Below are 52,563 nucleotides of genomic sequence, written 5' to 3'. Positions count from 1 at the left end.
CCGTGCCCAATCAGGAAACCAGGCCGTACTAGGGTCCTGCCCCCACCCCGAGATAGACCAGGGGAGCGCTGTCGTTTAGAGCCTGCCGGCTGGTTCGCATCTCAGCGGAGAGACCGAGTTTCTTTTTCACTTTTAGAGCCAGCTCCTGCAGGGCAAGAGGGTGAGGCCTACACCAGGACCACGTGGGGAAGGTCGCTGTGGTAGGGGGAGGGATAGCTCAGTGGTTTGAGCATTGGCCTCCTAAACCCAGGGTTGTGAGTTCAATCCTTGAGGGGGCCATTTAGGCATCTGGGGCAAAAATTGAGGATTGGGCCTGCTTTGAGCAGGGGGTTGGACAAGATGATCTCCTGAGGTCCCTTCCAACTCTGATATTCTATGAGGGCCTGCCTGCGCTGGCCACACACAGGATGTAGTTGCCAACACAAATCATTTAGTACACGATGGCATATATACACCATGTTTTCTCAGTTCTTCACCAAAAGGTGGTTAGGAGGGGTTGGGAGTCAGGACTCCTGGCTTGTGCCTGTCTCTAGAGTGCAAATATTGTATACCAGGAGTTACTAAATCTCCTTGGCTGAGGCATCACCACCTTCAAAAACTGAACATCAAGCTCACTACTGTAGGAGCTTCTTAGACTAGGGACAGTGGAGGTTTAGTTCACTACTACTTTACTAGCAGGACAAAGCAATAGTTCTGGCAAACTGCACACCTAACAAGAAACTTGGTCTCTTTGCTCTGTCTCCAAAATGATTTATTGATAAAGGGTTTGAGCTCACTTGATGACATATAAGCAAAGCCAACATGATTATCTTCTCCAAATATTGAAGAGAAATACCATTGTATTAGGAACTTGGGTGTACTGGGCATCTATGTCTAGCACAGCAAAGCCTTTACTTACTTTGTACCTCTTTTATGAGGAAAACATTTCATTATAATAGGGTCCCACTGTTTTGCAGTTACATAATTGTTTAATATTGGAATGAAAGGAGCATAGAAAAATAGTTAAGACTCCTCTGGCTTCAGGAATTAATCTATAATAGGTGCCTGATCATTTAAAGGAAGGGAGTATACCAACCGCTTCCTAATACCCTATGAAATAAACTATGATAAACAATTTTAGCTGAAATACACCACTAGATCCCAGAACTAAAAAGCTTGAATTTGATTGTTATTGTTGCAAGGAATAATAGTTGTGTTGCACTACTCGGGTTGATGTCAATGAGAAGCTTGAGGATGACAAGATAAATGACAGCAATGAGACCATAAGAAGTAAGTGTTCACACAAGTGTACTTAATTTCATCTTTATCAATTTGAGTGTTCCCAAGAGATGTCAGATCAGGAGACTGAAGTCCTTTATTCACACTAAAGTTACAGCAAGCATTCCCCATTCACGAGCCTTATTGACTAGCTGTCAGAAGGTACCAAGTTTCACCTCTTCCAGGAATCCTCCAAATAATTTAGAGCCCCTGCTACTGATTTATCTACATGCAAAAGGGGGGGGGGAAGAGAAGAAAATAAGGTAGCTTAACAAGTTCAGTTTTTAGCACTCTTATTCTTAGAAACCTTTTTAAAAAAATAATTTTACAGGACAATTAGAAGTAACAATCCATTTCTCTTGACACAACATACCATATGATGCATTTACAGCATCATCCACTTTATACTTCACAGAGGGCATGTTTCTTTGAGAGCATGTTTTCTTACTGCCAGTACCGTGATATAGCTAGAAGAGCATTATCGTATGTGTCTAAAGAGAGAAAGTGTACTGCTAGTTGATAAGCATCAAACAAAAGAAGAAGAAAGTTGTCCCAACCTCTGAAATTTTAGAATAAAAGCTATCACAGAGGGGATAGGGGGAGGGAGGGGAGAGAGAGAGAGAGAGAGAGAATATTTGCTCATATAGCTTAATTTTCTGGACTAAGGAAAATATTTTAAATGTTTAGGCTGTAGGACATGGGTGGCTCAATTTAAAAGATATTACCTATGGAAAATATATTATGCAAGAACAGAAATCAAAGGACACCCTTTCAGTCTTTTTTCACAAGGAATTCTGATTGCCCTAATAATGATTGGAGAAGAGATAGAATGATTGGAGAAGACAAAAATACTGCTGCCACATTTCATAACTGCATGAAATCCTTTTCTTTAGAAGATGGTATATTTGTATCCACTTAGGGTAATATTATAGTTTTTGACTGAACAGTCCATTAATAACACACTTCTGCCATCATCCACCTCCTATAACTTAGCCGTTTCTAACAACAATTGCCTGAAGTGCTTACAGTACTTTCTTTAAGGTGATATAATTTGCGTGAAGAATGCTGGATCCTCTGTGACTGCAAAGCGTGTTTATGAAAAAGTCACTAACGAAAATACTTAGCAATTATATTTTCAAAGTCTTGTACAAATATTTATCCTTCCAATATCCCTGTGAGAGAGGCTTTTAAGTATTAGGCCTCTTTTGCAGTTGGGGAAATTTGAGACAGGAAGAGTTTTAAACCTGCTTATGGCCATGCAGCAAATTAGCAGGCAGGATTAGAACTCAGGATTCCTGATGTCTGACCTCATGTTTGGTCCATGGCCCCTTAGTGCCTTTCATTCAATGTAAGGCTAAGATTTGCAAAAGGACACAGTTTTAGCCTAACTCTTCCCCCATTGAAGTCAGTGAAATGTTCATTGTTTGTCTTTAAACTAGAAATAATTGTTAATAAGAGTTTTCTCCTAACAGCTGTTTCACTAGTATTATTTACTACTAGATGGACCATAGCTTCTTCCTTCCTTCAGGTGAAATCCAAGAGTTCTCTCTCTAAGAAGAGAGTTCTTTCTCTAAGAAGCTACTGTGGATTTATTCAGATGCCACACAGATAAGTTAGAAACAGGTATAGGCAAGGAAGGCAAAGCCTTGTGGGCTTAAGGGATAGGTTAGGGTTTGTCTACATTAGCAATTTTTGAACCAGTAGAGGTGCACTGATGCAAAGTCTCAAGGTAGATGTGCTACACCAGCATATGGGAGGGTTTGCACTAGAGCAACTTATGCTGCTTTCAAACCAGAGTAACTCATGCTGATGCCAAGTACACAAGCCATTAGTGAGGATGTTCTGTACCTCCAGAATTGACTCCCAGTCCAGGTTTTAGGGTCTAATCCAGCTCCTGTTGCCAAAGGGATCAGACCCTCTCTCTTTAGATGCAAATCCTCCAATCTGCAGAGTGCCCTCAACTCAAATGGACTTTAATGGGCTGACTACATTCAGTATCTCCAGGAGATACTGTGCTACTTCAGGATCAAGCCCCTAGGAGTACAGATTCTGGAAGTGGCTCTACTTAAATGAAGGAGCAGCACTTGTAGCTTCCAAAGATTGTCCCATCCAATGCCCCACCCCCTGCCTGAAGGGAGATCGCTGTAGTGTAGGGCTTTAATAATAATGGAAGGGTTAAACGTTGGGGGAAAAACAGGACCATTGGGCCGCCTGTAGAGAATAAGAGAAAATCCAAGATGATCCAGTTTGTTAGTCCATCATGTGAATACACGGTGATAATACACATAGGTCAAAGCCTATGGAATGAACAGACAGATCTCAAAGTTAGGCCCCATATTACAAATATATTTTATTTTGATATCACCTACCTGCCACAGCATTCCAGGCACCTCTAAATCTACAAGTTTAAAAGAAATCACACAAGATCCAAATCATATAATATATTTAAAAGCTGTATCACAGGAACATGGTGAATGTGGTTAAATACACTGAGCCAAATTCAGACCCTAGTGTAACCGTCAACTGCAGTGGATGAATTTGGTTCCATTCTGCTTTATACTCCCAGCTTACTCTCTTTGGATGTTCTAAGGAAAAGATAGAAACAAATACACACAGGAAATTAAGCTACATTTTAAATATGTTCAAACAGCATTAATGAACCTCAAAAAAAGCCAGAAAATGCAGACACCCCCCCTTTAACTATCTTGTACTGGGGTACTGCCAGAGACTCTAGGCAGTGGAAAAACCAATACATCATGGGTACCACAACAGAGGGACAACAAAGCAGGGTAGCTACTCCATACAGTCACAGGCCAGGTATGCAAGACTCACATGTATTCTTGGTCTTGTGCCTGGTGCATCTTCTCTGCCGTGATGGTGGCTAGCAGTACACAGGGTTTAAGTGATGGCATGGCAGCTGCAGCGTGGTTTCTCCTGGATTTGGAGAGTTTAAGTGGGACCCTGAATGTTCTAAAATAAGGAATTATTTGAGACACATAGCACATCAGCGCAAACTTCTTATTTATCATATCGAATAGCTTGTTCCTCTATTGGCCTCACTTATTGTTTTAAACTTATTCACTATACAACGCCTTCGCACCAGTTTTCTGCAATTTACACCATTTACTGTCTGATAGCTGGAATTAGCTAACTCATTTTCTTTGAAAATAACTCTACTCCGTACAAAAATAAGATCCAATCCTGCAAATCAGATCCATGCAGGCAGGCAGACCTCCTACACTCACATGTAAACTCAAAGGCTCTGCATGGGTGCAAGAGTCTGCTTGCACAAGTCTGACTGCAGAACTGATATTTAGAATTGTATTTTATTTCCACACAGGATTTATCCACTTCTATTCCCCTCCCTACCCCTTCCACTATAGTAGGCCAGAGTTTTAAAGAGAGCTCAGCACCCACAGTCAGAGCCAAATTTTCACCATTACTCTGGATTTTGGATGCAGAGTTCTTTTGCAAAGCTGTTCACAAAAGTGCCACAATGTGAGCTGCTGGGTGCTGAAAATCTGGTCCTCCAACTCTAGGGGCTGAACATCTGGAATTATTTGAGACACATCTGGTCCTGAGCTACTTTGAAAACGTGATTCCTAGAACTAATCTACTTCTCCATTCTTTCACCCCTTCAGGTGCAAGGACCTTCTCCCTTGCATCTCCCACTGCCTGGAAGAGCCTTTCACCTCTTTATCTCTTATTCCACCACCCCACTCACCTGCTCAATTCTCAAATATCGTTTGGGATCATCTTTCCTGCTCTTGCTTTCATTTGAACTTTGTAGTTATATTTCACACATTTTGTATGAAAGCTATTACGCAACATATAGTTTTATGTCCTAGTCCGAACGGAAAGGTATGTGATCAAACTTCAAGCCAAGAGACATTTTGTTATAAAAAAAAAAAAAAAAAACTTACAGTGGCTCTTGTAATCCTGTCCTGGCCCACCCTAGGATCAGATTCTGTCTAATGGTTTCAGACATCATTTTTCCGATTTCCCATGGATGCCTTCAGGAGGGGATGGTTGGTGTGCTGAGAGACGGGTGTGGTATGCATATCTCATGCAGACCAGCAGAGCCTGGGAAGCTGTGGCTTAACTAGATAAGAGAGAGGGGAAAGGAGTGAGGTGGCAAAGCAGCCTAGCTCTACTCCAACCTTTCTGGAGACAAGAAAATGTTATGTGACAGGAGTGAGCAGCTGACCTCCTTTAGTGGATATCACAGCAGAACAGTGTTCTTCATTGTCTTCCTGTATCTCCCTTCTCACAAGGCCTGCTGCTTCAATTTGCATAGGGAACACTCAGGACATAACTCTTGCATTGAACGCAATCGTCTTCTTATTTCAAGAAGTCGTCCTCTTACTAAGGGTGTGCATGTGTATGTTGCAATACTTCAGTTAATGAAGGAATGACAGACACATAGAATGAATTTTGTAAATGAAGCACAGATGAAATATAAGCTACAATTTTGTTACTAACAATTTTAAAAGAAAAAAATATATATATACACAGCCACCCACCGCCATCCCCCATAAAATTTCCTAGTCCAATCACTCCTAACTACTGGTACTGTAGAATCAGTCCCTGTATGGGAGCTCACAGATACCACTGGCCTACCCTCTCCTAGCACATGGTACTGTGAGCTCACATCTACTCCAATCCTACCCCTTCATGGGCAGGAATGATTTAGGATCTCCATTTGCATTTTCTCAAACCTGCCATCTTTTTGTAAAACGCCTACAGTAATACCATGGGGTTCTGGTCCATGACTGGGGTCCCTAGGTGCTACAGTAATACAAATAATTCATAGAGATGATAATGATAATAAATAAAAATTAATTAATAATAATACTTTAGTCCCAGCCTCTCCCAGAAGGACACACTAGTGACCTTATTCACAGCACCACTCTCTTGAAGGCAGGGGAAAAATTATGCTACATATTCCCAGATGGCTCTCTTCTGCTAGATGCTGTTTCTACAGGTTCTCCTCAATTCACCTAAGACCTCATACCAGTACCTTAACTTCCTGTTAATTAGAGATCCCTTGAGCTTGTTCTCCTGGTAGACTACACAGAATCCCCCCACTCCTTCAAAATGTGTGTATGAAATTAGGAGTAAAATCTGTTAAAGACAGTCTCTTCTAGGCTGTTTCTGCCTTTCTGTACACAAAACCTTCTCAATAGCAAACCACTGGCCCTGGAAACAACAACACTTAACTATCAAGGTCCACATGGAATAGTGTCAAAGGAACAGGAGATGCATGTATGTCAGCTGGGAGTGCCAAGATATAAGAAAGAAGAATGGAGTAGGAACTGACGAGGGCACGTGGGTAAGAGAACAGCTCCATCATAAGAAAACAGTGAAGAATGGAATTAGGAATGCTGACTAGAGGCAACTGTGACTGCATTCCTCGTCACAGCTTTTGACTGGTAGCTTCACCCTTCTATTAATCCCTGATCATTTAATCAGTCCACACCTTGTGAACGTTCAAACTCACCCTTTAAACAATTTCTACACCTGGACACAAATCAAAAACTATCACACCTCATGCCACCTCAGCACTGGTGTTTCCATGCTGTTTCACTCTGGCATAACAGAGGTAATACAAATGTGTCACAGTGCCAGAGTTAACCATATCGTGTGTTATAAATACTGCCGGGGTGTTTGCAGGCTGCAATGGGATGCAGCTTAGCTTTGCTACTTTGAGGAGAAGCACTGCCTCAGATCATCTTCCCAATTTGATCCAGTCTTCCCCACCAAGTTGTTTCTTCCTCCTCTAGATCCTTAGGCCTGGTCTTCACTCAAAAGTTATGTTGACACTGCTACAGCCCTCAGGGATGTGAAAAATCCACACCCTTGAATGCTGTAGCTACGATGAGCTGATCCGTAGTGTAGATGCAGCTAGGTTGACGGAAGACTGTTTCTTTTGACCTAGCTACTGTCAGTCAGGGAGATGGAGTTCCGACAGCAATGGGGAAAGAAAAAAAAAATGTTCCGTCACTGTAGAAAGCATCTACACTATGAGAATACAGTGACATAGCTACAGTGCCTTACCTATAGGGTCTCCTGGGACCATGTTTTACTTCGTTCTGCCAATGCTTCTAAGCTTACTACCTCTACTGCCTGTAAGACTTTTAGGCAGAGATCCCCAAGAAGAGGAGAAAAGAACTGTAAGGAAGGAAGATGGTTAGGAGTGGGATTGAGTTGATCATTAACAAGGTGGACAGCTGCAGTATTTGGCATCCTGCTAAAAATAGTTGGTTTTAATTTACCCCACAATGGGAAAACAACTAATTTTTATCCATCAAGAGGGCTGCAGCTATTTTAAAATCTCACCTCAATCTCATCAAATTAGCCCAGGATGGAAGGTTTGGGTCTATTGTGACAGAAGCAAACGTCTAAATGCTGTGCATTCTGGACCTCTTCAAGAGCTGCTGCACTTCCAGAAGTCACTGTCACAGCTCTGAGAATGGCAGAGGTAAAGCAGGTTTCAGAGGGGTAGCCATGTTAGTCTGTGTCAGCAAAAACAACGAGGAGTCCTTGGGGCACCTTAGCAATAAGGTTTCTGATGTGCTGGATCCTGGATGCTACACTCAAATATAGCTGAACAATGCAGTCATCTCCTCATAACAGAGGTTCCTGAATGCTGTGCTGTAAAACAGCAGAAGTAGTGATGTAGTCTTATTGTGAGTGCTAAAGGGCCATAGGTTAAGAACCCAAATTTAGTTTATTGTAATAGATCTGCTGGTTTCTATTAATCCTGCTGTTGTAATTTCTGTAACCTTCCAATCCTGAACGGTCAAGAAGCAGAACTAATCTACTGCAGCCAGCCAGCCACCATTCTCACCCATCTCTCTGTTTGCAGAACCCCAGCTACCTCATAAGGAAGAGCAAAGGCTACATCAGAGCTTCAGAATCTATCAAATCTGTCCCATGGTATCTGAAGCAAAGTGCTGATCTAGTCAATACTTTCCCAAAGAGTAGCCTTTTTAAAAAGCACAGTCTGTTCAACACTATGCTCAGTATTTATAGACTGTATGTGTAAGAGCGTCTATTTGTGTGTAACAGGTTTTCCTCCTCTCATTGCCCTGAGTCACACCTTAAAAAAAAAAAAAACCACACAACAACAACAACTATTCCATCTCCCACTCCTTGGCTCTGAGTCTGTCAGCTTCACTGGAGGGACTGACAAGCAAACTGGAAATCTCTCAGAATGAACAGATCCAGCTACAGTATCACCATTCTGGTCTATCACACAAGCCCCGAATAAGATAAAGTAAATTCCTTGCTGTTTGCTATGGGTGGGAGGGAGACAAAGCTTAGTTTTAAGGTCTTGATCTTTAAGTGAAACTTCAAAGGGTATGTTTTTGTATGAACCAGGCTTTCCCTCAGTGTCCTTGAACAAAATTCTTCTCACTCTAAATTGTTACATAAAATGGCTACCTGCCTACTATCCCCATCCCCCAAAGATGGCTGCTTTTCACTAGTGGGCAGTTCATACATTCACATGGTTTGAGGTGAAAGGCTCTATAGAATGTAAAACAGCATAACTGATTTTATTTTTTTAAATTAGAGGCTTTGACAGATTATTCACCACACATCTAAGCCACTTCAGAGTCTGATCCGGCTCACACTGAATTCAGTGGGACCTTTGCCATTAACTCCTAATAAACGTAAGACGATGTATTATGAAACAGACAATTTGCACTAAGTTATGTATTATCATACAGCAGAAAGTAATAAGTTCACTTAAGAGGAATCACTGATGTCAAACATTGCCAGTTCAGTAAGGGAGCATGTAAATGAATAAAGAATAACACCAGTGAGAGGAAGCCAGTCAAGCACTGAGGAATCAATGCCAGATAATTCATGGATTCAGAAGATAAAGGGTCTTGTTAGGGAAACAGTGTGGGAATGCTGTCCCGTGGATAGAATGAGACAAATCCCCACTTACGTGTTCTGTTCCCAACTCTGCCGTTGACTCACACTGAGGGAAAGGGAAAAAAAAAAAAATCACTGCACCACAATAAAATGAGTATAAAAGGTTACCCTACCTCAGAGGCTTAACTAATGTTTGTTAAAATGCTTTGAGATCCCCTTGAGAAGAGGGGCTACGTTAAATGCAAAGTGTTAATAGTCACAGAATAATGGCTTGCTTAGGAGAATGAATTAAAAACCAGCAGGAGGAAGCATTGCATTCCTGGGGTGGGGGGAAACATGGCTTCTGAACTAGTATATGAGACCCTCTGTAATTAAAATGCTTATCTATGGACCAGTTGTGATCCAAAGAGCATTAGCTGGTGGCCTGCAAGCAGCTGGCTGGGCAGTTGGTGTTGGATTGCTTTGTTTCTAGCTACTAAATTGCATTAGAATAAGTTAAACATGCATTAAATATTTTCCTGATGTTACTTTTCCATGTAAACTGCTATATTTGGCACAGGAATGTTATTCTATCACAGAGGCAAGGTGATTCCAATGACAATTTTTCTATTAAAATGGGTTTCTCATTTTGAAAAAGCTTAAGACCCCATGAATTGTTTAGTAACTGGCAGAATATAGGAAGAGCAGATACTGCAGGAAAACACCACATTTGGCTCAGCATAACAGTCTAGAAGTTCCAATGGAAAGAAGATTTGGGTTTTTTTGTTTAACCATGAATAAACCGAAAACAGGAGTTTTCAAATAAACTTTCAATTCCAGCTGGCATTTCTGAACCTTCTCCTATGGCGGCCATCTTGTTGAAGAGTGCAAGCCTACTGGAAGGAACTATCATCTTGTTTCGCCACATGCTTTGATAACAGTTTGACACTCATTAGAAAAAGGACGTTACTGGCCCAACTCACCACTGCACTCATGTAATCCAAGGTAAAGTGGGTATAAAATGCAAGCAGTCTGATCTGATAACATTTTATACATGTTGGTGTGACTACAAAAGGCATAGGACAATGAGGAATTGGGGCCACTGTTTTAATATTGAAACACTGCAACCCAGATTCTGTCCCCACGACACCCACTGACTCCGGGGAAATTGACTATCTTAAAAACTTTTTTTTTTCCCCCCTTTTTCCCCCTTCCCTCCTCTCTTTATTAAAGTCAAACCATTATTCAGATTGGTAGGAAATTACACAGTCTCTGCTACTCATTATCCACATTGCCTGGGTCAATTTTAGGGGAAAATGACTGCCCACAGGACAGAGTCAGAAATGCCAAGTGGGATAAACATCTTAATTTCCCTTCCCACGTGTGTCAAAGTTTTATTCCTAGTGATAAATGTTCCTTACCCATGTGAATGTTTGCGCCATTGGACTGAATAAAATGAGCAGAGTTTTCCTTTAAGGAAGTGTGCAAAGGACTTGATTGATCAGGAAGCAAGACATTAACATCAGTGCCAGGCAGTTGGAGAGCACTGCTTAGACTGGAAGGAATGTATTAAAGGAGCAGGTCATGAATTCAAAAGCAGCCAAGAGGATAAAACACACCCAAGCGAGGGGGGAGGCGCGCTGGGCAGGGAAGGCATAAAAAATTTGGCCCATCATGAGGTGTTCTGACCCTGCTTAGCAAAAATTACATTTATTATAGGCTTATTCAATAAATTCAATTATAACATTGGAGCCAGGGGAAGAACCAGGAAATCTGGCTCTATAACGGAGTGAAAACTTTTCCGCTTTCAGCAAAGCTCAGACTGGATTGCTTTCCGTTACACTGAAAGTCAGCTGGGCCAAACTGGCCTGGACCTTGTTCCTGGATGCCAGAAAATGCTGGCTCTGGAGAACTGCCTGCATGCCAGAGCCACAGCAGAAAAAGTAATTGCAAGGGTTCTGTTGGAGTTTCCTGCAGTACCTTTGTCTACCTAAGCTAGCTGTGCCCTGCAAACTTCCAACTTAATAAGTGGTAGGTGGCCAAGACTGTCTCTTGATATTGAAGATTTTTGTAGCTATTGTTTTCACTACAATCCATATCCTTACTACATTCAAACTGGCTTGGAAAAGGAACTTGAGGTTGCCAGACAAAAGGATTCTGAGCTGCCCTCTGCTTCATGGGAAATCAGAGCAGAAAGGGAAAGAAGAGGCATCTGTCCATCTCAGCCAGCTGTTTGCTGAAGGGACTGTAGGCACATACTCTCAAAACTAGAGTCTCCTTTGCATGCAACAGCTGATGAATATTTTCATGACTAAATCCATGAATAAGTACACTGTGCCAACATAGAAATGAATCCAACATCCTAGACTATCTTCATGACTGCTACAGTCCGGGATATACACAAGTTCACTCACACTGGGCCTAACCCTGAAACGTGCGAAGGGCCCCTTGAGAAGTGCTGGACACCCTCAACTCCAACTGAAGTGGAGGCTCAACAGCTTGAAGAGCCAGGCCTACTGCTGTGAAATTGCATACACTCTCTTTAGTCCAGATTAGATTCACTACTGCTTTGCACCTTGTATCATCTATGTACACATGTGAAGAAGGTGTAAGAACTACCAAATCAGAACACTGGCATTTTACACCTTATTTGCACAGGTATATAGAACTACACAAGGTTCAAGACAGTAAAGAATCAGGCCCAAGATTCCTAGCCAGAGCCATCCAGTTGGCAGCACGTAGACACCATCAGCCCTGAAGCAGAGATGTTTCTGTGAAAGACAATGACTATTTGTCATGTACAACTTGAAGATCTCTCCAAGGACAGTATAGGTGAGCATGGGAATTTCCCAAGCATATAATGCTAGGACATGAGCAGCTTTTCTGATGTAGCTCTATTGACACCTTAAATGACTGCTTCTTGGAGCAGCTGGTCCTGGAACCCACCAGAGAAGAGGCAATTCTTGATTTACTCCTAAGTGGAGCACAGGTCCAAGAGGTGAATATGACTGGACCACTTGGTAATAGAGACCATAATATAATTAAATTTAATATCCCTGTGGCAGGAAAAACACCACAGTGGCCCAACACTGTAGCATTTAATTTTAAAAAGGGGAACTGAAGTGAGCTGTAGCTCACGAAAGCTTATGCTTAAATAAATGTGTTAGTCTCTAAGGTGCCACAAGTACTCCTTTTCTTTTTACACAAAAATGAGGTTAGTTAAATAGAAATTAAAGGGTACAGTGCCAAAAGTGAAATCTCTGCAAGTTGCGTGGAAACTTTTTAAAGACACCATAATAGAGGCTCAACTTAAATGTATACCCCAAATTAAAAAAAACATAGTAAGAGAACCAAAAAAGAGCCACTGTGGCTAAACAACAAAGTAAAAGAAGCAGTGAGAGGCAAAAAGGCATCCTTTAAAAAGTGGAAGTAAAATCCTAGTGAGGAAAATAGAAAGGAGCATAAACACTGGCAAATTAAGTGTAAAAATACAATTAGGAAGGCTAAAAAACAATTTGAGGAACAGTTAGCCGAAGACTCAAAAAGTAATAGATTGTTAAGTACATCAGATTCAGGAAGCCTGCTAAACAACCAGTGGGGCCACTGGATGATTGAGATGCTAAAGGAGCACTCAAGAACGATAAGGCCATTGCGGAGAAACTAAATGAATTCTTTGCATCCGTCTTCATGGCTGAGGATGTGAGGGAGATCCTCAGATCTGTCACCTAAAAAGAATGGCTCAGGTTTGGGAAACTGTCCCAGATTGAGGTATCATTAGAGGTGGTTTTGGAACAAATTGATAAATTAAACAGCAATAAGTCACCAGGACCAGATGGTATTCACCAAAGAGTTCTGAAGGAACTCAAATGTGAAACTGCAAAACTACTATAATTTAAATCAGCTTCTGTACTAGATGACTGGAAGATAGCTAATGTGAGGCTAATTTTTAAAAGGGCTCCAGCAGTGATCCTAGCAATTACAGGCCTGTAAGCCTGACTTCAGTACCGGGCAAACTGATTGAAACTATAATAAAGAACAATATTGTCAGACATAGATGAACATAATTTGTTGAGGAAGAGTCAACATGGTTTTAGTAAAGGGAAATCATGCCTCAATCTGTGAGAATTTTCTTTGAGGAGGTTAACAAGCATGTGGACCAAGGGGATCCAGTGGATATAGTGTACTTAGATTTTCAGAAAGCCTTTGACAAGGTCCCTCACCAAAGGCTTTTACGCAAAGTAAGCTGCCACAGGATAAGAGGGAAGGTGCTCTCATGGATTGGTAACTGGTTAAAAGATAGGAAACAAAGGGTAGGAATAATGGTCAGTTCTCAGAACGGAAAGAGGTAAATAGTGGTGTCCCCAAGGGGTCTGTTCTGGGACCAGTCCTATTCAACATTCATAAATGATCTGGAAAAGGGGGTAAACAGATTAGGTTCTCATAAGGCGATCAGTACAGGATAGGACCCACGGGTCCCTGTCTCTGGACATCTGGAAGCTACCATTAACAAAATTCCCTTGATGAAGGAAAAGGGAAGTGCCATTGTCTACCCTGGGATTAAGGGGCATAAGAGACCCTGAGTTGCCTAACCACTATGCTAGATGGTGCCGAGGTCAAGGAGCATCTTTCCAGAGATAGCAAAACCAGAAAAAACATGCTGGGTTTATCCTTTGACTGCACCAGTAGAGAAAGTTCTGGATGCTCTGAAAATCTAGCCTCCCTACGCTACCAAGGGCTGATCATGACTCAGAGCTAAGTCCATGGCTGGGGCCGGAGGATCCACCGTTACCAGCCAATTTGTCCCCTGGACAATAAGAGAGTATGTCACTGAAAGGCAAAGTAGGTCTTGTGCTGCTACACAAGTACTCTGGCATCATCGGTACCAAGAGATTTTCCTTATGTTCTTCACCGAAATGTGCTGCTGCAGGTAAAGTGAGCTCTTAATGTCTCACTAAAAATAACCCCCCCACCCTGGCAACGAATAACGTAGAATATAACATTTCTTGTACAGCACTTTTCAACTGAAGATCGTGAAGTACTTTACAAACATGTACTAAGCCTCATGACTCCCCTGCTAAGGTAGGTTTGTATTATCCCCATTTTATGGGTGGGTAACCTAGGACAGAGTTAAGTGATTTGGCAAGTCTGTGACAGAGCCAGGTGCAGAACTCCAGTGTCTCAATCTTCTGTCCTAACCACTGCATACCATTGCCTCTCTAGTTATTAGGAAGGCTGCTTTTTCTTCTCAAGAGTCACACCATTTTTCAGGAATGCTTTTCCTTTCACCTCCGACAGTTGCTGTACTACTAAGATTTGGACAATGCATCTCAATTACTTTCAGTGAGACTTAGGTTCCCCCATCACTCCTGAAAATGGAATTTAGGCTCTTAAACTATTTAGGTGCTTTTGAAAATTTAACCCAAAGTGACTCCAGAAACTGGGTCTTCCTTGGAAGATTTTCAGTCCTGGTTAAGGGACCACAGGGATCTGTCCCCAGAACCTCAGCCAGAGATGTTTTTTCTTAATAGATAAAAGTTAATCTGATTATTGCATGTAGTAAATTCAGATCCAGCCCTTTAATTTAAGAGCTTGCTACCCTGTTTTAGAAGGGTGAATAAGTCACTTCATACAGTGACACCTAGTGGTAATGGTAAGTCAGTGTAGAAATGACACTTCTGTAAATGCCTTATTCCAAACTGAGGTGATGAAGGTAACTCTTGAAAACCCAGACAGAAAGAAGGATCCTTGTTCCTGACACAGCCCACTGCTCTGCATGCAAGGGAATTTATTTAAACAAAATGGCCAAAAAAGAAATAGACGAATGTCCTCCACAAAGCCTCTCCCTAATACACCTTTAAAAGGTCAATCAATCTGTGCTAGTTAAAGAGACTGATTGTACTAAGGTTTGAATCAAGCATATCCTGGGCAGGCAAAACGAACTTTTACTATATAGCTCTGTCAATTCACCTCAGTACTGATCTACAGCTCCCTGGATCATGCACCTCACCCCAATACATACCACTTTACTAATCAGAACTAGTGATAGTTGATTTTTTGAGAGGAGTGGGACAGGGACCTTGAACATGCTCCACACACAAGTCACTGAATAGCCATCAGATTTTACATTTTCCAGACATTCCCAACTTGAACTGGATTTTGAACTAGCAGGCAGACAGCAAAAGCCTCTGTATCCCATTACCAATCCCCTGAGCCACCCAGTCCCTAAAATTAGCTCCATCATAGATTTATCTGTGTGAGAAAAGTTCTGGTAAGCTGCAGCATAACAATCATTACCTGGTCCCTTCCTCCTTCCAACAGAGGATGGAAAAACTCAGCAATGAAGGCCTCTATCTTCCTTTCTCATCAGGCACCTGAACATAACCTATAACAATTTACAGAAAGAAAATGTGTTTTTTCCATTCACACATACTTTGTAAAAATAGGGGTATTGTCAATCATCCTCATACTATTTGCTACTGGGGGCGGGGAGGGGGAATAGGAGGTGCAGGGACACATGGGAATGAGGGAGGAGGGGTGGATGAGTGGAGGTACAGAGACACATGGGGACAGAAGGAAGGAGGGGAGGGGTGGCTGTGGGATGCATTGACACATGATGGGCAGGGGATGCAAGGAAACATGGGGATCATAGAATATCAGGGTTGAAAGGGACCTTAGGAGGTCAACTTGAGACCATTACTCCTTGTTCTGTCATCTGCTACCACCGAGAACAGTCTAGATCCATCCTCTTTGGAACCCCCTTTCAGGTAGTTGAAAGCAGCTATCAAATCCCCCCTCATTCTTCTCTTCTGCAGACTAAACAATCCAGTTCCCTCCGCCTCTCCTCATAAGTCATGTGTTCCAGACCCCTAATCATTTTTGTTGCCCTCTACTGGACTCTTTCCAATTTTTCCACATCCTTCTTGTAGTGTGGGGCCCAAAACTGGACACAGTACTCCAGATGAGGCCTCACCAATGTCGAATAGAGCGGAACGATCACGTCCCTCGATCTGCTGGCAATGCCCCTACTTATACATCCCAAAATGCCATTGGCCTTCTTGGCAACAAGGGCACACTGTTGACTCATATCCAGCTTCTCGTCCACTGTAACCCCTAGGTCCTTTTGTGCAGAACTGCTGCCAAGCCCTAGTCTGTAACGGTGTATGGGTTTCTTCCATCCTAAGTGCAGGACTCTGCACTTGTCCTTGTTGAACCTCAGCAGATTTCTTTTGGCCCAATCCTCTAATTTGTCTAGGGCCCTCTGTATCCTATCCCTACCCTCCAGTGCATCTACCTCGCCTCCCAGTTTAGTGTCATCCGCAAATTTGCGGAGGGTGCAATCCACACCATCCTCCAGATCATTTATGAAGATATTGAACAAAACTGGCCCGAGGACTGACCCTTGGGGCACTCCACTTGATACCGGCTGCCAACTAGACATGGAGCCGTTGATGACTACCCGTTGAGCCCGACAATCTAGCCAACTTTCTATCCACCTTATAGTCCATTCATCCAGCCCATAGTTCTCTAACTTGCTGGCAAGAATACTGTGGGAGACCATGTCAAAAACTTTGCTAAAGTCAAGGAACAACACGTCCACTGCTTTCCCCTCATCCACAGAGCCAGTTATCCCGTCATAGAAGGCAATTAGATTAGTCAGGCATGACTTGCCCTTGGTGAATCCATGCTGACTGTTCCTGATCACATTCCTCTCCTCTAAGTGCTTCAGAACTGATTCCTTGAGGGATGGGGGAGGAAGGGTGGTGGGACACACAGGAATTGATTCAGGCACATCTGCCCCTATGGGAGAGGCTAGAGGTCAGACAGGGTCTGTAAGGGGGAGGCTCCCCAACCCTCTAACAATCCCCCTCCCAAAAAACTTCTCCCATCCAAATCCAAACAACCCTTCAATTTCACTCCCAGGCTCCTTCCCAGCAATTACTTCCCTCTCCCTCATCTCCCCCATTACCCCTGATTCCCCCAAGCCTTTGCACGGCTTCTGAGGGGTGCAGGAAATACTTTTCTGTATTGTATTTTAAATAAATTATTACTCAAAGTTCTGTATTAATATGCCTAGTAAGGAATCTATTTGTCAAAAAACATTTCCTGAATCTTTTTCGTTGTCTGTACTGTTATAGACAGGTATTTTGAAATAAATTATCAAAATAATTGAAACTGGCATGATTATATTTGTGTTATTTTGACAAATAAAATATGCAGAATTTGAAAATATCATGCACAGAATTTTTTGGCACAGAATTCCCCTAGGACTAATTATTTTAAGAACTATTGAAGTGAGCCAGTGTTGCTGTTAGGAGATTGGAGGCCTAGATTCCAAGTTCTGTAGTATCTGAGCAAATTGCTGAACTTCAGCGTCTCAGTTTCACCATCTCTATAATGTAGTCAAATACCTACCCCCTTTTGTGAAATGCTTTGAGATTCCCAACTGAAACATTATGGCTAAGTGCAGAATATTACACATTGGAGAACTGCAAATAAAGACTCTCAGAAATAGACTTTCCATTCACTTAGAGCACAGCCAGTCACAGGATCCTGACTCTTACTTCTAAGTGAATATTGACTCTGGAGATACAGAGCAGGAACAGCCTAATAAACCAACTCTAATCATGGTTATATACACTGTATGTTGCTTAGAGAGCTCTGCTGCCATAACAACAAGATGCAACTATAACTATAATAAAGCCCTGGCCATGTTAAATATGGAAATTAATGTCTCTTTGGCCACAAAATGACCTTTGTTCTCAATTCTACATTTCTTGTCCCTTGGGAGCAGACAGACAATTATAATATCAGGATCATACAGCAATTTTCTAAGCAATTTGCAAAATGCTGTTTAGCTTCACTGGTTATTAATTTCTGCAAAGAAACTTGAATCTAGTCTTGTCACAGCAGGATTGTCTGTCCCATTTAGCCAATAGTTTCCTGTCAGCACAGACACTTCCAGAGAAGTATGTAACGTGACAGGATGTGCACATTTGCAAGAAGTTAACTTAAGCAACATTCCACAAAAATCATAAGTCACAGGTGTCAGATGCACATTTAACAGAGCTTCAGTTCTACAGAAGTTTTCAGCCAGACTGATCTCAAAACACTTTACAAACTATAACTGATGTACAAGCTGTACAGAGAAATCATTCACCCAACACTGAAATACAGCAACTGCTGGAGTGGGATGTGGCAGTGTTTAGTAATGTGCAGGAACACTATACAACAGTTTAGCAAAGGCTTCTTTATCCAATTGAACCTGAAAGAGGATTTAAGTGAGGCAGAATATAACTGCCCACATTAGAATTGGGCCAAAACACCAGAGTTCACACTTTGGCAAAAATGAAAAGGTGACCACAAATGATCAAGACCTTTCTTTTAGATCCCATAACCTGTCTTCAAATGCATCAAATATCAAGATTACAGAAGAACATCCAGCTCCCGTTCTTTTTAGAATTTTTAAGTCCTCCAAACATCATGATTTGTTTGGGTTGGAAGGAAACAACCTGTTTTTGTAAGGTTTAGGATTTGGAGGAGATAGGTCACTCATCATCAGCAGAAATAGAACAGGAGTACTTGTGGCACCTTAGAGACTAACAAATTTATTAGAGCATAAGCTTTCGTGAGCTACAGCTCACTTCATCGGATGCACAGAATGGAACATATAGTAAGATACACACACACAGACGAGTTGGAAGTTACCATACAAACTATGAGAGGCTAATTAGTTAAGATGAGCTATTATCAGCAGGAGGAAAAAAAAACTTTCAGTGATAATCAAGATGGCCCATTTAGACAGTTGACAAGAAGGTGTGAGGATACTTAACTTAAGGAAATACATTCAATGTGTGTGACCCAGCCACTCCCAGTCTCTATTCAAACCCAAGTTAATGGTATCTAGTTTGCATATTAATTCAAGCTCAGCAGTTTCTTGTTGGAGTCCGTTTTTGAAGCTTTTCTGTTACAAAATTGCCACCCTTAAATCTTTTACTGAGTGGCCACAGAGGTTGAAGTGTTCTCCTACCGGTTTTTGAATGTTATGATTCCTGATGTCAGATTTGTGTCCATTTATTCTTTTGCATAGAGACTGTCCGGTTTGGCCAATGTACATGGCAGAGGGGCATTGCTGGCACATGATGGCATATATTACATTGGTAAATGTGCAGGTGAACGAGCCCCTGATGGCATGGATAATGTGATTAGGTCCTATGATGGTGCCCCTTGAATAAATATGTGGACAGAGTTGGCATCGGGCTTTGTTGCAAGGATAGGTTCCTGGGTTAGTGTTTTTGTTCTGTGGTGTGTGGTTGCTGGTGAGTATTTGCTTCAGGTTAGGGGGCTGTCTGTAAGCGAGGACTGGTCTGTCTCCCAAGATCTGTGAGAGAGAGGGATCATTTTTCAGGATAGGTTGTAAATCTTTGATGATGCGCTGGAGAGATTTTAGTTGGAGGCTGAAGGTGACAGCTAGTGGCGTTCTGTTATATTTCTAGAAATAGGGATAACATTTAAGCATTGTCTATGCTAGAAAGGATTTTCTAGTATAACTATACCAGCAAGGCCCCATCTCCCTGCAGTAGAAGTGCAATGGATAGCTCCTACCCAGCTTCCCCCCAAAAATATGATTTTTTTGCCAACATAACTGTGTCTACACTAAGGCTTTTTGCTGGTATAAAAATGCTATAATGGCAGAAGTTTCTAGGGTGGGTCTGGCCTTAACTAGAATACCCCATAAGACTGTTGAGAGGGGTTTTTTTGCTTGTTTCTTTGAAAAAGTACTCAGAGATCTTCCTACTGCCATATGGTGCTAATGAAATAGAAACAACATCAAGTATTATTTTAGTGATAAACAAACCTCACAATGACCTTTTAGCTCATTAACTGTTTACCCATACCAATAATAATTTAGTGGGAATTGCCATTTTAAAAATCTAATAACATTTCCCCCATTTCTTTTAATCTTTTTCATTATTTGTCACTGGCACACAAACGTTCCATTTGACAGAGTTCTCTCCTTCTCAGGGTTGTAACAGCAGAACATAACAAAATAATAAATAAATAATTATTAATGTAGATTTTACTTAATCTATTAGGCATATTGCAAAAATTAATGGGTTATTCCTACAATCCATTATAGGAAGTATTATTATCCTTATTTGAAAGGTGGGAAAAGTGAGACATGGAAAGGTAAAGTGACTTTATCACACAGCATCTCAATGCCAGATTAAGGAACAGCAAAGTGTGAAAATAGTAAAGGGGGAACTGGGGTTCCGAGTTTTTTTTGTTTATTTTTGCAAAATTTCACCCTAATCATCACTATGGGCAAAATTTTCAAAAGTGCCTAAGTGACTTTCTATAGGTTTCAGAGTAACAGCCGTGTTAGTCTGTATTCGCAAAAAGAAAAGGAGTACTTGTGGCACCTTAGAGACTAACCAATTTATTTGAGCATAAGCTTTTGTGAGCTACAGCTCACTTCATCGGATGCATACTTTGGAAAGTTTAGAAGATCTTATTATATACACACAAAGCATGAAAAAATACCTCCTCCCACCCCACTCTCCTGCTGGTAATAGCTTATCTAAAGTGATCACTCTCCTTACAATATGTATGATAATCAAGTTGGGCCATTTCCAGCACAAATCCAGGTTCTCTCACCCCCCCCCCCGCCCCCCACACACAAACTAACTCTCCTGCTGGTAGAAAGAAAAGGAGGACTTGTGGCACCTTAGAGACTAACCAATTTATTTGAGCATGAGCTTTCGTGAGCTACAGCTCACTTCATCGGATGCTGGTAATAGCTTATCCAAAGTGACCACTTTCCTTACATTGTGTATGATAATCAAGGTGGGCCATTTACAGCACAAATCCAGGTTTTCTCACCCCCGCCCCCAAAACTCACTCTCCTGCTGGTAATAGCTTATCCAAAGTGACCACTCTCCTTACATTGCGTATCATAATCAAGGTGGGCCATTTCCAGCACAAATCCAGGGTTTAACAAGAATGTGGGGGGGGGGGTAGGAAAAAACAAGGGGAAATAGGCTACCTTGCATAATGACTAAGCCACTCCCAGTCTCTATTCAAGCCTAAGTTAATTGTATCCAATTTGCAAATGAATTCCAATTCAGCAATTTCTCCCTGGAGTCTGGATTTGAAGTTTCTTTGTTGTAAAACAGCAACTTTCATGTCTGTAAGTGACTTTCTATAGTAGCCTATATAATCGTGGGCCATTTTTTTAAGCCCCTGAAATTTGACTTTTTTGTGTTGGCTCACTGAAATAGGAAAGAGCTATAATTTGTGAGTTCTCATGTGAAAAGTACCCTAAGGCCCCAAACCTACAATAAGCACTGGTCTCCTAGTGACGTGCTCCGTCCACCAACTCACGGTGCCACCCCAAGCTGGGTAAAAAAGAACTCAGGAGGCCAGTTTCCCAGTTCCCCCTGACAGCCCCTGTCCTACCCCGCCTCAGCAGCAGATACCCGACTCAGTCTGGAGGAGACAGAGCCCAGGGATGAAGTCCCATAAGCCCCCAGTGTTCAGAAAGAGAGGAAGGCAAGGTGCAGTACCGAGACCACAATACCTCACTCTCCCACCTCCCAAAGGGAAATCGTCGATACTCACCGACCTACTCCCACCGAATCGATCAATGAAACCAGCAAGGGGCTCTAGTGACAGCATCCAAGATAGCCGGTCATGGCCTCAGAGGCAGTCGGGGCCTGCCCCAATCCATCCCAGACATCAGGCTCCTTGGAATACATCGTGTCCGAGTCCGCAGCGTCCCTTCAAACTTTGAGCGCCAACAGGGGTCGAATCCTTCTTAATGCCCTAAACCAAGATGGCGGGCTGCCCCCCCCCACCTGGAAATATCAGTGCCCACATCCAAAATGGCTGCCACCAGCGTCATCGTCAACAGAGCCTGACGCTACCTGTCCGAATCCAAGATGGCGGCGGCCGCTGGCGTGAGGCTAGATGCGAGTCACGTGACGGGGGGTGTGGACCGTGTCCCGGCGGAAGCGTGAGGGACCTAGCTGGAAACGGGGACTGTTGGCGGTGGAGGAGCGGCCTGGCGCGGAGTGACCGTCAGCGGGATAGAACGAGAGACACGGCTGTCACCACGGAGCCCACCGGTGCTAACGCGGCGGCTACCGCCGCTTCCCGGGCCGGGGGCACCGGAGAGCAACCGCCTTCGCTGCCCCCGCCCCCACCAAGGATGCCGCGCAGGAAGGTGAGTACAGGGCCGGGCAGGCTGGAAAGGCCCTGGGGAGGGAAAAGGGGTTAGACCGTGTTTGCTCCCGTTTGCCCCCCAACGAAAAGCCCCCTACAGGCATGAAAACCGAGCGAAAATAGCGGCCTTCAGCCCCTGGCACCCGCCCCTCTTGCAACCTGAATGGCTCCCCAGTAGGGCCTGCTGAGCACTGATTGGTCATCGCTGCTATCACTCATCGCCCCAACGGTCATCTTTTCCCCTTCCCCCTCTTGGGGAACATTCCGCCTTTTTGCCTTTCTGATTGGACACCTACTTGGAGACCTGGTCCTTGATTGGCTCCGCCTTACGGCACTGCTGGACGCTGATTGGACGACATTGCTGGCCGTCTCTCCCTCCCACCGTCCTCTCCCCACGCGTGCCTTGTTTCTCCCGTTCGCTTTCCCTTCCCTCCCATTCAGTCCGCCCTCCCTAAGTGGCTGGGTCTGTGGCAGCGAGGTGCACGCGGATAGGCCGGAATTTCCCGTCCGTCACGCCCGGGGGCCGCGCCGCTTTCTCACTCATGTTTCTATTGGAGAGGATTCCTCTCCGCCCCTCCCCTCTTCCGCCGTGATTGGTTGGACGAGGCGGGGGAGCGCACCCGAGCGAGCGGTAACGCAGCGGGGGCAAAACAAAGCGGCTGCGGCAGGGGTAGGTAGGGGCACCCCACCCGCAAGCCAGGCACAGGGGCGCAGCGCTGGATTCCGTCTCCGTTACTCCCCCCGACTGCCTTGCGCCCCCCGTGGGCTCCTCTAGGGCACCCCCAGGCCAGGATTGCCTTGCGCCCCCCCCCGTGGGCTCCTCTAGGGCACCCCCAGGCCAGGATTGCCTTGCGCCCCCCCCCCGTGGGCTCCTCTAGGGCACCCCCAGGCCAGGATTGCCTTGCGCCCCCCCCCCCGTGGGCTCCTCTAGGGCACCCCCAGGCCAGGATTGCCTTGCGCCCCCCCCCCCGTGGGCTCCTCTAGGGCACCCCCAGGCCAGGATTGCCTTGCGCCCCCCCCCCCGTGGGCTCCTCTAGGGCACCCCCAGGCCAGGATTGCCTTGCGCCCCCCCCCGTGGGCTCCTCTAGGGCACCCCCAGGCCAGGATTGCCTTGCGCCCCCCCCCCGTGGGCTCCTCTAGGGCACCCCCAGGCCAGGATTGCCTTGCGCCCCCCCCCGTGGGCTCCTCTAGGGCACCCCCAGGCCAGGATTGCCTTGCGCCCCCCCCGTGGGCTCCTCTAGGGCACCCCCAGGCCAGGATTGCCTTGCGCCCCCCCCCCCGTGGGCTCCTCTAGGGCACCCCCAGGCCAGGATTGCCTTGCGCCCCCCCCCCCGTGGGCTCCTCTAGGGCACCCCCAGGCCAGGATTGCCTTGCGCCCCCCCCCCCCCCCGTGGGCTCCTCTAGGGCACCCCCAGGCCAGGATTGCCTTGCGCCCCCCCCCCCCGTGGGCTCCTCTAGGGCACCCCCAGGCCAGGATTGCCTTGCGCCCCCCCCCCCCCGTGGGCTCCTCTAGGGCACCCCCAGGCCAGGATTGCCTTGCGCGCCCCCCCCCCCGTGGGCTCCTCTAGGGCACCCCCAGGCCAGGATTGCCTTGCGCGCCCCCCCCCCCCCGTGGGCTCCTCTAGGGCACCCCCAGGCCAGGATTGCCTTGCGCCCCCCCCCCCGTGGGCTCCTCTAGGGCACCCCCAGGCCAGGATTGCCTTGCGCCCCCCCCCGTGGGCTCCTCTAGGGCACCCCCAGGCCAGGATTGCCTTGCGCCCCCCCCCGTGGGCTCCTCTAGGGCACCCCCAGGCCAGGATTGCCGTGCCCCCCCCCCCCCTCGCCATAGGCTCCTCTAGGGCACCCCCAGGCCAGGATTGCCTTGCGCACCCCCCCCCCCCGCCATAGGCTCCTCTAGGGCACCCCCAGGCCAGGATTGCCTTACTCCCCACTAGAGCATCCCCACCCTAGGGTTGCCTTACTGTCCTCTAGAGCAGTGGCTCTCCATCGTTCCAGACTACTGGACCCCCCCTTTCAGGAGTCTGATTGGTCTTGCGCACCCCCAAGTTTTGCCTCACTTAAAAACGACTTGCTTACAAAGTCAGACCTAAAACCACAAAAGTGTCACAGCCCCACTAGTACTGGAAAGTTGCTGCCTTTCATTTTTACCATATAATTATTATATAAATCAATTGGAATATAACTAGTGTCCTTACATTTCCATGTATAGTCTATAGAGCAGTATAAACAAGTCATTGTATGAAATGTTAGTTTGTACTGGCTTCGCTAGTGCTTTTTATGTAGCCTGTTGTAAAACTAGGCAAATATCTGGCTGAGTTGATGTACCCCTTGGAAGACCTCTTTGTTCCCTCTCAAGGGTACAGTACCCCTGGTTGAGAACCACTGCTCTAGAGCACCCCCCGTCGCAGGATTGCCTTACTCTTCCCCCATACTCTCCTCTATACCATCCCACACAGTACTGCCTTGCTCTTCCCCCATACGCTCCTCTATAGTATCCCTTTGCATTGGGCTGCATTAATTCCCCTCCCCAGGCACTTTCCTGTACCACGCCGATTGCCTTAGCTCTCCCCATTCTTGTGTCTATGCCACCCTCCTACAATTGGCCTTATTTCTTCCCCCATATTGCACTGTATGTCATATATGCACCCACAATGTGTGCTGCTTTAGATATTCCTGCTATACTGTACCACTCCCACAGGACTGCTTTTATCTCACCCCTCCCCCATACCTCCCTCTACACTATGCCATTGTGCACTGCCAAAGCTCACCCTTGATGGACTTCATCAGCTACCCCGTATGCTCCCCTCTTTACCCCCTCAGATTCTCCTGGGCTCCTTCCCAAATCCCAGGGTTGTGTAGCTGGGACTCCCTGTATATAGGAGCATCTAGAAGACTCAAGGTGATGCACCTGCATTCATCAACCTGCCATGGCATGAAACCCTGCATGTTCACTCAGTCCTGGGCTTTCTTTCACATCACTCCCGCTCTGGACCCCAAACCCTGCTCCAGTGGGGCAAGTGAATGGTCATTTGGTCAGAACAGGTAGTCTTGGGTCCCGTCTTCCCCACTGCTAACTTTGCCAGTGCTTGCACATCACTAGGATGCACTGGGCCTTGGCTCTACTTCAAGTATGTTCTTAAATGAAATTGGTGCCATCTGTAGCTTTATGGACCTGATCTGTTTGCAAAAAATCTTGTATTATGGATGGTACTGTCTGATATCTCATGTTTATAGTACTAAAGCATGCTTTTCCTCCAGAGCAAACTACCTGAATGCCATTAGTTTGTTTTTGTTGTGTATTGAAATTATCTTATTTCTAGTATTAATGCAAGTAGAAGTGCTCCTGTGCTAATGTCTGGGTCTGTGGTGTTACAGAGGAATGCAGGCAGTAGTTCAGATGGAACCGAAGACTCCGATTTCTCTACAGATCCTGAGCACACGGACAGCTCTGAAAGTGATGGCACGTCGCGAAGATCCGCCCGTGTGACCCGCTCCTCAGCCAGGCTCAGTCAGAGCTCTCAAGGTAAATTCCTTTCTTCCGAGCCCCACCAGAAGCAGCTGGCTGGGCAGTCACAGTATTCTTGGCTTGGTATTACTTAAAGGAATTTTAGTGAATCTGTACCTTCACATTAGTTAATCCCATTCATTATTTTTTCTCATTGAATACAGGTGTGCCAGGGAAAGGAACAAAGGCATTGCAAGGGGGAGGGATAGCTCCGTGGTTTGAGCATTGGCCTGCTAAACCCAGGGTTGTGAGTTCAATCCTTGAGTGGGCCATTTAGGGATCTGGGGCAAAAACTGGGGATTGGCCCTGCTTTGAACAGGGGTTGAACTAGATGACCTCCTGAGGTCCCTTCCAACCCTGATATTCAATTATTCTAAATGAGGCTGTTCAATCTAATGATTAACCAGGGGGTTGGAAGTCTGACCTCCTGTCTATTCCCTGATCTGAGAGGTAGTGTTGTCTAGTAGTTCAAGGCACTGGCAGTTGGAATCCTTAGGTTCTATTCTTAGCTTTGCCACTGATTTTCTGAGACCTTTAGAAAGTCACTTGACCTCTCTAACTCAGTTTTCTTATGTGTATAATGGATGCTACCTACCTAATACAAACGTTTGTGTTGCTCAGTTTAGTGGTTTTGGTGCACTTAAAGATTCTTAAGCATGTAGTTATATAAAAGTGCTAAGTATCATTCACATGAAAGAAATCTTGGGAACTTTCAAAGTCGCTTGAGTTATTTTAAGGAACAGTTGTTTGTATTGTAATCAAAAGAAATGTTCAAAACATGCCTTTGCATAAAAAGGCCTGGCACACCTGGAATTCGCTGTTCTGTTAAGGCTTCATTGTAACCATATCCCTGAAACTGGACCTCAGGGCTTTTTCTCCTGAATTTTAGCTTAGTAATATCACTAAGCTCTTGGATACCATGGTGATGAGAACAGCATATAAATAACTAGACAGAAAGAGGGAAGTTGGTATTTGGAGACTTCAGGCTGCTTGGAGGTGCTCAGAAATGGAAGTTGAGGCTCAGTGCTGTGAGGAGGAGTCTATTTTCTGATTAGTTGAAAACCTTTTGTATAATGGAGTGTAATCAATATATTGTGTCAGTGGGATATATTTTGCATGTTTCTACATTTTGGCATCTAGACTGAGGGTATGTTTTACTTTTCCAATTTCTCATAGTTGATTTAAGGACTGCTGTTCTTGGCTGACAGTAATTAAAAGGAAAAAAACATTTTTTTTGCCGGAGAATTTGCTGCATGAGAAGGTGGTAACGCTGGAAGGTTACATGCAGGGTCCCAATTCTACTGCCTTGCACCAAAAGCAGCTGTGGTATACAGAGGGCTGATCTAACTAGTAATGAGTCTCATCTTCACAGGCAGCTTTTTCTCTTTCTCAGTGGGAGGTGGTTTGTAACCATTGGCTAAATGATGGAATACAGAGCAAGTTGACTTTGTGCCTGATTCCTCAGATTGTTGGTGGCTCATAGTGTCTCTAAAACTGGGAAAGAGGGCAGCTTAGACAAACAGAACAGATCTCGATGCCAGTAGATGTATCAATGGTGTTGGAAGAGAGACCTTGCTGTTGGGGTCAAGCTGTCAGATGATGTTGAACCTGTAGTTTAGATTGTTGATAGGAGCAGAACCAGAGGTAATTTGACCCTGGCTTTGGGGGTCAGGAGGGGAGGCAGTTGCCCTCAATTAAATTTGGGGTTTTTTTTGGGTTTTTTTTTATTAAACTAGATTCTAGCCCGGTTCGTAATCCGCCATCCTTTGGCGCAGAGGAGCCTGCCTATTCTACTAGGAGGGTGACCCGCAGTCAACAACAACCCACCCCTGTGACTCCAAAAAAATACCCACTCCGACAGACCCGCTCATCTGGATCGGAAACAGAGCAAGTGGTCGACTTCTCCGATAGAGGTACGGGAGCGAGCTGTGGCTTTGAATGCTTGCAGGACGATGTCACCTGAGTGGTGTGCTTTCCCTCAGAGACGAGCCCGATGAGACTGAGGGTTTAACACAGGGCCCTAAGGATAAGGGTTTGCAGCAGGTGGCTGTGTGTTGTATGAAGTCATGTAATTCATTTCTTTGTAAGCTTCCCTTCATGCAAATCTATAACGTCTCAACTCTTATTCAGATACCAAAAATGCAGTGGATCATGACGAGTCTCCACCGCGCACCCCAACTGGGAATGCCCCCTCTTCAGAGTCTGACATAGATATATCCAGTCCAAACGTGTCCCATGATGAGAGCATTGCCAAGGACATGTCCATGAAGGATTCTGGAAGTGACCTGTCTCACCGCCCCAAGCGCCGCCGCTTCCATGAAAGCTACAACTTCAACATGAAGTGTCCCACACCTGGTTGCAACTCCCTAGGTAAAGCCAGCTCCAAGATTAGTTCCTCTCCCTTCCATTTCTGACATTGGGCTCAGTAGCCCACATTTCACAGAGTTGAGAACCCCACTGGGTGGAGTTGCATGTCTCCGCTGCATGTACTTTATTGGGATCAGGATATTTGTTGAAATAGAAAACCACTTGGGGGGAATGGAACATGCCAGCAGTACATATTTTTCAAGGGTGTCTTTTGGCCAGAAATGGTTGAGGGTGGTGTGGAGAAGGAAAAAATTGGCACTCTAACCATCCATTCTCAGACTTTTCAAGTTTCTCTATCTGCACCCAGATCAGTGGCGTTCTCATGATGCACTATCACTTGTACAAAAAGCTCTGCGTTTACTGCAAAATTCTCTGCAGAGTTGGGCCTGGAAGGTCAATGGAATATTCTTCTCGGTCAGCAGTTGAGGTCCGTCTGTTAGTAGTGACTAGTTGCCATGCCACCTGTTGGCTCTTTGGCATACGTGGAAATAGTTTTGATCTTGTTTCAGTTTCCTCCTACACAAACTTCAGTTGCCCCCTTTTTAATAGTTTCTCAGCAAAGAGAGCAACTGGATGGGCTATGGAGTTTGAAATACCCTTTCTCACTTGAGGTGGTCAATGCATGTCAGTGCTGTGACAGGATAGTGCGGAGGAAGCTTGCCCTGCTGCTGTCTGAACGTTGTCTGTTCTGTGAACAAATGCAATCTGCACTAAATTCACTTTGAAGCAAAATGAAAAACCTTGTTTTATATTGATATCTTGCGGTATTCTGGATGGAACATCAGTGAAATTTGTTGGTTCCAATCCTAGTAAACCTTTTGGAATTCTTGCATCCTGCAGTGGAGGGGTGAGAGTGGAGGGGAATGGATGTGATGTGAAGGGAAAGTGATCTGTCAGAAAGAAGATGGGTCTTCAACATAAAGGCTTGGGGAAAATATAGGCTCCTGGAGGTAAGACCCTTGTTACTGCCAGAAGCGGGGTACTTGGAAGGAAGATGATCTAACCTGATAATCATGTGGTGGTAGTGTGTATATTTGGGTTTCCTTTTTGGCCCCTACAGCTTATCTCTTGAATCATGAGATTTGTTCGTCCTGTTTTACGGGAATAAACTTATTTGGCCCCTCTTTGAAACCCGGCCACCATGTCTAACTACCTGATCTAAAGTTGCTTTAATTATTGGCTTTTTTACTTACTGACTGTAAGGTGTTTTTTCTCTGGTTCTCCACAGGACACCTAACAGGGAAGCATGAGAGACACTTTTCCATATCAGGATGCCCACTGTATCATAACCTCTCAGCAGATGAGTGCAAGGTAACTTTCTCTCCTCTTCTGTTTTCATTCTGCTTTTACAGTATGAGATGTCAAGGCCTGTCATTAATACCCTAGGGTTAAACTGATGGTTGTTATGCTCCAAGTGTAGTCTCACTTCAGGCATGAAACAGCCATGCATATTTGTGTCACAGTATGCATTCTGTATACTGGAATTCAAAGGGGAACTAGAAAAGACTCCTAACATGCTTTGAGGACTTTGTTCTGATTTCCAGGTGAGAGCGCAGAGCCGAGATAAACAGATCGAGGAGAGGATGCTGTCCCACAGACAGGATGACAACAACAGGCATGCCACCAGACATCAGGTATGCATTCTCTGCATAAGCAGTGTTTCCCAATTCTAGGTGCAAAACCTCAATTCGGGCCTTCAGGCTTTTGTGACTAGAACTCTTGCATTCCTCTCCCTGATTCATCTTTGAGATGGGCTTTTGTCCTGGGCTCTCATGCACCATTATCCTCTCTATTGTAATCATGAGATGAGGGTTTGGAGCAGCCCAAACCCTGGTTGCTGGTGAGAGCATGGGATGTGGCTGGCCCTGATTGCTATAGGAAACATCATAATCCAGCAATCTATTATAGTTGCACGAAATAGGCTGTGGCTGTTCTGAGGGATTATTCTCCGTTAGCGCTTTTTGAAATGCAGAGCAAATGTGTTTCTACAGAAACGCATTGGACAGTATACCTTCTGCTAAACCAAAGAGAAAGCCTTCAGTGGTTTATGCTTCTCAAATTTTGGACACGTGGGTTCAAATCCAGATGAGTTTATCTTTGTAACAAGTTTGAACTGAGTCTGTTTCTAAGGATTACTTGTCCACATGATAAAATCCCACATAGACAGTATGGTTCTGTGCATTGGGATTGAGACATACTAGCAGAGAAGTGCAGGGCCTGGGGAAGAAAGAGGACTCTGTCCTTTCCATGCCTGCGCTCTGCCTGACTCTAATCTGTGTTCTCTCATGAGCTTTGAAATTCATAAAACTCATTTAAACATTTTTTATGGAAGATGCAGCTAGCACACATTATCAACCCATTGCTCACGTAACATACTCTATATTCTTTTATGTTGCCTTGTGATTTCATGTTGCCCTTCCTAGCTACTGGTGGCAAGCAGTCAACTGAGCCTACCCTTCAGGGGAGAAAGACTTGATGAAAGGGGGAACACATGGAATGTTGAGTCCTTTAGAACTGAAAGGATACGGGCAACGTCTGAAGTTAGCTAAGTGCATTGACTATTCCTAGTCTCTCTCTTTCAGGCACCAACAGAGAGACAGCTGCGGTACAAAGAGAAAGTAGCAGAGCTGAGGAAGAAAAGGAATGCGGGACTAACCAAGGAGCAAAAAGAAAAGTACATGGTATGACAGTAATATTTTTCTTTAGTTCCTTTCTATAGTGTGCCACAAGCATATGGAGACTTGGCTTTCCACTCATTCTACAAAATGCTGGGCTAACAAGGCTGTGGCGATCAGCAGCCCAGGGTTGGCATAAATCATTCAGAGGTTTAAAGCTCCTAATATTTAATTGTTTCAGGAACACAGACAAACCTATGGCAACACCAGAGAACCCCTCTTGGAAAACCTGACTAGCGAGTATGACCTGGAGCTTTTCCGAAGAGCACAAGCACGGGCGTCTGAAGACCTGGTGAGACTCCTAATCCTTATCATGTCTGATAGCAGCAGCCTTTGCTTTTCCAAGAGCTGAACGTCCCCAGAATCTGCAGTGTTTATGCTGATAAGTGAGTGTGTGTGACAAGAGCCTCTGAACCATGCAAAGTGTAAATGGCAATAGAATGCAGAGTGAAACATCTTCAAAATAAGAGCCAAGTCAGTGGAGTTACACCAGGGCTGACTGTCTTCCTGTATTTAGGTCTTAAAAATATAACGAGCCTAGAGGTGTCTGACAGCCATGAATTTGTCCACGGCAGAGCTGGAGCTGTGCATTTCCAGTCTTGGACATGGCAAGAGAGTGATTCGGTCCCATTTATCAAGTGCTCATTTGCAGCTTTCCTCCTGTGAGAGAAGACCAATGTGTTCCTGGGCAGAATGGGCAACAGCTTCACACATTGAAACAATAGCTGAGTATTGATTGAGTTGAGAGTTTAAAATGCTGTGCAAGAGGCCAGCCTATCAGCCCGCTGCCATCCTGGAGTTCAGAACTGTGTCTTAAGCTAGACTGATAAGGGTTTCTTGAGATGCCACTTCCCACCCCTTAAAGCTGATCCAGAAACAATTTTGATGGTCTCTGGCGGTACCTTGGGGCCACCTTGACCAGAATGGTCAATTGCCCTTTTTCCCTTGTGGGAGGGAGAAAATACAAAGTGGCATGGAGGGTAAATTTGCTTTCAAGTTAACAATACAAGGTAAGGTTGAGTGATGTGAGGTCCTGGAGATCACAGGCCATACCAGCATGACAAGAAACTTGTTATTATGTGTCAGGCTAGAGGGGAAGCATGGAAGGGCTCCTTGGGGATTTGCATTTTGTAAGATGGTTCTGGAAGAAGCTCACAGAAGGGAAATAAATGTTTGTTTTTCCCTTTCCTTTTTTATTACATTTCCGCTATTCCTTCCGCTGATAGGAGAAGTTGCGGCTTCAAGGCCAGATCACAGAAGGCAGCAACATGATTAAAACAATCGCCTTTGGCCGCTATGAGCTGGACACCTGGTATCATTCTCCCTATCCAGAAGAATATGCTCGGTTGGGACGCCTCTACATGTGCGAGTTCTGTCTCAAATACATGAAGAGTCAGACAATACTACGCAGACACATGGTAAATCCTTGGTAGTCGTTGCCCAGTTCCTTAGGTTTAGAGATTGGAAGTATAATGAAAACACCTCAAAACAAAGGAGCTGTTTTGGGCTCTAGTAGTCCATTTTGGAGCCTGCCTGCCAGAATGCTAAGTGCTCTGCACAGCTTTGAAAGGAAGACAGGTTTTCTCAGATTGCCTTAATCCCTGGGCCAGCTGGATGGACCGCAGTGGAGTAGGAGTCGGAGCTGGGAATCCAGTTTCTCATTGTAGCTCAACAGGAATGAACGTTTCCCTGTTAGGAACACTTATTTTATATCCAAGAGGCTCTTTCTGCTTTCAAAGCAGCTGCTAGATCAGTATTGTTACCCTAACTTTGACTGTCCTTTTCTTGCAGGCAAAATGTGTCTGGAAACATCCACCTGGGGATGAAATTTACCGCAAAGGCTCGATTTCGGTGTTCGAAGTGGATGGGAAAAAGAACAAGGTAACTGGAATTGCAGTGGCGGCACAGTCTTGCTTCTGACGTTCACATTTCTAATGCACTTTATATGTCGCCTGCCTCACGCTGTAGAGAAGCAGGAGATGGGATGGCCTCTTTCCCTCTGATTCCAGAAGGGGTTTTAGTGCCTACACTGCCCCTTCTTGCAATGCTAGCCGTTATGTCAGTGCGCTGGATGGTTCTTGCAACAGTGCCCCTGAATAATGTCTCTCTGCATCTTCCTTGTGGCTGTTATTTGGCCCTCCTGCAGATCCATGGTTCCATCGGCTTGTTTACATACAAGTACAGTAGCCGCTGTCAGCTGTATGTTCAGTTCCCCTTCTGAACCTTAATGAGGCCCCTCAGTTCCTGGACTCCTGCCACCACTACCTGTCTCCCATACAGTTACAAATGTTATAAACTGCAGTGGAGCAACCCAGCTCCATTGCTGGTTAGAGCATTCACAGTTGACTAGTGTGTACTGGCAGGTACAACTGAGGGCTTAGTCTAGTGAAGTGGTATAGTTGCCTCCAAATGGCTAGAGCCATTGCTAAAGTGGGAAAACCCTTCTGAGCCCTGCTAGAAACTGGATATTGAGGGGTTTTGTTGCCATGGCTAGGAATGAAGCTGTTTTGAGAAGACCCTCATTTGGTGGAAGAATAGATCTACTCTAATCTGTATTTTGTTACAGTTCCCATCCTTTCAAAAGTGGAAGGGGTTCTCTTTCAGAGATGCTACACCATGACAAACAGGTGTGTCAGATTCTCCTTCTGCTTCCAGATCTACTGCCAAAACCTGTGCCTGCTGGCGAAGCTTTTCTTGGATCATAAAACTCTGTATTATGATGTTGAACCCTTCCTCTTCTATGTCATGACAGAAGCTGACAACACTGGCTGCCACCTGATAGGGTATTTCTCCAAGGTCAGTAGAAATCAACCACCAATATATGTAAATCCTGTATTAATGCCATAGCTTAAGACAGAGGTCATCTGTGTAGGCCGTCACTCCTTGGTTTTCTACAAGTCCCAACATCCAAGTGTCCAGGAAGAGCTAAAATTTCAAAGCTAAACTACAAAAGCTTTTTCAGAAGCTTTGCTGTTTAGCTTTCCTAATTGCTAGCAAAATCAAACTTTTGCAAAGAGACATTGTTATATTAAACTGTAATTCATAACCACTTGTATACAAGTTAGCTAGGATCTCATTGTCTCAAATGGAGATGAATTCCTTTGTGATAAATTTAGATTCATTTTCTAATAGTAGTTAGCACTTCTAATGCTTTTTATCCCTAGAGCTTTATAAAGCACTTTGAGATGGGAAAATATATCCATTTTATAGATGGGGAACTGAGGAATAAAGTGAAGTGAATTGCCCACGGCCACACCACATGTCAGTGGCAGAACTTGGGGTAAAAGTCAGGTCTCCTGTCTCATAGTCCTGTGTCTTGTCTGCTCACCCATGTTGCCTCCTTAATAGACAGAAGTGTCTCTAGGCTTTTTACTTAATGCCTGTTACATCTTCGTGAAACACACTTCCTAGCGGTCTTTACTTAAATGCAGTTTCTGTGGTGCAATTGTCCTGAGAGAGTAAAAATTTGCAGCAAATGAAAACCATTAGACAGTAGAATAGTCTCCCAAGGAGAGTGTTGGAAGCTCCATCTCTTAAACCACCTAAGTTATGACTGGATAAAGCACTGAAGAAACATAAAGAAATATCCTGTGTTGGCCTGCGGATTACGTTGTCCTAATGGGTCTCTTCCCTCATCAAACTTTTTGCTAGTGCAGAGTGTATATCATTCTTGTGCAGTGTTAACTTTATGTTGCATGTGCAATTAAGAAGGTTGTTGGATTCAGAACAGAGATTGCTGTGCCAGCTAATGACCTGGCAGTTGTTTTAAATCAACAATCTCTTATGACAAGGCTCTGTGTGCCTTCCATCCTACTCCCAGCAATCATGAGAGTGGGGGTCCAGTTTAATGGTTAATACAGTAATAAACTCTAAGCCAGCTTGGTGGGTGGAGGACGCTCATATCAAAAGTTAATTGTCAGGCTGGCTATTACATTGCTGTTTCACTCAACTTCTGTTGCGTCAGCTGTGCTGCCTTGTTTGGCCTACCACAATAGCGATGTACTTGCTGTTTGTGCAGATTGAGACCTGCTGATCTCATTTCTCCCTCATCTCACTTTCAGGAGAAGAATTCTTTTCTCAACTACAATGTGTCTTGTATTCTGACAATGCCTCAGTACATGAGGCAGGGTTATGGCAAAATGCTCATCGACTTCAGTAAGTATATGGAAAAGTTATGGCAAAATCTTTCAGCAGTGTCTGTGAAATGAGGCAAACCCTCTATCTTCAAGAGTTCAGCTTTTGTCTCTATACTGTATTCCTTCCTTGACCTTTGAGAAGCAGAGAAATGCACAGCTGAGTCAGATAAGGTTCCTTCAAACCAAGCTTGTACATACTGTATCAGTGCCCTTGACTCCCAGAAGAGCTGTTGAGCACACGCTTTTGCATGTGTGTTTCAGTGGGGCCATTCAGGGCAGGATTGTAACAGATATGTGGGTGCAGAAGTGGCCAATCAAAAGAAGAGGCTTTAAGATCGTTCATATCCAGGTACTGTTACTCCCTTTTAGGGAAACTTATGCTAACAAAACCTGCACAGTTGTCTCTTGTGGTTCTTTCCAAATGTGTCTCAGACCATACTGATGCAAGTCAGCAGTATTTCCTGGACTGAATTATAATCGCTCACCACTTAACAGGCTATAGTTGGTCTGTCTGTATGGAAAAAGACTTCTGAGCTGCATTTCCAGTGCTATACATAAGGTGGTAGCCAGGAGGCATTGACTTCCCCCGATTAACTGTTTCTTGGTGAACTTGTGCAACACACATGTTGCTCATTGGGCATCCATGATGACAAGTCTCTGCAGTTAGCTGTAGTTAGCTGACTGTCAGGAGAGAGCCTGATATACTGTTAGTAAATGTCTTGTCTTGCTCACAGGTTATTTACTCTCCAAAGTGGAAGAAAAGGTTGGCTCTCCAGAACGCCCGCTGTCTGACTTGGGCCTTATCAGCTACCGTAGTTACTGGAAGGAAGTTCTTCTTCGTTATCTGCATAATTTCCAAGGCAAAGAGATCTCTATCAAAGGTGTGTTCTAGTGTTAAATGAGCTTGTAGAGAATTTGTTCAGGAATGTTTCTGTGCTCTTTTTTCGTCACCCCTTTCCCCAAACCTGTAGTGACTGACGTTTGGCCCATTTTACCCTCATGGGTGAGTTGCTTTCTCTTACTGGGGTCTTGAAGTGACATGGCTCCTCTAGACTGCAATTAGATGGGTTTTTGTCTTGCTGTCTTACACCACTATTTTTTAAATTTAAGCTAGGTTGCTGGGTTTTGAAGGTACACAACGCACCCACTTGTATGCCCTTAATTAAATGTTTTATTTATAAAAAGAAAAACACTGAGTGATGGGGATCAAAACAGCAGCTTGAAAGTCAGCATCATTGCACAGCTCAGTCTCCAGAAAAGCAAAAGTAAATAACTAGGTACAAATGAGTAATGTTTTACACCTGTGATGCTATGCAGATCTAGTTATTAAGAATGCAGCAGGCACATGGACTGCTGCTTAGCTCATGTCTGTGCTTTCAAAAATCAACCCTCACAGCCACCCCTTGGGCGATAACAATTATTCCCATTTCACAGGTGAGGAAAGTGAAGCACGGAGGTGATGCCTTGTCTAAGGTCACATAGCAAGTCAGTGACACAGCTGGGAATGGACTCCGGGCTCCCAGTACCTGCTCTTACCACTAGATAACACTGCTTCCCTAATCATTGAGCAAGCTGAAGCAGAGGAATGAGTAATGGCATTAAAGTTAAAGATCTCAATATCCACAAGGCATCTTGTGGATATTATTATGAAGGGTGGGGACAGCATAACATGAAGTTGTATTTGAGAACTAAACAAGTACGACAGCTGCAGTCTTGAGGGAATTCCTTGGTGGTCTGGCCTGTTGCCTTCTATCCTCTTGTGGACTGTGATCTTGTTTTTTAGAAATCAGCCAGGAGACTGCAGTGAACCCTGTTGACATCGTTAGTACTCTGCAGGCACTTCAGATGCTCAAGTACTGGAAGGGCAAACACCTGGTCTTAAAGAGACAGGTAAGACTTCTGGTGTCTGCACCTGCACTTTTAGTTTCTTACAGTTCAGCTTTGTGTGTTAGGTCCATAGGATAATATCCTGTCTTAGTCTACATTCCCTATGCATTGTGTTGGGTTTTCTTGCACTTTGATTCTGGTGAGGGAACTTTCTAATCTTAAAGCGAAACAAAATATCTGATAAAGTGTCAGGTGGGTCCCCAGTCTGATTTTTCCCTCCTCTCCCCGACTAGTGTAGAAATCCTCTACTTATTAACCACCTTCTGTGGTGGTTTTTGACATAGGGAAATTCCATTGCTAGTCTTAAGCAAGTAAATCCTCAAACCCAGCTCCCTTCTTTACTGTTTTTTTATTTCCCCTTCCTGGGGCTCTCACCTGCAGGTGCAGACAGCCCGACCTATGTTATCAGTGGAGTTGCTAGAGAGTAATATGGGCTGCTCCATTCACAATGTGTCATCTCTGTGGTACCAAGCAGATGGTGCGCAGGTCATCTCCAAAGTGTTGGACTCACATGTGGGTTGTCCAATGGATAATTCACATCAGTTATTCTCTTTTGTTTAACCTGCCCTTTCATGCTCTCTTTCTCAGGATCTGATTGACGAATGGATAGCCAAAGAGGCAAAAAGATCAAACACCAATAAGACAATGGATCCCAGTTGTTTGAAATGGACCCCTCCCAAGGGAACTTAACTGGCCATCACTCCAGAAGCCAGTGAGGAACCCCAGCAGTAGGAAGTACCCTAGGGATCTCTGTTGTATCTGTTGCTGTTGTGATTAGCTGGTACAGTACCCTCCAGGAAGATCAGTTCCCCTTGGTACTGTTCTGGCCCAGATCTTTTGTGCACACCACAGATGCTGGTTCTGAGGAACTTTATGTTTCGGCCTCAATGAGGTTGCAAGGATTGGATCTGTATAGGACCCAAGCACTGGCCCAAGGAGTTCTGATATCTGGTACTGTACCTGTCCAGTCACTGGTCCTGCCCTCATGTTCTTATTCCAATGAGGTTGTGTTGTGTCCTATAATCTGTTTGTGTTCCTTCCTGCAGGCACTCTGCTTTCTAAGTAACGGACAGGACAGCTTCTGTGGCCTTTGAACAAGGTCTACAAATCTGTTCTCCAAATTATTCTATCAAAGTTTTGTTTGGGAAAAGGGTTGTAAATCTGCATCCGAGCAGGTTCCCAACATGTTGCCAGTTTACTGACTTTAGCATTGTTATAACCAACCCTGTCTGATGAACTTCCTTACCCCATGTATCAATTAGTTTCAGTAAGACAGCATGACACCTCTTTAAAGAGAGCTTCCCCACATAATATACCGGGTCTTCATGTAACAAAAACTGACTGCTAATATTGTACACTCTGAAGCTTGCACAACTTGCACCTGTCATTGAGTGGTGTGATCATTGGTGTTACACTGGAAGAGTCCAGATTAATAGTGTGAGAGCACTGTGATGTGACATACTGTTAGAGAGTAGCCCTTTTGGGTGTGGCAGGCGCTTCTGAGTTTAGTATCATGGCAGTACAGGCCTCTGAGGTCAGATATCACTAGTTTCCTTGTTGCTGGAGTTGGTGGTTTCCTTTACACGTATAGAAACAAGTTTAGTGTATTTCAACTTAGTCGTTCTCCTAAAACAGTCTTTGAATTGTAGCTTTTTGAAAAGACTCTCTCTATATTAAAGGAATAAAATATTAATTTCAGGTGAATTTTTGATAACCTTGTCCAAACAGCCACAGCAAGTCTATAAAGCAATATCATCAGTTGTTCGATTGTCTAAAGCATACATTCTGTGCATCGACAGTGGCTCCGGCTATCTGTATGGATGGTTGCTTTTCTGTTAACAGTACATCCTGTCTGTTCTTGTAGAACAACAGTGACAACCCCACACACACACACACACACAGAGACACCCCTCTGCACCACCAAAAGAAACCTCCATAAAATGGCTTTCAAGTATAACCACTGTCCTTGTTCCATGCGTTTCCTATCTATTGCCTGCATGGGGACAGGTGTGAGGTGAGTGATAGCTGCATTTAGACCCTTCCTATGATCTCTCGTTCTGTGGTGTCTGAAATGAAGCACTTACCATGTGCTGGTAAGTAAGGGCCATTTCTTGTTAATCACTGACCGTTCCCAGTGTGGATAAGTTCTCTACAGGCCCTTTCATGTTGGGCTGTGCCTTTTTCTTTGCCTCCCTAAATAAATAGATCTCGGCACAGGATTTATATCCTTGTGGGCATTACTGAGGATTGCTGTCAAGTGCCCTTGGATCCTACGTTTTAGCTGAAGACATACTCTTGGAACCATCTGGCAGGGTGGAACTCTGGGGAGTGGGGAAGAAGGCCAGTCATGTACACAAGCTAAACCCTGTTCCCCTGATGTGGTAGAATGTGCTATTCCTGTATCTATTTCTCAATAAAGCATGTTCTCTGCTCAAGTCGTCAATTCCTTCCTTTTAGTTTTCCTGAGCAGTGGGGATTTAAGGTGGCTCTTCTGTTGAGTTGAGACTGCTTTTTCCATTCCTAACATGTAAGATACTTGAATTTTGAACCTTCCTTTATGCTGTCATTGTAATGGGGATAGTGACTGAAGCAGACTTCAGGTTGGCTGCATTAAAAATGTCCTAGATCCTGTATTAGCTTTGTTTAGAAATACCTCTCTGTGGTGGATGGTGCTGCTGGGAGTGTATAACTCTAATGTACGATAGCTCTAAGACCGTACTTCCAACATTCATACCAAGTCTGACTGTAGTGGCCCCCAAAGTTGTTGTAAGAAGGGAGGAGCTTCCTAGGACTGATGGTCCTAGTTGGTTACCCTAGCAGTTCTTCCATGACCATGGCACCTTTTGGTCTCCTGTTCTCTGCTGGTGGCACACAGTTTAGCCTCCTGAGGACTGAAATGCTTTAGTCTAAGGGAAGTCTTCAGGCTTAATATAGGGGTATCTGGGTGTTGATAATTAATGGGCTGTGCTATAGAGGAGGTAAGATTCAGTGATCTAATGGTTCCTTCTGGCCTTAAACACTTTGAAACCAGACCTATTTCTTCCCCCCAGGAGAGTTTTGAAGAGCTAAGTCTCTGTCTTTTGAAGATCAAAAGTTTGAAGTTCAAGGCAGACCTCAAAGATTTTGAGCCTTTGCTACAATTTCTGATTTAAATTGGAAGCTAATGAAACCACTCTGGTCCCATCTCTCTCCAGAGGTTTGCTGTGGGAAGCAGATCACCCTGGGTTTCCCTTTTTTCTGCTTCCCTCTCTTACACTCTGGTTGGGATGAGCATCTGTGCACCCTACCCTGTGTTGCCATCTGCTTATGTTACTCCATGAAGAGGAAGAGCCTTTGATCAGCAAGGAGAATATATGAAACCTTGATGATGATGATGAGTGCATTGCCAAATAGCTCTGCTGGCATCATTTCCCCACCCTTCTCCTATAGTGGAAGGGTTGGAGATTAGAAATAAGGGAATGTCTCACCTGTCTGATACTCTTGCCATAGAAAATGACTATTGTGGAGAATTTGGCAGAGAACCATTGATCTTTGTAGCTGTACCAATAGATCACTGCCCCATTTATTAGACTACAGGGACAGGAGGAAATATGTGATGCTCAAGGCTTCTGTATGGATTGCACAATATTTGTGTGGGTGTAGAGGGGAGCGTCTCTTCTCTCTCAACCAGCAGCTGTATGTATCTCTTGAGAGGAAGATGGTGCTGAGACACACTAATCTCTTTGAGCTGAAGCTGCTCTTGATTACTAGAAAATTCTTCATACTCTTAATGGCTGAAAGTTTGCTGAATGCAGTAGCCACCTAATTGCATTCTCCACCTTAGACTACGGAACACTGTGGCCTAACCTACCAGAGTGATGCACCTAACCCCCATTATAACACTGCTGAGCAATTGTTCTGTGTACAAATACAGAACAAAAAATATCTCCATCCCTGCCCAAGAAGAGGTGACTGAAGCTTTTCAGGTGCTACTTTTGTGCTTGCCCCAAAATGGGTGCTTATTGGATAATGAATTGAAATGGGAGATGGAGAGAAAATAAAGCTTTCGTGCCATATAAGTTGTGTACTTTAGTTACACAACTTTTATGTTCCCAATAGCTCCCTGCAGTCAGGTTATTAACTTTAAAAAACTGAAGAAAGGATACTAGATAAGTGCTCTCTTCCTCTCTCGATTTTTAAGAACTTGAATTTCAGGCTTTATCACCTCAGCAGAAATAATGCAATAAGGAAATCAAAGTGTGTATCTGTCGGTCTACAGGAGTAAGGAAGGGATGTACTAACCCTGTGCCCTGCTCCTCAAATGTGATGTAAAGAAAGCATCATCTCTTCCCAGCAAGAGCAATACATTTATACATCACAGCAGTTTGACAAAAGAAAAGACTCTAACGTGCTTATCCGGTACTAGAAAGCACTGTGTTACTCCGTTCCTGGGGCGTGAATAGACGTGAGCAGACGGCGTAGCTATCCTAATCTAGTGCTTGTGAAGGAAAGGAGCGGCTGTTGGTTACTGATGGAGTGTCATGCTATGGCTGCCATGCAGGAAGTGGCTGGCTGTTGTCCCAGTCCTGTGTCGAATCTGTAGGAGGAGAGAAAAATACCTGCGTGAGGGAAGTCTGTTTGCATTGGTTTCTGGAGTAGCGAGGGCTTGTCTACACTTGAAGTGCTATAGCAGCACAGTTATACCACTGAGGCACTTCGGTGTATGTAGATGCTACCTGTGCCAGTGAGGGGTTCTCCCCTCGCTGTAGGTAATCCACCTCCCTCAGAGGCAGCAGCTGGGTCGACGGAACAATTCTTCTGTCAACATAGCGCTGTCTACACCAGGTGTTAGGTTGGCTTAACTATGTCACTCAGGGGTGGACTTTTCACATAGCTGGGTCCACCTAACTTTTTAGTATGGACCAGGTCTGAAATCCAATTTCTGCAGGGGAGAAGACCTTCATTCCTGATAGGAGGGGTAGCCTTGTGGTTGAGGCACAAGGCTGGGACTCCTGAACCCAGATTTCTTGGCTCTGCCACAGACTTCCTGTATGACCTTGGGCAAGTCACTCAATCTCTCTGGGGCTCAGTTTCCCATCTGCAAACTGGGGATCATTTCTCCCACTGCTTGTTGATCTTGTCTGTTGAAAATGTAAGCTCTTTCGGTCAAGGACTCTTTCTTACTATGTATCTGCACAGAGCTTCGCACACTGGGGCCCAGATCTTGGTTGGGGCCTCTTAAGTGCTACCCTAATACAAATAATAATTCTGGAGTAGAAAATAAATGCAAGTGGGCGTGGGTGTAAGAAGAGACCAGTAAGTTTTAGCTTCCTTCAAAATCATATAAACTGCAGCTACAAAATATTTCATGGAAGAGAAAAATGGCGACTTGGAATAACTTTGCAGAGAGGGGATGAAGTCATGCTATCATGTGCAGTAGTTATTCCTAGCTTTTAGGCTGTGGTTTTGTGTGGACTTAAAGGTGGGAAATGCCCCACCCCCACACCTCAGTATTTGGGAATCAGTATCTTTCTTTTAAAAACGTGCTACAAACTAATTTTGGTAGGAAAGTTGGATGAGATTTCCCAATTAGTTAATGCCAGCTGCTTCTCAAGAGATGGAGCTGGAATAGTAAATCAGCAGAATGCAGTCTATATGCTGGTAAATTGCAAGAGGGCAGTTCCTTAGTGAAAGGGATTGGGAGAGGGGGTAAAAAAAACCCCTTGTGCTGCATGACTAAGACACAACTATGCACGCGCAAATGCCACCAGAGAGACTTGAACCAGTGAGGGTCTGTCTGCATCAAGCAAGGTTCTTGCAAACTCCAGCAGCTAGAGAGGATTCCTATAAATAAGTGGGCGGAGGAGGAGGACAGGTGAATAATGAGCTGAGAGCTCCCTGTCAGAATAGCTGACAGGGGAGAGAGACTGATCTCCTAAGGAGCGTCAGGCATGGGAGCTCACCCACCTCCACTAGAGGATCTTCGTCCCATGAACGTCTCTCCTTGGTTCCCTAGGATGGCAAAGAGATGCAGAGGTTGGCAAGGAGACTTTTATAAAAGTTAAACGCAGCCTATTACAGGCAGGAAAAGTAGACGGGGACCCATACCAATAGCACATTTACAGTGGAAATGAGAATTGGTCATTTCAGCTTCCTTTAGGCCTGGTTTACACACAGTTTTTGTACCAGTAAAACTATTTTTCTACCAAAATCGTTTCAAGCAGTAAAACCCATCGTCTGGCTGCAGTTTACTGATGTAAGGCATCTTTATACTGGCATTATTGCATCCACACTAGGGAAGGGTTGTACAGCTTTAACTATATGGATTTCAAACAGATACTAGCTAAAGCAATATCTACCAGACTGGGTGTAGACAAGCCCTTACTCTGTGGGTTTGTCATAGATTCCCCTGCTCCTATACTACTGTATTGTGAGCCACTGTCCATCACCGAACGGCCATACTCCAGAAGTGCAAAGAGCCTTGTGTCTCTTCCTCTGCCGCAGGCCCAGAGCCACTCTGGAGCTGAGCGAGGAGGACAGTATTGTCACTAAGAAGGGACTTTGCTTCAAAAGTTTTTTGTGGTTTAAAGCTAGGAAGGAGGGGAAAAAAAAAAAAAAAAAGCTTGGACAAAGTTAGTCTGTCTGACTGACCAGGAAAGCCTGGAACTAGGAGTTGTGTTGACCTGTGCAAATAAGAATCCTTTGAGGGCAGGATGGAGGATTGGAGCTTCCCCCTGCCCCTCATTGTTTTGAAAGGTGTATCCTGAGGGTGTGACTATGAGACTGAGACCCTGGGCCACCTGACTCCTAATCCCACTGACTCCTCCAGTGGCCATGGACAAGTCACTTCACCTCCTGCCTTAGTTTCTGTATCTGTAAAATAGGATTGGTATTTATCTGCCTTTATGGGGGCGATAAGCAGCATGAGTATGTTTCAAGATGGGTTTTGTGCTCATCTCTCTTTCCTTTCATACAGAAGCATGTTACAACAATCTCATTAGTAACATTTCTCCTCCCCTTAGCAACAGATCAAGGTACCGCTTAGACTCCCGTTAGGACTGGGTGGTGAAAAAGCTCATCGACCATTTTTAGGGACACAGAGGCAGGTGACTCTAAGCAAAATCAATGTGGCTGCCTCTCTGGGCTGTAGGTAGGGGTGAACATGCATCACAGGCTTTACAAACAGAAATACCAGGGTAAAAGAAACACACGCTCTTATGCCCTGCTGGTGAAATGTGTGGCACCCCTTTTTAAAAAGAGAGAGAGAAATGAAGGTTGGGTGTGAACACCTCGTTCTTTTCCCCGGAACCTCTCCAAAGTGATCCGTGTAAAGTCAGAGATGCATTTTGCTTATTACTGTGCCCACATTCAAGAGAGATGTACAAGGTCACATGCTATAATTGCAATGGGATTCCCTCTTGGGTGATTATTTAATGTAGGAGAGGAAGAGGCGATGGATTAATACTGTGTTGCCCGGTGCTCGGATGTAGTCTCAGCCTCGTGGAGTGGAGACCAGCAGGGACTAGTTGTTCTGTTTAGGAAGCACTCTGAGCCAAGGGAGGGCTTGTTCCTCAGAGAGGCCATTTGGTCTAGTGATTTGAGCAAGGGATTGGGAGGACGGAGACCTAAGTTCTGCTCCTAGCTCGGCTACTAACTCGCTCTGTAAGCTGAGTCAAGTCACTTTGCCTCTCTGAGCCTCAGTTTCCCCATCTCTAAAATGGGGATAATGTTGGTAACCTTTGGCTCCGCTGATAAGTGGTTTTATTGTGAAAATATGGACCCTTTGTCCAGGGCTGGCCCACAACATTTTGGCACCTGAGGCGGGGAGCTCAAATGACACTCCCATGCCCCTTCGCTTGGGCCAAAATTTAGAAACTCTGGGACCTAGTGGCACCCCTTCCCACCCACCCGCAGTCTGGCACCTGAGGCAGTCGCCTCAGTTCGCCTCATAGTAAGGCCAGCCCTGCCTTTGTCTTTCAGGGTGCCACTGATACGTTCTGAATGAAATCTCTTCAATCTCTTTCAGGCAGAACAATAGTGGTTGTCACAAAGGATCACAGAAGTGAGTGGAAAATAGAAGACCATTAGGGCTGCAGTATGAAAGCAACTGACCTCCCCTTCACCACAAGAAAAGCCTGACCGTTCTCTTGTAGAACGAGGGAAAGTACTAGGTCCTTGCATTGAGTGGCAGTTTGCATGCATTGGTCTGATGGGCTAAGCAAGGGTGAACGCCTGTTTTAATTTCTGATAAGCACTGAATTTACCACTAGCCCGTTTTCCCATCAGGCCATAGAACTGCTGGAATTTCTCCCTTTTCACCAGCTGTGCAAAGCGCTGGAGTGAGCTGCTCTGCAAGCCCTCATCCTAGAAAGCAAAAGGGAGAGCCAAAGACAGAAGCTGAAATCCCATCTCTACTGTTAGTCATGAACAAAGAGGTGAGAGTTTGGAAGTGAAAACTTCCCTTCAAGCAGCAGCTTGGAGCATTGAGGGTGAAATAGTTAAGAGATGTGTTAGCTTCCTACACATGCAGATACTGATATCCACAGAGATTTGATAGGATTTCAACACAGCTTGACATTAATTGCCATAGTACTGCTTAGCTTAGGCCATTGCCTCAGTTCATCCCTCCATTGAACTGACTCCAGGAGATCCAATCCCTGTTGCTAGATAGTCCAGGCTATGAAATTTCTGCTCAGAGCTCAGATAATTTTAACCACTTGTGAACATTGATAATACAACATGCAATGGCAAAGAGTGATTTTGATCATGGCTCTTGTTAATCCTCAGGAGGCAAAGCAGGAGCCTTGCTGTATATACTTTTCAAATGAAGAGGTAAAACAAACTCCAGTGTGTGTGTGTGGGCCCCGTTCTCCATTGCAATAGAGAATCAGGCTCAGTGTGTGCACTGCAGGGACGTGTGTGTTTCAGTGTTTGGTTTTAAACAAACTCACAATTCCTCTCTTTACTGAGATCTAGCATATAAGTGGTTTCTGCCACTTTTAATGTAAAGATTCTCAGATGCATTAATATATGTCATGAACGTGGGTTTTTTTAACTCTAACCTCCTCATGCCCTGGAACTCTTATAGAGGGTAGGAATTAGTTCCTGTTTAATATACTGTGCTGTTAATAAAAAGAATGTTTCAAATTAAAAAATCACAGAATTTTTGAAGGTCCATGAGCCTTCCTGCTTCAGGGCACGAGCCAACCTCTAATGGATGGGAGTCAGAAGGAAAATTTCCTGATGGACAGGTTATCCCATAACTACCTGCTGTTAGGTTCTTGCATTTTCCTCTGAAGCAGCTGGTACTGGCCACTGTCAGGGAAAGGACAGCGAACTTATCTGATCCAGTCTGGCACTTCCTATGTATCATTAAGACATTACAGGGTTCCACCTTTTGCTTTCAGCAATTTCCCAGTCAAATTTGCTTGTAGTTTACAAATCATAAGAGGAGTTTTCAGACTACCAGGCCTGCCAACTCACCATGAGATCTGAAACTCCAAGCCATACTGGGATGGTAGTGTGGTTCAGTGGCAAGGACACTAGACTGTGAGTCAGGATTCCTGTATTCTGGCTTCAGCTCTGCCACTGACTTGCTGTATGATCTGGGGCACATCATGGCCTCGCTCTGTGACTCAGTTTCCCCATATGTAAAGTAGGGATGAACATCATTACCTTCTTCTGTACAGTGCTTTGAGAACTACAAATGAAAAGCACTGGGTACAAGGTAAGTATAGTTGTGTTTTCCCTTTTTCACCAGTAGAAAATATTACTTAGTGGAAGCTTGCATGACAATTTAGCTGCTGATACATGGGGCAGAATATATTTTAACTTGCTGTCCCTTAGCTGCCTTGGCTAACACTTACTAGTGATAGAGAACTGAGCAGATAGGACTTGAAGGTGCTATATTTAACGTAGCCCCTAGTCTGTATGCAACTGCACTTCAAAGCAGATACGCTGACTAGAAACATGCCTTATGTAGTAACGCTTCGAAGTACCTTATTTCTAATGGACCCATTGCTGTGGTGTCTAGCACCAATGGGATTGCTGATGGATCTTTTTCACTTCTTAGAAATCATTCCTTTAAAAATGTTACACGCTTTTCCTTTTTAACCAGAGAAGCTTGAGGTGACGTCACTTAACCTGTCTAGGTCTCAGTTTTCCGATTTGTAAAGTGAAGATAATAAATACCTCCCTACCCACCACACCTTCCTGGGGTGCTGTGAGTATTGTTGTTTGGAAAGGACTTTGAAGAGATCAAGTCCCTACCTCAGTGCAAAGCATCACTACTAGCCCTTAGTGGTCTTCCTTTGCAGGAGACTACAAAGTTAAATCAGACTGTGCTAAGATACTGAGAGAATGAATTCCCCATGCCATAAATGGCTTCCAAACACCCTCCCAGCCTTCAAAAATCGACAAAGAAAGGAAGAATAAGCTATTTACCTTCAGAGACGGGGCTGTCCAAGGGTCTTCCTCCAAACTGGGCATATCTTCCTCAAAACAGAAAATCTGTGAACACAGAAAAATCAGCAGGAAAAAAGCTCTAAAGCTTTCCATAGCTCTTGACAAAGATCCTTGTCTAAACCTCTACTGGCAAATGCTTAAATAGTTGGGTTTTAAAGAACTCTGTGAGAAAGTCGGGGCTCTTTCGTGTTCTGCTGAGGGAGTATAGAAGCGAGATCTTGGGTTTTTTCCTCCCTCTTTTTTGTTTGTTTCTGTCTTATAGCTGCACTGTAAGATGGTAAGAGCAAGAGCTATGCACATCAGTTTCATAAGACATCAATTCCCTAATTCAGCCCCTGTTTCTGTTCTTCCTCTGTCTTGTCAAAGTCCTAGATTCTTCTTTTACCAGTCTGCAAATCTGAGCTCTGCTGCCTCTATTTATCCAGATTTCTCAAAGGGATTTACCTTCCCCAGTCCAATCAATGAGCAGCTACACCTATGACCTAACGAAGTACCCAATGATTCTAGGGTAAATCTCTGAGGAGGAGGGCTTTGTACAGGAGAGGGAGGGATGCTCTCTGGTCCCCTGTCCTGCTGTCATTGATTCCCTCTTTCCATCACTCAAACCTCAAGGCAGGTTAACTGTGCTGCATGGCAAAGCTATATCCTTATGCCTTTCTAAAGGCTTCTGATAACAGACACACACGCACTTATTCCAATGGGTGCTCTCCTTTTCCCTAATGTTTGAAACATTCCTTTTGTGTGTGCGCACACACACACACACACATTCATTCCAATGAAAAGAACGAGTACTTGTGGCACCTTCGAGACTAACATTTATTTGGGCATAAGCTTTCTTGGGCTAAAACCCACTTTATCAGATGCATACAGTGGAAAATACAGTCAGAAGATATATATACACAGAGAACATGAAAAAATGCGTGTTGCCATACCAACTCTAACGAGACTAATCAATTAAGGTGGGCTATTATCAGCAGGAGAAAAAAAAACTTTTGTAATGGTAATCAGGATGGCCCATTTCAAACAGTTGCCAAGAAGGTGTGAGTAACAGTAGGGGGCAAAATTAGCATGGGGAAATAGTTTTTACTTTTTGTAATGACCCATCCACTCCCAGTCTTTATTCAAGCCTAATTTTATGGTGTCCAGTTTGCAAATTAATTCCAGTTCTGCAGTTTCTCGTTGGAGTCTGTTTTTGAAGTTTTTTTTGTTGAAGAATTGTGACTTTTAGGTCTGTAATTGAGTGACCAGGGAGGTTGAAGTGTTCTCCGACTGGTTTTTGAATGTTATAATTCTTGATGTCTGATTTGTGTCCATTTATTCTTTTGCGTAGAGACTGTCCGGTTTGGCCAATGTACATGGCAGAGGGGCATTGCTGGCACATGATGGCATATATTACATTGGTAAATGTGCAGGTGAACGAGCCCCTGATGGCATGGATAATGTGATTAGGTCCTATGATGGTGCCCCTTGAATAAATATGTGGACAGAGTTGGCATTGGGCTTTGTTGCAAGGATAGGTTCCTGGGTTAGTGTTTTTGTTCTGTGGTGTGTGGTTGCTGGTGAGTATTTGCTTCAGGTTGGGGGGCTGTCTGTAGGCAAGGACTGGCCTGTCTCCCAAGATTTGTGAGAGTGATGGGTCGTCCTTCAGGATAGGTTGTAGATCCTTGATGATGGGCTGGAGAGGTTTTAGATGGGGGCTGAAGGTGACGGCTAGTGGCGTTCTGTTACTTTCTTTGTTGGGCCTGTCCTGGAGTAGGTGATTTCTGGGTATTCTTCTGGCTCTGGCAATCTGTTTCTTCACTCTACCATGCACATTGGCCAAACAGGACTGTCTCTACGGAGATCTTATTATATACACACAAAGCATGAAACAATACCTCCTCCCACCCCACTCTCCTGCTGGTAATAGCTTATCTAAAGTGATCACTCTCCTTACAATGTGTATGATAATCAAGTTGGGCCATTTCCAGCACAAATCCAGGTTTTCTCACCCCCCCCCCCCCACAAACTCACTCTCCTGCTGGTAATAGCTTATCTTACAATAAGCTATTACCAGCAGGAGAGTGAGTTTGTGTGGGGGGGGGGGAGAAAATCAAGTTGGGCCATTTCCAGCACAAATCCAGGTTATCATACATATTGTAAGGAGAGTGATCACTTTAGATAAGCTATTACCAGCAGGAGAGTGGGGTGGGAGGAGCTATTTTTCATGCTTTGTGTGTATATAATAAGATCTTCTAAACTTTCCACAGTATGCATCCGATGAAGTGAGCTATAGCTCACGAAAGCTTATGCTCAAATAAATTGGTTAGTCTGTAAGGTGCCACAAGTACTCCTTTTCTTTTTGCGAATACAGACTAACACGGCTGTTACTCTGAAACCTGTCTCTACGGAGAACACTTCAACCTCCCTGGTCACTCAATTACAGACCTAAAAGTCACAATTCTTCAACAAAAAAAACTTCAAAAACAGACTCCAACAAGAAACTGCAGAACTGGAATTAATTTGCAAACTGGACACCATAAAATTAGGCTTGAATAAAGACTGGGAGTGGATGGGTCATTACAAAAAGTAAAAACTATTTCCCCATGCTAATTTTGCCCCCTACTGTTACTCACACCTTCTTGGCAACTGTTTGAAATGGGCCATCCTGATTACCATTACAAAAGTTTTTTTTCTCCTGCTGATAATAGCCCACCTTAATTGATTAGTCTCGTTAGAGTTGGTATGGCAACACGCATTTTTTCATGGTCTCTGTGTATCTATATCTTCCGACTGTATTTTCTACTGCATGCATCCGATGAAGTGGGTTTTAGCCCACAAAAGCTTATGCCCAAATAAATTTGTTAGTCTTGAAAGTGCCACAAGTACTCCTTGTTCTTTTTGCTGATACAGACTAACATGACTGCCACTCTGAAATTTATTCCAATGGGTGCTCTGCTCAGGGGGGATGCCAGATCCTCTGACCCTGAGGAATTCAGGAGTTTAGGGCTTCATCTTCCAGTGCCAAGTGTCATTTTTTTTTTATCCCTCTTCCTGCCATCCATTTCATGCTCATCAGAAGAGACAGCTCCCGCCTTTGAGCCAGGAAATGATATGTTGAGTCTCACTACTCTGAAATCACACACAACACAACCAGCCACAGTGTTAAGAGAGTCAATTTGACTCCACAGCTCAACCACAAAGAAGCATCCAATTAAACCTGTCAAACATTGTTTCCAGCCAGTGATTTCCTCCCCCCTCCCCTCCCCATAACACAGTATTGATCTTCCAGCTATACCACCTCTAAAAACATAACCCAACAAGCTTTTTCAAAGCTGCTCACAAATACAGGGATAACCAAGCAGACATGAGCTGACAGCTGAAGGGCTCCAAAAGGAATACTCATCCATCCCATATACAGCATTACATATCTGGCCAGGCAAATGTGTGTATGCTGGGGGAAAGGTTTCACCTTCCTCTGAAGCATCAGGCACTGGCCACTGCTGAAAGGGTACTGGGCAAGGTGGACCTCTTTTCTGATCCATTTCTTTTCATCCTGTATTTCCTTATCAGTTTATTTAACGGCTATGACATCAACAGTACATTTTCACCCATTGAATAGCTTCTACATTTCACCTGAGTCTGACTCAGTCTGTGCATTCTGTGCACCCACTCTGAGAGCATCTTGTCATAGTTAAACCCTAGAACGGACAGTTACTAATGGAACAAGGACTTCATTAAAACGTCCCCATCTTACTCTAGTTTTCAGGAATCTCATTGCAATCCTGCTTTGCTAGCTGTATGCTCCCACTGCTGCTTTGTTTATAGACACTGCCGCTAAATACCTTGCCAGCAGAAGCCAGACCTTTACCCAGCATTCTCCTTGGCTGACTGCTTACACTGTGTAGGAGGGATTTTTTTAAACCCTCATTTGAAATAATGACACTTTGAAATGAAGTTTAGATTAGGAAAAATTAGATTGATATTCAGTGAAAATTTCTTCTTCCTTACAACTTCCCTTGGTGATCTGTTGTATAAAACACTCTAGCAGAGCTTCTCTACTGCAGAAAAGAGCCTGTCTAGCTGGGGATCTGAAAGTCAGGACTCCTGGGTTCGATTCATCACTTTCCTGTGTAACCGTAGACAATTCATGGTGCCTCAGTTTGCCCATCTGTAAAACAGGCTTCATTAATGACTGCTTACAGAGATCTTTGAGCTTCTCTGGGCTTGTCTACATGAGCATGTTTTACCAGTATAAGCTAAGGGGCAAATTTAAAGCAGTGTAGTTATACCCGTATAGCTCCCTGCAGCTATATGCTGGTATAACGGGGCCTTTTTTCAGTTTATCTTATGTCACTGGGAAAGCCGTTTAAACTTACCCAAAAAAAGTCCCTGCAATAAAAATGTGCATCTGGGGAGTTATACTGGCTTAACTGTACCAGTATTATTATACCAGTATTACTGGTAAAACTTTCCCATGTAGACAAGCCCTCAGATGAAAGACGCTAGAGAAGTTCAAAGTATTATTAATATTGAAATTGCAGCCTCTAGCATGTATTAGCTATTAAAGGCAACACAGATTCCGCCCTGCATTAGATATTTAATCTTCTCACAGGCAGAGGGACATGGAAAAACTCATATGAAGAGAGAGTGAAAAAATGGGGATAATTTACCTTTTAGAAAGGAGACGAATAAGATAAGACCTGATAAAATTATGTAAAATAATGAATGGTCTAGAGAAGATAGACTGGAACTTCTGTTCTCTCTGTCTCATAACATGAGAGTAAAGGACATTTGATTAAATTAAAAGGTGGCAAATTCAAAACTGATAAAAGGAAATGCTTTTTTATACTGTTTGGGGCAGCAATGGGAATGGACTTGGGGGCAAAGAGGGCTTTAGGCCATGTTTGTGCTCACTGTATTCTGGAGCCGTGCAGGACCCTGTTAGCCGCCCCCCCCTCCCATGTATGTCGTAGCAGCCTTGTGGCTGCTCTAGCATATGCCCTGCTTCCCATGGCCTCCATTGGCCCAGGGAAACAGAGGACAGTCATAGCACGCAGTACTCCAACCATACCCCCAATATGTTCCCAACCCCAGAGGCTGGGAGCAGGGTGGATCTAGAGACTTTACAGTAATTTTATCTTGGTCGGAGAATCCCCTGTAGAGGGGGCATTCTCAAGGAGCAATTTCCACCCACTTTAAGGCCACTTTTTGCCAGAGTGTAACTAAA

The 52,563-nt window shown here is 44.3% G+C and overlaps 1 protein-coding gene and 2 long non-coding RNA genes across 19 annotated transcripts; 1 reads left to right on the top strand and 2 right to left on the bottom strand.

The window, feature by feature from the left end:
* Window positions 1-3,683: 3,683 nt before the first annotated feature.
* On the bottom strand, window positions 3,684-22,729 carry LOC140903871 (uncharacterized). 14 transcript variants are annotated; one of them, XR_012156361.2, is made up of 8 exons: window positions 21,739-22,729; window positions 19,148-19,498; window positions 15,415-15,502; window positions 9,215-9,247; window positions 5,465-7,723; window positions 5,181-5,359; window positions 4,090-4,227; window positions 3,684-3,842 (listed from the first exon to the last, which is right to left on the bottom strand). It is a non-coding gene; the product is annotated as an uncharacterized LOC140903871 (long non-coding RNA). The 14 variants fall into 14 exon arrangements; XR_012156362.2 differs by lacking the exon at window positions 19,148-19,498 and adding an exon at window positions 16,789-16,917 and having other exon boundaries at window positions 21,739-22,728; XR_012156356.2 differs by lacking the exon at window positions 19,148-19,498 and having other exon boundaries at window positions 21,739-22,725.
* On the top strand, window positions 22,053-39,346 carry KAT7 (lysine acetyltransferase 7). Of its 4 annotated transcripts, none has more exons than XM_073325787.2 (15): window positions 22,053-22,342; window positions 25,717-25,864; window positions 27,583-27,759; window positions 27,977-28,216; window positions 29,442-29,524; window positions 29,758-29,847; window positions 30,796-30,894; window positions 31,070-31,180; window positions 32,115-32,306; window positions 32,680-32,769; window positions 33,544-33,684; window positions 34,950-35,043; window positions 35,759-35,905; window positions 36,808-36,914; window positions 37,500-39,346. In XM_073325787.2, the coding sequence occupies exons 1-15, from the start codon at window positions 22,328-22,330 to the stop codon at window positions 37,599-37,601; spliced, it is 1,836 nt and encodes a 611-aa protein (XP_073181888.1). In that variant the 5' UTR covers window positions 22,053-22,327; the 3' UTR covers window positions 37,602-39,346. The 4 variants fall into 4 exon arrangements, with proteins under 4 accessions (XP_073181888.1, XP_073181884.1, XP_073181886.1 ...); XM_073325783.2 differs by lacking the exon at window positions 22,053-22,342 and adding an exon at window positions 24,247-25,240; XM_073325785.2 differs by lacking the exon at window positions 22,053-22,342 and adding an exon at window positions 25,284-25,383.
* A 1,728-nt stretch (window positions 39,347-41,074) lies between these two features.
* Window positions 41,075-47,728, bottom strand: LOC140903873 (uncharacterized). The gene is made up of 3 exons (XR_012156370.1): window positions 47,334-47,728; window positions 42,858-42,902; window positions 41,075-41,487 (listed from the first exon to the last, which is right to left on the bottom strand). It is a non-coding gene; the product is annotated as an uncharacterized LOC140903873 (long non-coding RNA).
* Between the last annotated feature and the right edge of the window lie 4,835 nt (window positions 47,729-52,563).

The sequence above is a fragment of the Lepidochelys kempii genome, chromosome 27, assembly GCF_965140285.1.
Source record: "Lepidochelys kempii isolate rLepKem1 chromosome 27, rLepKem1.hap1, whole genome shotgun sequence".
Taxonomy (NCBI): Eukaryota; Metazoa; Chordata; order Testudines; family Cheloniidae; genus Lepidochelys; species Lepidochelys kempii.
The sequence above is the reverse complement of the archived record's forward strand: the minus strand, read 5'-3'. Positions and strand labels throughout refer to the sequence as shown.

Excerpts from the sequence above, each read along its gene's own strand:
- KAT7 (XM_073325783.2), top strand. The coding sequence starts at position 25,115 with ATGGACTTCATCAGCTACCCCGTATGCTCCCCTCTTTACCCCCTCAGA. Across the intron at positions 25,241-25,716 it reads GAGCATCTAGAAGACTCAAG|AGGAATGCAGGCAGTAGTTC; the intron begins GTGATGCACCTG and ends GTGGTGTTACAG. Across the intron at positions 31,181-32,114 it reads CACGGGCGTCTGAAGACCTG|GAGAAGTTGCGGCTTCAAGG; the intron begins GTGAGACTCCTA and ends TTCCGCTGATAG.